Consider the following 72,089-nt stretch of genomic DNA (forward strand, 5'->3'; position numbering starts at 1 on the left):
CTGAGATAAAAGAATGGCAGCTGACAAAATAAAATTCAGTAATTTTTACTTTCTTCTTCTTCTTTTTTTTTTTTTTGGAATAGGCAATGCATTCATTAATGTGTTAAAAATATGAGTTGGGATGAGGTAAAAGGCCGTAGTCCCATTTCTTTTTCTACCCTATTTCCATCTTTCCACGTGGTGGCCTTCTCATATGTTTGCACCACGAGATAACAATTTTGATTAGTTTCTCGTGTATTCTTCCAGACTTTCTTCATGCAAGTATAAACCAACATGAATATATATTCCTTTTAGCCCCAAAGTAACTACGCTCTGTATTTTTCCTTTTTCTCCTTAACAATGTATTTTATAGATCTCTCCATATCCATGCACAGAAAACCTCTTCAGTTTTTTATAGGTGTGTAATGCTCCATTTAATTGTGTATGCTATAATTTATTTAACCAAGCCACTATTGATGCATGCTTGCGTTCTTTCTTTTCTTTTTTAAAAGTAGGCTCTGTTTTTTTTTTTTTTTTTTTAAAGTAGGCGCCTGGGTGGCTCAGTGGGTTAAAGCCTCTGCCTTAGGCTCAGGTCACGATCTCAGGGTCCTGGGATCAAGCCCCACATCGGGTTCTCTGCTTGGCAGGGGGCCTCCTTCCCCTCCTCCCTCTCTGCCTGGTTCTCTGCCTATTTGTGATCTCTGTCTGTCAAATAAACAAATAAAATCTTAAAAAAAAAAAAAAAAGTAGGCTCTGTGCCCTATATGGGGCTTGAACTCACACCACTGAGATCAAGAGTCACCTGCTCTACTCACTGAGCCAGCCAGGCACCCCTGTGTTGTTTCTAATCCTTTGTATCCTAGCTCACATTTATCGAACCAGGCTTCCTACATTCCAGGCACAGTGCTAATTGCTTTACCTGGATTTATTTAATAGAACAACCCTATAATTTAGATAATATTATTTCTACTTTTCAGGTAAGGAAGCAAGAGGATTAAAGAGACAGAGCAACTTCCCTAGGATTTGAATCCAGACTCTCCCTTTAGGACACATATTTGTACACATATTAGTGCCTTATCGCTTTCTGGAGAATTCTTCATTTAAAGAAATCTCTATTTAGGCATTTGTGACTGTTTTTCACTGTTTTCTAAAACTTTTCCACAAACATTTGAAGAGTCGTATAATTCAGAATTTTATTTCTATCTACCACTCATTATTTTTTCTTGGCCTGTGGAACATGGAATGATAAATCTGATATCAAACTATCTCTGTGTAGAGACAGCTTGAGATAAAGCTTAAAAGTATGGCATAGACTGACATTTTCCAGAAGTGATTACTTTTTACAACATGCTGAACTCTTGATCTGGAAAAACAACAAGAACAATGACAACAACAAACCAGCTTTCTGCATAGACACCCCAACTTTACTGTGCAAATCAAACAAATGACCTTGTCCTTTGCTAGTCACCCCCCCCCCCCGCCCCCCGCAGGTCTTTACACAGGGCAGTTACGGAACCACAAAAATCTTTGCATTTTGTGCCTTCCTTCTCAGAACTCTCTGACTTAATTCAAATTTAAACCAAATGAAGTGTATCTTGGCCTTGTAGGCTACGACACTGCAGAAAACGGAAAAACCCAGATGTCAGAAACCCAAACCAGGCCAGGCCCTCTCCTAAATTTAGCAGATGCCTGCTGCTGTTGAGAACCTTGAAAACCTCGTACGGCTTCCTGATTTTATTTGGATCCTTGCCATCCGCAGCCATCAGGGCCCCCAAGGCAAAGGCTCGTCTAGTATTGTAAACAGCAACAACAACTGTCGACATGGAAGTGCAATGCCCTGGAAATATTTCTTAATCTATTTAAACCTTACACATCATTCTTCGGGGCTGGGTACCAACAGACAGTACAGGGACTGGGTACCAACAGACAGTACTAATCTAACGACCCCACTGTTTTTTTTCTCCTTTTTTTTTTGGTGACCTCACTTTAATGCAGGCAGACAGTCTCTCCTTTGCTGCGCTACCGGCTGCTCCCTTGTGGTGTATTCAATCAACTTCTATCTCCTTTAAAATAAATAAATAAGGAAGGAAATAAATGCACTAATTAAATAATGCAGAAATCACAGTATTGAATGCAGTCCTCCCAACAGAGATGGGCAGCTTCTGATTAGGTACATGATAAGGCCATTTAACGATCATTTTGCTGAAAAGTTCCTTTGGGTAGGTATTGCCTAGCAGCCATTTCTCATTCTCAAACTATTCACACCATGACACTTTAATGGAAAAAGAGATACCACCTGGAGTCCTTATTAGCTTAACAAGCACTTGACTGGGAGACTAAGAAGATTCAAGGTTTCTTACTCCTGAGTGATTTAACTCCAGAGCCTAACGCTAATCTATTACTCGAGGCATTGCAGCATGCCTGCCACTAGGGGGTACTGTTGCCTTTTGCTCCAATTTCTGGCGGTTTGATTTCTGACCTTGACAGACTGAAGAGAAGTTAAGAAGGAGGGTTTATTCTTCCTCCGCAAGTTTATTCCTCTTATGCGCCTAGAGTCAGTGGAACAATTCAGGATAGAACGAATGGCTAGCAAATGAAATAGGCTTGTTAAAATGTTTTCAAGAATCTCCCCAAGTTGGACCGTAACAGCTTCTTGATATCATCAGGGGTCTGTATCATTAGGGCCTGGGGATGTTCAGGGTTTTGAAGTGCTACCAAGGAAAGTGAAGACTAATGGGGAATAGGGAATGTGTCATCGCAGGAGATAGGGAGAGGACTGAGCCCTTGTGGGCGCTTCCGCAGTCTGGCAAAAATCTGCTTTCGTCTTCCGCAGATTCAGTATTGGGTCAGACACCATTTGCTAAAGCATGTCTGCGAAACCAGTTTTCAAGCTTGTTAGAAATGCAAGTTCTGGGGTCACATGAATTTGGAATTCTGGTTTGCGAAAAGTTTTAAGACATTTTACTTGGTGTACAACTTTTAGAACATTTAATTTACAATGCCATGTGCTGTGGGCTTTGTGATTCTAAGGCTGAGCATTTGCTAGAGAGAGACACCGTAACAGTAGTTCTCAGTAGAGGATGGCTGATTTTGCCTCTTGGGGTTGGGGCCATTTTGCAATATCTGGAGACATTAAAAAATTTTTTTTTTAAAAAGATTTTATTTATTTATTTGACAGATAGAGAGATCACAAGTAGGGAGAGGCAGGCAGAGAGAGAGGGAGAAGCAGGCTCCTTGATGAGCAGAGAGCCCAATGTGGGCTTGATCCCAGGACCCTGAGATCATGATTAACCCACTGAGCCACTCAGGTGCTCCTGGAGACATTTTTGATTGACATTTTTGACTGGCATCAAGCAGGTAGATACCAAGGATACTGCTGAGTGTTCTACCCCCTCTATCAACAAAGAGCAATCAAGCCCTAAAGGCCAATAATTCAAAGGTTGAGAGACCCTTCTTTATTATATGCGGCTTCTTACATTTATTTATATGTAAAATTAATTATTTTTTTTTCTTGAGGTATTTCGTAGGACCATAGTGGAAAATATGTGGGGGAAATTCTGCCCTCAGTTTATCCACACTGTTTTCATTATTTTTCAGTTACCGAGTAATGTGGTTTTCCCTCAATACTCCTTCTCTTTGTTTTTTTTTTTTATCATTTTTTTAAAAAGATTTTATTTATTTATTTGACAGACAGAGATCACAAGTAGGCAGAGGCAGCCGGGGTGGGGTCGGGGTGGCGTGGGGAAGCAGGCTCCCCGCCGAGCAGAGAGCCAGATGCGGAGCTCTATCCCAAGACCCTGATAAAAAAGATTTTATTTATTTATTTGACAGACAGAGATCACAAATAGGCAGAGAGGCAGGCAAAGAGAGAGGGGGAAGCAAACTTTCTACTGAGCAGAGAGCCTGAGGGGGGGCTCGATCCCAGAACCTTGGGATCATGGTCTCTATACATGGGCTCACATGATCTTCATAGCATGTAAGGAATAAAAATAATAAAAGGTATTGCTCAAGGCTTCTTCTTCTTTTTTTCTATTTTTCTTTTTTAAAGATTTTATTTATTTATTTGACAGAGAGAGATCACAAGTAGGCAGAGAGGCAGGCAGAGAGAGAGGAGGAAGCAGGGTCCCTGCTGAGCAGAGAGCCCGATGCGGGGCTTGATCCCGGGACCCTGAGATCATGACCTGAGCTGAAGGCAGCGGCTTAACCCACTGAGCCACCCAGGTGCCCCTTGCTCAAGGCTTCTATCTGTCAAAATCTTTAGCCTATTATGTCATGCATCCTCAGTAAGCATTTGTTGAATTAGAATAAACAAATTAATAAACGCATTCGTATATTAATGACAAGTTACCACAGCAGTGCAGCAGTGCTTTTGGTATCTACTTACTTCTCCTCAGCACTCATTGCTACATGACAAAGGCAAATATCTGCAAATTCTGCTGATACCTGCAACAGTCTACTTGAAGGCCCTTACCCCCTCCACCCTGCCAGCTCTCAGTGCTGCCAGGCCTACCCCCAAGGCAAACTGGAAGTGTTGGAGAGTTGAATCTAGGAGCCACCCTCAATCAATGATAGGGTGTTGGTTGATATATCTGCTTAGAGCACTTCTCAAAACAAGACAAAACAAAACCAAACAAACCCTACAAAAAACCCAGCCAAACCCCAAACCCCAAACCCTTTAAACTCTCCAAAAAGCATACTTGTAGTTGATTTCCTATCTCAGAATCTGGGCTTTCAGGGGAATGCAAATGAACCTGTTTAATGTGGAATCAAATATTGAGCACTTTTTTTTTTTTTTTTAAGATTACATTTTCCAGTAATCTCCACACCCAACATGGGGCCTGAACTCACAACCCAAGATCAAGAGTCACATGCTCCACTGATTGAGGCAGCCAGGCTCCCCTGCACAGTGAGCCCTTAAGAAGAGCCCAGGGGCACCTGGGTGGCTCAGTGGGTTAAGCCTCTGCCTTCAGCTCAGGTCATGATCTCAGGGTCCTGGGATCGAGCCCCGCATCAGGCTCTCTGCTCAGTGGGAGGCCTGCTCCCCACCCCCCCACCTGCCGCCTACTTGTGATCTCTCTCTCTGTCAGATAAATAAATAAAATCTTAAAAAAAAAAAAAAAAGAAGAGTCCATAACATTTAGAAATCATGCAAGTGGAGTTGAACCACCACAACAAAATCTTTCAGGAATTAGGGGTCATTTTCTCTGTGGCAAAATTTCTTCCACACAAATCACTAATGGTTTTAACAAAGGATGTGGAAGATTTGTCTCTGGGAGCCCATTTAATTTATGAAGGGAGGGTAGGAGTTAGTCTCTATTATTCAAGTTCTTTGGATAAAAAAAGAAATAAATCATTAAAACTGGAAAATATTCACTGATGGAATGTTTAGTTATAAAATTACTCTCAGCGCAAAAATCCTTTCCCACTTAACACTTACTTCTCTCCTATTAATGCCCTAGCAGCTAGTGTCAGGATATTTGGCCAAACCATGTGAATCAAGTTAAAGCTCAGCTTCAATAGAAAATCTGAACTTTTGCCCCCAAAATGCAGCTTTCATGCAATCTTTGAAAGTGATGCTGAGAACTGCTAGGATCAATGCAAACCTCTGGAGAACAAGGGTCTGGCGGAATTAGCCAAGGCAATAGCAGAAGAGGAGAAAATGGACGGAGAGGGTGATGGCCATGAAAAGAACTTTTAAACAGTGAGCTCCACATCAAAGGATTAGGGGACGAACTTGGGAAAATTAATGATGCTCATTAATACGTTTGCAAAACATGGTGCTGTTTCCAACCATTCTGTGGAGGTCAAGCATGAGGGGATGGAGGTAATATTGTGTTAGTGTGTATGTGTATAAATATAAATATATATGTGGTATAGTTGTTGTGGGGTTTTTTAATTCCTTTTTTGTTGGGGGAAGTGGTGGAAATTCCACCCCCAAATGTTCCCTTTCTATTCTGAGCGACAGAATCGCATTTAGATCTTCTTTCTCACAGTGTTTAATCTCAAAGTTCTGGTGTACAACACCCTTTAAGGAATCTGGAAAGCATCTGCTTAGTTTCGAAGATTGAAATAGGAAGGAGGCTTATCCCTTGCCTTACATAGAGTCTCCTTGGTTGAAAATCACTTAAACATCGAGCTGGGAACATTTGCTGCCTTTCTTGATTTACAGATGTTTTCTTAGAACTATACTTCTAAACAGTTCCAGCTGGCTAAAGCTAAGGCCTGTGTAAGTTGATAAGACACATCTGGCTTCAAGACATGGACTAAATAAGGAGGCAGGCACTTCGTGTTGCCAGAGAATCTGGTCGGGGTAGGAGCTAAGTCTCCGAACCACTTGTTCTGTTTATGAGTGCCAAGTTAATCCCCAGCAGTGAGAGACGGGGAAGGAGCAGGCTGTTGGGCTCTTCCTGCTGTTGAAAATTCGTCGACACTCAGTGGAAATTTTCTTCCTTCTTCAGCTCTGAATGTTTCCCCAAACATGAAGGTAAGGTAATAATTTCATTACTTTTGTAAACGAAGCGATCTCAAAAGGGAGCGAGGCTTAACCAAAATGACTCAAAAAAGGGGAAAACAGGAAAGAGAAAGATCTGGGGGTAACTTTACAAAAAAAAAAATCCTTATTTAAATATATTTAATAATTCAGCCAAAGTGAATTCCTTTTTCTTGTTTTGCAGTAAAATTAGTGGTTCGGAGGGGTGCCTGGGTGGCTCAGTGGGTTAAGCCGCTGCCTTTGGCTCAGGTCATGATCTCAGGGTCCTGGGATCGAGTCCCGCATCGGGCTCTCTGCACAGCAGGGAGCCTGTTTCCTTCTCTCTCTCTCTGCCTGCCTCTCTGCCTACTTGTGATCTGTCTGTCAAATAAATAAATAAAATCTTAAAAAATTTAGTGGTTCGGAGGTCTGGGAATCAGAGACTGGAGACAATGTTTATGAAAGTTCTGAGAAAGGCATTAGGAAATACAATAGTACCTTTGTTGTTTCTTAGGGAAAATGTCCCTCCAGTGTACTTGGTTTGTTTGTTTGTTTGATTTGGGGTCATGCCCTGAAACACCATGATTTGACTCATCCAAGAGCTTTATATAAGTGAAGTTGAAGACTTGGAATTTTAGAATCTGGAATCTTTGATGAAAGAAAGGGTCAGGAATATGAGAGTGGAAGACACAGATGAATGGAAGGCAGTTAGAAGTTTTCCAAGTACACGTGTTGGTCCAGTGCAATGTAGCCAAATGTTAGAAAAATTACAGTTCAGCCAAAGATAGGAGCAAAGGCAGCCACTTGAACTTATTTTTGCATCATTTGTTATTAATTTGTGATTATTCTATTTTGTTCATTTGTTAAGATACTCTTTTTGGGAGCACCTGGGTGGCTTAGTTGGTTAAGCATCAGTGTTGGGCTCAAGTCATGATCCCAGGATCCTGGGGCTGAGCCCCATGTTGGCCTCCCTCTTCCTCTCCTGTTCCCCATGCTTGTGCTCTCTCTGTCAAATAAATAAAATAAAAATCTTAAAAAAAGATATTCTCCTTGAAGGTGGGAAATGATAACTACTTCATTTTCAGGGACCCAGGTAACAAATTTCCAGGAATTCTCTTGGTTAAAGATTCAGCTTATATAGCTCATGAACAAAACTGCCCTGTAATAGGCAGATCTTCACAGGCTATCATAAGAATACATATATGGGGAAGGTGCTGGCAAAGGCAGTCCTGATGAAAAAAAGTGTGTTCCCTAAAACTTGGTTGAAATTCTTTTAAAACTTATGCCGTAGAATGTTAATGAATTTTTTCATGATGCCTGTTTTTGCTGAGAGTTGAAGGCCAAGAACAGTAAGTGCTCAGTATCCCGACATTTTAGAGTGAGATGCTGGACAGGCAATGCAGTAATATGAAAAGGGCATCTCGGGGCACATGTGTGGCTCAGTTGGTTAAGCAGCAGACAGTTGATTTCGGCTTAGGTCATGATCTCAGGGTCCTGGGACGGTGCCCTGCATCAGGTTCCATGCTCACTGCAGACTCTGCTTAAGCCTCTCCCTGACCATCCCCTTGCTCATGTGCTCTCTCACTCTCTCTCAAAAAAAAAAAAAAAAAAAAAAAAAAAGTAGCTATAAGTCTGTCTGGTGACCCTTTGACTATCTGCATCCTTACGAGTATGCAAGATCATGACCCTTAGAGGATGGGGGATATAGGAAATGATGTGGGAAACAAAGGCAAAAGAAAACATTATTTCCTTACTGCCTACTGCCCATTGACAAGTCCTTGAAACAGGTGGAGTGACCTTCCTTTAGGAACTCAGCTGCCTCAGTGTGGACACTTTGCTAAGAACAAAAGTCAATCTTAACTTAATGTTATCCTACCTGCCCAAACCCCTCCCCCCCCCCCCCCCCGGTCCTGTAAGTCTACTCAAACATATACAAATTCCTTTGGAAACTTCCTTTATTTCTACTCCCCCCACACCTCCAAGATACATATGTTAGCAGTCATCCTCCAAGCATGTGGCCCACTGATACACATCTGAAGGGTCTCATGACTAAGATATTATTAGGCAGTAATAAATGATCTTTTCCTAACAATAGTTAGCCCCTTCAGGGTTTTGGACACCTTGCTTCCAAAATTCCTTAGATACACACATTATCCCAATCCCTCTCCCAACTTAAAAGTATATAATCAGTCACCCATCACAACTCCAGGGGGTACTCCTTCTGCCAAAGGGTCCTATCCCTGTACTTAAATAAACCCACCTTTTTGGACTGAAGACATCTCAAGAATTCTTTCTTGACTGTTCTGAACCCCAGCATTTCCATATCATGGAATGATACGCTAGTCATGAAAATCTAAAGGCACAGGCTGGTTCACTGGCTTGCGTTCAGGAGAGTAAAACGACACAACAGTGTTGGTTACATCCTGACATCCAGAGCTTAACAGGATGAGGATGTGAGCAAATCTCTCATGGACCCAGTGTGGACCCCCTTTCTGGCTCTTGCCCCTCTCCTTCCTGCTGCCGTGACTTTGAAGAAGACAGAGACAGCTCAGAGAGATGGGGAAGAAAAGCACAAGCACCAGGGGAAGGAATTCTGAAGCAAACACCACTCTGCCCTTGTTAGGAGCATCTGGGATCAGGAAGTAAGAGAGAAATTAAAATTGAATACTGAACTGAAATTTGACTGTTTAGATTGTTTCAGAATTTTTGTTTTCTGAAAATGTGACAATTTGTTAGTGCCTCGGAGTGACTAAAAGAGCTATACGACCGGCTTTCCCAGAGGGAGGAAAAATGAGTTGACACAGCACAGAGTAAAGACATTATTGAAAAAATAAAGAAGAAATCCTTGTTTTTAATTAAAAAAAGAAAAACCTTAAAATAAGTGTTGGTTTAGATTATGTGCTTTATGTGGTCTTTGAAAAGTCCGAAAAGTATTCACAGCTTCCCCTGCCATTGTTCACTCATTTCCAGGATGCCCACAGCTCTTAGTGTTTTGGTTGTGTTTATCAGAATAATAAGCTTTGTGGAACAGTAAAAATCAGAAGCAGGCAACTAGAATTTTACAACGGGAAGAAAGATACCTAATAAGACCTCAGTGATCTAGGAAGGCAAGTAGAAAGGTCTGGAAAAAATGTTGGGAAGCCACTCCTCGAATACCTGGAGAGGGAAAAATGTCTGGGGAGATCAGGGAGAAGAGAAAGAATATTGGCTTGTTAAAATGTGGGATATGATGGTTTTAAGAACTTTTACACTGGGTTATGAATTGAATACATTTGACACTTAGAGAGTCTCCAGTAAAGATTTGAATTCTATTCATGGACACCTTCAGTGGTCAAAGTAGGGAAATACATAAAAGTAGAAAAAAAGATAAAAGAAATCACCTGTAGTTTCATACCAGAAGGAAAGAATTACCTTTTATTATGTCTTTCTAGATTTGTTTTTAATACATGTTTGGGTTTTTTTTTTTTTTAAGATTTTATTTATTTATTTGAGAGAGAGAGTGAGAGAAAGCATGAGAGGGGAGAAGGTCAGAGGGAGAAGCAGACTCCCCATGGAGCTGGGAGCCCGATGAGGGACTCCATCCTGGGACTCTGGGATCATGACCTAAGCTGAAGGCAGTCCCTTAACCAACTGAGCCACCCAGGTGCCCCATATTTGGTTTTTGATACAAAATGTAACCTCATTTTATATATAATTTTGTGATCTACTAAATCTTCAATATTTAGGCTGGCGCTGTCATGGAAAGATGATTACAAAAGGCCTTGGAGGTGTTTTAAATCTGACCCAGCCACAGAACTAAGGGTCTGGGCGAGCGTCACCGCCTTCTGCCTAGGGACGTGCTTCAACTTTGGTTGACTCTTCATGTAGGATGCGTATTTCCCTTCTAACTCCTTATTCTTGGCTGGTCTTTCTTCTAGGCTTCCTCCTCTCCAGGTGTCCTTATGCGTGTTGAAGTTAGAGTGAAGATGAGTGGAGAACGGAATTAAAAGATCCCTAAAGAGAGGCTCTAATGAGTTAAATTTTCCATGTGTCTGGCCATGACATTCCCCAGCCCCTAGTTGTCTTTACAGAAATGAACAGTAGAGGGCGAGCTCAACAGAACTGTATTAAACTTTAATTTAGAATGGAAATTTCAAGGACAAGCACCGTCGTTGAGCCTGCTCCATGGTTCTTTCCTTCTTTATATTCCCAACTCACAAATCTTGACGTGAAGGAATGTGTACACTTTCAACTCATGAAAGAAATGCAAACTAAAGTAATGTTTTTTCCTCCTCCCTCTTCACACCTAGGTAATACTTTTATTCATCTTGGTGGGATTTATAGGAGAGTTCCAAGTTTTTTCAAGGTGAGAATTTTTTTTTGGAAATCATTAAAAATTCTTTTTTATTTTTAGGAAGTTCTTTAGTACATGGCCTGATTTTTACGTTGCAGCCTGACACATCTTTATCTCTTAATATTTTATATGTCCACATTTTGAGAAAAGGCAATGCTAGCAAAAGCGTGTTTTATTCTTATTCTTATATTACTTCATTTTTTTCCTGTAAGAAAGAAACCTGAAATCTAAAAATACCTCAAGATTTTCTTCTTATCCCAGTATCGTGATTTTACCTGCAATTCAGAGAATTGAACCAACCTTAGAATTGACACAACTTAGAGCAGAATTTGACTTTTAAATGAAGTCGTTGCAAAACATTCTTTGGATTTGAAAGCTTGAGAGTTTTTTGTTTTGTTTTGTGTTTTTCCTTAACAGAAATATAGTTGACACACAATGTTACATTAGTTTAAGGTGTACACCATAGTGATTTGACAAGTCTATATGTTATGCTATGCTCACCGCAAGGGTAGCTCATGTCTGGGTCAGAGATTTTTAATTTTTTTTTTTATTTCTTATTTTTTTAAGAAGTTAGGTTTATTGACTCTGAGACCTGGAAAAAAGCCAACCTCATTTACCCATGGCCTTGTTTTGCTCTCATCGGTTTGGTGGGATAGGACCAGGTCAGTTCTCTTCATCGGTCTCTCAGAATATGTTTCAGGAGCTGAGCTATGATGGGGATGCAAAGAGAACCAACACAGTACAGGGAGTCTACCAGGTGACTCAGATCTTGAAATGGTTGATTTCAGTGCAGATGTGCTCCGTTCTCTGGGAGAGGCCTGCATGCCCTACTGTGGGAGCACAGAGGAGAGAAGCACAAGCTAGCTTTCGGTGTTTGGGGAAGTCCTCTGCCTGTTCCTGGGACCCCACATAGAAAAATGGCAAGTTCGATTTAAGGGTCACAGACACTAAGGCTTTGGATCATTATGGCCATATCAAGATGACAGATTAGCAACATTGTCTTCATAAAAGCATGTGAGGCACATACACTATAAAGGGGACAACTTACTCAGGGTCACCTCAGAGGCTTAAGACAAGTGCAAATCACCTTACTCCAGATGTCTCCAAGGCTAGTAATGTGCTCAAAATCCAGAAATCAGGAGTCTGATTTCCTCTGCCCCTTGTAAAATGTGCTTTTATGCTAGGCCAAGCCGTGTGATCTTCTTGGCAAAGCTGGAGTTAAGTATCACATGAGAACCGACTGTCCATTTTTCATGTATTTTAGTGGAGTAGAATTGCTTAAGCTCAAATTGACTCTTCTTGGGTGTGTTCTTGAGAAAGAAGTAGCCTAAATGAACAGGGGGAATATCTAAAAATAATTTTCTGTCCCTTTAGTCTTGGTCAGGTTTCAGTTTCTCACTTCTCATAGGGTATTTTTAGAGCTTTTTGTCTTCCAGTGAAGAGTTTCTGTAGAACTCTTCAATTTGTCATTCAGAATCCTTTCAAAGGCCAGAATACCTTCCTCTTATATGTTCTCACCTACCCTCTCACATGTGAACTGTCTCTTATCTATATTTCCACAATACATTATACTGTACCCATTTCTGGTATGAAATGGATCAAATGACGTATATTGGATTATAGATCATGTTTATATGATCATATTATGACTGTTGGTTTATACATCTGCATCTTTGTCTTCTCCTCTACCCATAGGCAGTGATCTATCTCTTATTGTTTCTTCAGCTCAGGTGTCTGAATTAAATGTCTGGTACATAATAGATGTTTAATAAATATTAATCTCTAAAAACTTTGCTCCCTTCCACATACATTTTTATATATCTTGGGATGCTTTTGGTGTCTCTTAAAAAATTGTGAAGCAATTTTTTAAAAAATATTTTTGACCATTCTTTGTGTTTCCCCTCTCCTTATCTTCTACCTGACTTATAACAACTCAACAGAGCTGCCTCTCCAGTCAATTGCCAGTGGGATTCCTATGCTTCATGGTCAGAATGCAATGGTTGTACAAAGACTCAGGTAGGACCATACTAAAATTTTGTGTTTATTGTTTCTTTATTGTCTATATTGTTTATACTGATAGAGCTGATTTATGGACAAAAGACATTAGCTTTTGACATGTTATATTTTGCTTTTTTAAAATACAATTAGTAATTTTAAAGGGAGAAAAGTAATGCTTTAATAATTAATAATGTAATAAAGTAATTTCTGCATTCTTATTTTTCTTGCAGGACTTTTCTAAATCTTATATTTGAGCCTAGAATTGTACGCAGGATAAAGCAATTCACTAACTCTTTAACTATTAGAGAAAAAGAAGAGTGTGAAATGAAGTTAGTATGTAATTCAAAATCAGTTTCATTTTTACTGGGTTCACCTTTTCTTCGTATTTAAAACAAACACTGACAAGTACAAAATGGTTGCTTTGTTTTGCCTAAGTAATAGTGAATGACCATGAAGAGTGAAACATTTTGCACTTTTTTTTTTTTTTTTAAAGATTTTAGTTTTAAGTAATGTCTACACCCAACATGGGCTTCCAACCCACAACCCGGGTATAAGAGTCTTGTGCTCCACTGACTGAGTCAGCCAGGAGCCCCTGCATTTTTAAACATTTTAAGGTTTAATTCTAAGTAATACAAATAAAATGCTGGAATTGATCTGGAGATAATAGAGGACTTCTAAAAGTGCCTGTTATTTTATATAACATAAATTAATATATATAATTAATATAATATATATATAATATACTATATATATATTAGTATACAATAAGTCCCCTTATTATAAGTTACTTATTGAGAAAACATGGGAAAGTCTATATAAAGAAAACTCTACTTATAATTTCACCATTTAAAAGACATGACTATAACTTCATTTTGCTATTCTTTCAATTTATCTTCTCTGTGTGTTTGTAATTTTTTAAAATAGAATTGTTTGACTATAGTTGTATATTCCACTATTAAAAATTTTTTTGTTTAAAAAATTTTTTTTTAATTTTTAAAAAGATTTCATTAATTTACTAGAGAAAGAGAGAGAGAGCACAAGCAGGGTAAGGGGCAGAGGGAGAAGCAGGCTCCCCACTGAGCAGGGAGCCCGACAGGGGGCTGGATCCAGGACCCTGGGGTCATGACCTGAGCCAAAAGTAGACACTTAATGACTGAGCCACCCAGGCACCCATAAAATTTTTTTAAAAAATGAACTCCATGCCACATGTGGGGCTTGAACTCCCGACCCTAAGATCAGGAGTAGTATGTTCCACTGACTGACCCAGCCAGGTGCCCCTCTTTCCTACTGTTTTTTTTTTTTTTTTTTAAAGTAGGTTTTGTGCCCAGCATGGAGCCCAACAAGGGGCTTGAACTCAGGACTGTTAAATCAAGACCCGAGCTGAGCTCAAGAGTTGGGCCCTTAACCAACTGAGCCACCAAGGTACCCCTCTACTATTTTAAAATTACACTTTTGGCTGGAATTTTAACAGCTGTATTATTTTCCACTATATGAGTATACCAATCTTATTTATCTATTTTCCTATTGTTTGAGATTTAGGATTTGTACATTTTTGTTATTATAAATAAAACTTCAGTGAACATTTTTGTACATAGAAATCAGTCCTCTGTTCCGATAATTTTCCTAGGATCAATTCCAAAAATATAATGCTTACTTTAAAGGTTTTAAACATTTGAATGATTAAAGATGTTTTTATTGAAATATAATTACCACATGACATGGTATTAGTTTCAGATATACAACATGATTCTATATTTGCAAAATATTTTAAAGGTGGTTCAGTTTGAATAAAAATGTGTATTCAAAAACCACTTTTTAATTATTAAAATAACAGAACCATATTATAGAAGATAACTTCTGTTTTGAAGCCTCATCATAATCATCACTTTCATCAAGCATCTGGTACCTACATGAGTGGTATTTATAAAACAAGTTACACAAATGCAGAATTTGGCTTTGGGTGAATAGATGACTACTCTGATTACAGGAAAATGGGTACATGAATAACAAGGCAAAAGTCAGACACCAACTACAGAAAACATTTTTATAATTCAACAACAAGTTATGAAAGAATGTTAAATAGAAAGAGATGGAAGGTATTTTTCATATTAGTATTTGCATAAAGGTCATCATGCAATGATTATATCTCTAGATTATAATGACAAAATTTTCATTCAGAAAGAGACAAGTGAAAATGAAAATAGGGTCAGAAGACCAGAATTTGTCAGGTGAGAATGAGACTGTTCTCAATGGGCAGCTGTCAAGGTCATGCACCTACTGAGAGAGAGGGAAGCATTCTTTAGACACACTACACAATCTGTGCTTTGGAACTTCGGAAAAGGACAATTTAAAAAGACATGTATGAGAGGTGTCTTCATCAATTAAACACGGAGATTAAAAACTTATCAGGAACTGTGCTGAGCTCCATTCCCCACTCTTATTCCTCCAAGACTCCTCTGCTTAGACCCAACAGAAGTTGCCAGGGTCTGCCCCAGGCTGACAAAACCCCTCAAAGAGCAAATTACGTTCCTGTGACCCTTTGTCTGAAAGAATCCCCACTTCTAACCCAGATTAGAAGGGATGAGGCGATTCCACCTTGGCTTGTGATGAGGGACAGAAGCAGCAATGTGTTCACATTTAGCTCCGAAGGCTGACCTATAGCCTGCATAGTTCCCATAAGGAACAAATACATGAGGGTCTCATGACCACCTGTTCATCTCACTGATGGCCCAATGACAAGCACCGGAGAAATCCTGCAAAAGTATTTTCATGAGTAGAAATTTGAAGAAGACATTTATGATCTGATACTCCCTGCACGTCCTCTCCCTTGAACATGAAGTACGTAACCACCAGCTTCATGGAGCAAAAGTGCAGCTCTTTCTCCCCAGGGGCCCTTGTCCCCTGCTATCATCAAAACAACTTTTTGCACCAAAACCATCGCAAGAAATCTTTCTTGACCATTCCACTACTGGCCCCCACATCAGTCTGTATATCCTGTCTTCCCTGTTGGTCTTTGCTCAAGTCTTAAATTCTCTGGAATGTCAGATTTTGTTTATTTTTTTAGATAGGGAAAAGGTGAGTACAGAAAGAGGCTCACATGATTCATCTGACTGCTGTTGGGGACGCAAAGGATTCTGTGGACCTCTGTGTGTTTAAGTGTTAGATGCATGGCTTCATATTGACTAACTGAATTTTAGGACGAATTATTTGTTTTTCATGTGGCTCGATGATTTCCTCTATTTTTCCCATACTTTCTCTCCCAGAGATTTGCCTTTGACGTGTTTCCCATTTCAGAGGCCAGTGATTTTGTTTGTCTGTCAGAAGTAGCTTTGTCTTTGGACTACCGAGGCTTCTGCGCTGTCCATTTGTCTTCCGTACTGCCATATGAGGTTCTCCAGATTGCTTTGCCTAGACTTGTCTTCCCGAAGAAGGCTTAACATTCAACCCAGATTAATTACCACCACTTTCCCAATGGTGTTTCTGACTTAATTTCTCCTTAACCCTGGTTCCTAGGATCCTTTCCCCACCTCTGGCAAAATTGGTTTCACCTTTCGAGTTAGCTCCTGGCACACAGCTTGAGCAAAAGCATTAATCATCTGTAATGCAACAGGTTTGCTTATGTGTCTACCTGGCTCTTTCAAGTTACTTTCTTAAAGATCCACTAACATATATATATATATTTCTTTTACACTCAATCCTGAGAATAAATAAGTAGCTGTGAGTCCTTCCTAAGTAGTACTCCAAGTGTCACAGGACTCCACGACAGGTGGGTCTGTGGGTATATTGATTTTGGAGGTTTTACATCTGCCCACCAGAACAGTTTCCTGAACACTGTTTCTTCAATTGTATTCATTTCTCTCCGATTTTGCCTCTCAGACAAAGGAAAGGAGACGTCCAAAAACACTACCTGTTTTGTGTTTAGACTCGCAGGCGGTCAGTTGCTGTTTATGGGCAGTATGGCGGTCAACCTTGCGTCGGAAGTGCATTTGAAACACAATCGTGTGAACCTACACTAGGATGTCCGGTGGAAGAGGGATGTGGAGAGCGGTTCAGGTGTTTCTCAGGTATCTTTTCCGTAGGTTTGGACACTCCATGCCGAGTGTAAATTCAAATGTTATTTGATCAACTTGCTCAGTATGTATTTATTCAATTTTACTGAATTTATATTGGCCTGAAAATTAATTTTGTTGGCATATTAATTATACACTCAGCTATCATTATTTCAAATGTAACATCATTATTTCATTTGGTAACAAAGGTGAACATACTCCTTGCTTCTTTGAAAAGAAATATGGCAATTGACCGACCCAGGCTGCTCTTGACATTGCATTTTTGGTCAAGATGTAGAGTGAGTCTGGTACATCAAGACTGGGCAAAAACAAGGTTACTGCCCAAGTTATTATTACGCTTACAAGGAAAGCAACTCTGATTAGCTAATCAAGAAGCAATAGAGGTCACTCCTATGCACAGGGTGATTGAAACATAATTTCAAGTTTGGGCACTGAGGGTTATTTGACCTATTGTTTAGGTAGCATTGGTGCAATCAGATTAATTCAACAACTTTTAGCAAATATTTATTATTGTTATTATGCTCCAGATATAGTGGTGAGGATTGTGGATATGTAAATGAAACACATAGCTTCTTCCTTCACAAATATTAAAGTTTATGGGCAGAATAGCACATAAATAATCCCTGTATTAGAAGTGCTCCTCGGTAATACCTCTCTAACTCCTTTTTTACTTCCAAAACCCAAATCAGATGGCTCCTCTTTTAGGAAGCATTCCTTAACTCCTCAACTGACAAATCATTTCTCTGTGTTCCCTATGCATGTTGTACATATGTACGTTGTACCATCTGTAATCTGGGGTGTTTGTTGGTCTGGTTTCTCTCTTGTGAACTCCTTGAGGATATGGATGATATTCCTTTAATTTTTGCAGCTGAAGTACCTGGTACCTAGTAGACTCTCAACAAATGTTTGGTGTATGGGATTGTGTGAGACAACAGTGGGGTGCATGGGACACCATCAGAACAGGTGTGTGCAATGCAGAGTATGAGAACATGAACGAAGGAGTTGTACTACAACCTGTGGCATAGGGATGGTCTCTGAGAGGAGCTCATAGGTACTTTGATTTTTAAAGGACGTGCACATGACAGGCAGAGAAACCCTTTGAGGCTGAGAGACGTATTAGAGTAAGGAGATGAGAGAAAGCCTGGCCTTTATTTCACGTAGGTGTGATGAGGGTATAGGAAGCAGGTTGAAGAATGGCTGGAAATAATGTTGGGGAGGTAGGCGAGGGTTAGATCATCTGGTACCCTTCAGTGCCTCCTCCATGCCCATCTACTGTAACAATTACATTGTGGGATTATAATGATCTGTGTCTTCATAGTCCTTCCTACTAGATCATAAAGTATATGAAAAGCCCAGCATACCATTTTTATTTTTGTCTGTAACTTAACATCTGGAAGGGTGCCTTGCACAGAGTAGGTGCTCAAGAAGTGTTGAGTTTTAACCTTTTGACCCAGTTTCCATGCTCTCACAGTCTTACACAGCAAATCACCAAAACAAGCAGAGCTTTGGCATCTTGGTCAGTGATTACAAAAAAAAATGAACTGAAAGTTGAAGGGCAGGATGTCAGTTTATCCTTCTAGAGGTTGGCGCCTTTTGATTTTGGGGAGGTTCAGACAAATGGCTTGATTATGGTGGAGAGCCTGGAATTTGAATTTGGCTTTTATTTTTAATTTTGTTTCCAGCTGAGGTCAGGATCTATTTTGTGTGTTAGATTATGAGGGCCATAGGGCGCCTGTGTGGCTCAGTGGGTTAAAGCCTCTGCCTTTGGCTCAGGTCATGACCTCAGGGTCCTGGGATCAAGCCCTGCATTGGGCTATCTGCTCAGCGGGGAGCCTGCTTCCCCCTCTTTCTCTGCCTGCCTCTCTGCCTACTTGTGATCTCTCTTGGTCAAATAAATAAATAAAGTCTTTGAAAGAAATAGAATACGAGGGCCAAAATAATCACCAGTCCTTCCCTGGACACCATGAAGATTGATCTCAAATTCACAGTAGAATATTAGTGCAGAGTTGGGGTCCAGGGACAAAACCTTTTTTTTTTTTTTTTTAAAAGATTTATTTATTTAATCTAGAAAAAGCGACCACAAACAGGGGGAGGAGGAGAGGGAGAGAGAGAGAATCTGCTGAACATGGAACCCCACACAGGGCTTGATATCATGACCCTGAGATCATGACCTGAGCTGAAGCCAAGAGTTGAAGCTCAATTCAATGAGCCATCCAGGCACCCCAGAGGCAAAACCTTTTCGATTCTAGGTAGTTTCCACCTTCTTCCTTCTTTTATTTTTGTTGGGGGCTTATCTTGTCTACAGGCCAGTGCATCAGCAAATCTTTGGTTTGCAATGGGGATTCTGACTGTGAAGAGGATGGTGCTGATGAAGACAGATGTGAGGACTCACAAAGCAGACCTTCCTGTGACCTTGATGAACCTCCTCCCAACATAGAACTTACTGGAAATGGGTAAGGTACTGGGCAGCTTCCTGTGTATATGGATGGGCTGTAGCTTTTCATTTTGTTTTTGTTTTATGGTTTGGTAAGTCTAATAACAGGTCATAATATCTAAGCCTTTGGCTCAGAGCTCTTTGCCACATTCTGAAACACTAAAAAAACATTTTTTTGAAGTTTTATTTATTTAACTAATTTCTACCCCCATTGTAGGGCTCAAACTTATAACGCTGAGATCAAGAGTCTCATACTCCCCAACTGAGCCATCCAGGCATCTTACCTGTATACCTGAAAATATATGTGGTAAATGTAGAGTGTCCACTTGTCCCTGGACTATCCTACTTTTAGCACCGGAGGTCCTATGTCCAGTGAAACCCCTCAGACCTGGGAAAACCCAGATGGTTGGTCATCTTCTGGGAGAAAGGTAGAAATAGAGAGAGAGACAGAGCGAGAACTGGTTCATGACAATTATGGGGAGCTACTCAAGAGAACAAAGAGATATTAGAATAAGAACAGAGAAAGAATGGAGAAAGTGCTGTGTTGGGATATTTAAGCTTGAAAAAGAATTGTCTTAACCAGCTGGAAACTTTGATTTTCAAGTGAAGTTGGGACAATACCATGTTGTCTTTTCAAAAGGAATTCTGAAGGGTCAGATCCAAGTTGAGATTTTAAGGCTTTAAAATAGTTTATTTTAGAGTCAGAGGTGATTTTTCTGTAATATTTTAAATTCATTAACAGAGAAATGGTAAAATTAGTCTAAAGAGTGTACCAGTCAGTATGCTAAGAGGCAATTTAGGTGAAATTTATTGCAGAAAGTTCCTTCCAGGGGCACTTGGGTGGTTCAGTTGGTTAAGCATCTGCCTTCAGCTCAGATCATGTTCCTGGGGTCCTGCGATCAAGCCCCACGTGGGGCTCCCTGCTCAGCAGGAAGCCTGCTTCCCCTCCCTCCGTGCCCCTCCTCCCTGTTTGTGTTCTTTCTCTCTCCCTCTCTTCAAATAAATAAAATCTTAAAAAAAAAAAAAGAAAAGAAAAGAAGAATTCCCTCTCCTCAAGAGTAGTCTTAGTTGTACTGGTTTTATCTATAGACTCAACATAAAACCAGCTGTTGCTATAGATACAAAAGGACTGTGTGTTTCGCAAACATGTTCTTAGACTGAAGGGATGTTGGAGTCTCCCAAGCTTTTAGTTTTAGCCATTATACACACAAGGAAGGTTGGAAAATGTATGGTGTGCATTAGGAAACTGTTCTCATTATTTGAGCTCTATCAAAGAGATACTCAACTGTAATTTATTTCAAGATTATCTAGAATTCTTTTTCAGCAAGTGCTGTTTCTGGTTTTTAATAATCTTTTCTTCCTCCCCCACCCCCCTACTTTTTTTTTTTTTTTAACAGTTACAATGAACTCACTGGCCAGTTTAGGAAGACAGTCATCAACACTAAAAGTTTCAGTGGTCAATGCAGAAAAGTATTTAGTGGGGATGGAAAAAAGTTCTATAGACTGAGTGGAAATATCCTTTCCTATACATTCCAGGTACTTAATTTCATTGATTTAATTTATTTTTAATCTGTGAATTATTGACAGAGATTGTTACTTATATGATATTGATTTTTGGGTATTTGTTGAGAATTTATTTGTGGCTTAATATTTGGTCAATTATTACAAATGTTTTATATGGACTTAAAAAGGATACATATTCTTTAACTCTGGGGTACAGGGCAATGATTATTTCAATTTGTCTCATTTAAGCTGAACTGTTCTTTTTTTCTTATTTTCAAGTCCCTCGACCATATGGGCCCCAAAGTTGATGGTCTGTCCCTGTATGGGTGTCAAAACTCAAGGCCCTGGTCATGACTGGTCATGATGATCTCCTTACCACTTCCACAGTGTCTGCTCACTTGAAAATGCTTTTATTTTTAAATTGTGAAATATAGTATATATGTAAAAGAATGTGACTAATATAAACACACAGCTTGAAGGAAGCTAATAAAACAAATACTCATATGTGCCCACTACTCACCATAGAATTGCCAAAGATTGACTTAAAGGCTCTCATCTATGCCTCTCTGGCCATATCCTCCCCACTCTTACTCCCTAGACAACCACTATCTTCTGTTTTATATTAGTCACTTGTCTTTCTGTATACATTTATCTCATATGTCTTTGTCCCTAAATAAAAGTTTATGATTCAGTTTTGCCTGTTTTTTGGCCATTTATATAAGTCAGTTCTATAGTATACATTCTATGACTTTTGTTCATTCAAAATTATGGTTTTGAAATTTATTCATGCTGATGTAGATGACATTTTTATTGCTGGTTCCAATTCTTTCTTATGAAAATGTCTTGCACATTCTTGAGCATGTGTTCTATGCAGATGAGTTAGAGCTTCTCTAGGGCATACACCTTGTACCTGAATTGCTGCCTTGCAGATTATGTACAGGTTACACTCTGCTCAGGAAAGTTTCCAAAAAGAATGTGCCATCAATTTATGCCCTATCGGCAGTGTGGAAGGGGGAGCCTGTGCTCCTTATCCTCGCCAACATCTGCATTGCTAGAATTTTCCATTTTGCTTAGGGTCTCAGGGTCTTTGTTCTAGGCTCCTGCTTCTTAGGAGCGGTTTCTGTCATCATATACACCTAACCTCCATCTCTACCAGGATTTCCACACAAAATCCACTCATACAGCAACAGTTATGGATTTAGGGAGAGAATACTGAACATCTGAAGGGAATATAGAGGAGAGATTTTCTGTTGCAGTCATGCCAACCCAGTCAACAAAAATGGTTGATGTCCTACATCATAAAATATCTGTCCTTTTAGAACTTCAATAAATCAAAGTTTCTGGTCTCATCCCATTTCAGCTTCTCTGTTCTAAGACCTCTTCTTCTTTTACTCCTTTCCTCCCTTCTTCCCAGAATTCTGAAAATTTCCAACTCAGAACTTCTTACCTATTACTCCCAAATTTGTAAGCCAAAAATTATTAGGATGTTCAGACAGCAGGGTTTTTGTTTACCAAACTTAGCCCTCTTCAGAATGCAGTTTTCATTATAAATAGCAAACAGAATTACAATAGAATAAGTTATATTTAAGAACTACTTTGTCATGGGGGCACTTGGGAGGCTTGGTTTGCTGAGCATTCTGATTCTTGATTTTGGCTCAGGTCATGATCTCGTGAGTCATAAGATGGAGCCTTGTGTCGGACTTTGTGTTCAGCAAGGAGTCTGCTTGAGATTCTGTCTCTCTCTCTCTGCTCCCTCCTGCTCTCACTGTCTCTTAAATAAATAAATAAATCTTAAAAAAATACTGTATCATGGAAATGAAAAGTGAAGTTGATCTGAAAAATAATGATAACTGTCAATTTTTTAATATCTCCTGTGGCACCTGTACTATTTTAGGCAGTTTGTGTAGGTTTTATCCTTATAATATCTTTGGAAGTGAGTAATATTTTACTATTTTATATAGGTAGAAATTGAGGCTCAGAGTACTTTAGCTGATTTGCTTTAAATCACCAAATTAATAAGTAGTAGAATTTGGATTCAATATGTCAGATTTCACAGCTCTTTCTTTTTCTAGCTTATTTTACTCTCCCAATATCTTGTATTTAATTGCTTTACCATCTCTAAATTCTACACAGTGAGTAATATATACTGTAAGATAACCATTGGCCAGAAGGAATAATGTAACATAGGCATATGTAGAAATATTTTTCTTCTCTTCCTAGGAGGATGTGTTGATAATTCTTTCATAATTATAAGAGGGATAATTGCATATATATTTTTGGGGGTCAAATTTAGAGAGTTACAGAGCAGAGAAAATCATGAAAGCATTTCTGACATTGTTGGAAGACAGACATACTGGAAGTCTGCAGTTTCTGAAGAAGAGAAATAATTTAATAACAGCATACCTCTGACATTCATTTCAGCATGACTTGGATTTTGCTTTGACATCGGAAATGTCTTTCCAGTCCCTGAATTTGAAGGTGTTTGTCAGAGGTGGAGGGAAATTATAACCTATTATTGATTGAAGAATGGAGATGTTTTGAGGATCAAGCCTGATCCTCAAAACAGTGAAGTAGAAGTGAAGTAGAAGCACTAGGCAGTGAAGTAAAGTAGAAGCACTAGGCAGTGAGTCAGTCATTGAAGAGCTAACCCAGTGTGGAGATTGGGATGGGAAATGCTCTCCAGTACTCAGACAGACCTGAGGCCACTGGGTATTCAGCTACCTCTGAGTGGAAGATGGCTTTTGGCTCATTGGCACATAAACATTAGTAAATAAACAGGAAACAGAATTGGTCAGTCCATTTTATAGCCTGTTTCAGTTATTACCATTGTGGTTTGTCCAGAGCAAACCTGGTTTCATGTAGACTAAGCCACTATCTTTGATGCCATGCACTGTCTCTGTTCGCTCATCTTTCTCATACTGCAAGAAAGTCTTGGACACATAAACACATTCCTCCTCTGTGGTTGTTTTGGGAAGGACCACTTTGCTAATTCAGCCTGGAGACTGTTGAAAGACTGTTGTGTTCATTGTCAGCTTATAATGAGTGCAGAGGGGAGTAAAGATGAAGGTGGAGAAAATTCATTACTTCCTGGCTTTTCCTCTATTTAGTCTTGAATGTACTTCATTATATTTTTGGAAAAGAGATCCTATGTACATATCAAGTAAATAACAAAATCGTATTCTTTTTAAAAAAGACTTATTTATTTTAGAGAAAGAGAAGGAGCGCATGAGCAGTGGGGAGGGACAGCAGGAGAGGGAGAGAATCTCAAACAGACTCGCTGCTGAGCACAGAGCTCAGTGTGGGGCTTGATCCCACCATCCTGAGATCATGACCTGAGCTGAAATCGAGAGTCTGATGCTTAGCTGACTGAGCTACCCAGGTGCCTGGCTCTTCTTTCTTTTCTTTTTAAAAAGATGTTATTTATTTATTTGACAGGGAGAGAGAGAGAGAGAGAGAGAGTACAGAGAGGGGAGGAGCAGAGGGAGAGGGAGAAGCTGACTCCCTGCTGAGCAGGGAGCCTAATGCAGGGCTTAATCCCAGGATCCCTGGATCCTGACCTGAGTCAACGGCAGCTGCTTAACCAACTGAGCCACCCAGGTGTCCCCTTCTTTTCTTTGTAATAATCTAAAAATGTGGGTACTGTCATTTATATTTTACAATTGAAAAAAGTTGAGACAAAAAATACCGAAGAATTTACCCACAATCATAGAGTTATAGATAAGAAATATGGAATGTAAACTCAAAAATTATGTCTGCAGAAGCCTTGCAGCACAGTCTACTTAAGCGGAGTTAGAATACATATACATTTGATAGGGCTAAGCCAGTAGAGAAAGAAAAATTGAAGCTGTGGGAGAGGGAATAAGCAACCAATTTAATATATCCTTAGAAGTGGTGGGAAGGAACGCAATAGAGATGAGACAGAAATTAGCTTTAGGTGGAGGAAGGACACCTGCTGAAGAAAGGAAGTGAAGAGATGTAAATACGCTTGTGGACTTATTCGCCAGAGTTTAGGAGAGTTCATGTCTGATAATGGGAATGTTTGTAAAGACAGAGGTTAGAATTATTTTCTGAGAGTTAGGAAAGAGGTTCTAAGATTGGGGGACTGAGGTAGGTAAAATATTTGAAATAGATGCTGTAGAGAATGGGAGAGAAATAGAATGGAAATATAGGGATGCTGCACTATACTCACCTGAGACGGGAAATCATGAGTGGACTTACAGTGGTACTGATCGATTAGCTGTGTGATTTTTCTATCATAGTGTTAAGCAGATTGGCTGCGAGCATTGAAATAGGGTTGGAATTCTGCCAGGAAAACATGATGGCAAAGCATATCTAGGGAAGAGAGTTAAGTCATCGGCGAGAGAGTGGTGGAAGTCATGAACTGTGAGGTCTATCTGAAAAAGAAGGAAGTAAAAATATGAAGGTGGTGAGAGAGAGAGAGAGAGAGAACTTGTGTCTATAAAGTTGGATAATGGATAATAGAATGAGAATCAAAAGTATAAGAGGTGGCAGAAATGTAGGATGTTTGAATCTGTGATTTCAGAGGAAGGATCAGTTTGGGGGCTTCTAGGTTGGTTGGAGAGAATATTAATTAAGGGTCATTGAAAAAGATCATGTTACCTTGAAAAAGTTGACTTGTAGCTCTGTGTAGAGTAGATGAGAGTAGGAGATGGTGAACTGAAGAGCTAAAGAAGCTTATTTGCATTAATCAAGTATTTGAATTGCAGATTTGAAGAGGAGGGAAAACAGGCTTTTTCTTTTTTTTTTTGCATTTAAAAGAAGTTAGATAACTTCTCTTCCTTAAGAGACATAAAAAGTAAATTCTGGGGGCTTCTGGGTGGCTCAGTGGATTAAAGCCTCTGCCTTTGGCTCAGGCATGATCCCGGGGTCTTGGGATCAAGCCCCGCGTCGGGCTCTCTGCTCAGTGGGGAGACTGCTTTCTCTCTGCCTGCCTCTCTGCCTACTTGTGATCTCTGTCAAATAAATAAAATGTTTAAAAAAAAAAGTAAATTCTGTGTCTTTCTAAAACCAAATAGGACTGAAACACTATCTAGTGGTTGCAGATATCTCTGATGGCACTCTTATTAATGTCTTCTTCATAGTCAATAATAGTACATATATTCTCCATCTCAGTTTGTACTGAATTTTTGTCTTTGACTTTTAAACAAACCAATTTCATGATGTAATGAAAATAATGCTCTAACAAAAGATATGAATAAATCTACCTTTTCTTATCTGCTGGCATGTTCTTTGCATGCATGTATAATTTTGAACGTGGGCGGTGATAAAAGTAATACAATATTTTCTGGCATTTTGCTCAATTTTTCTAGTTTTTCTTTTCTGATTCTTCTTTTTTAAAGTAGGCTACATTCCTGGAGCTCAGTGCAGGTCTTGAACTCACAACCCTGAGACCATGACCTGGGCTGAGATCGAGAGTCAGACACTCAACTGACTGAGCCACCCAGGAGCCCCTGAATTTCTTTCTAGTCTTTTTTTGACTGGGGAATATGCTTGTATGGTTATAATGAGCAGGATTATCACATGTATACCCACTTTTTCATTTAACATCAGTATTTTTCTTCATAGACATCATTTAAAATGGCTATATGGTAGTCTATCATTTCCATTCCTTTTAGATTATCCATCATTTTAATGGTTCCTGTGCTTATTTATCCTCTGATCTCAAACACAGATGTGGGTATGCTAAGAACACAAATGCTCGTGGAAGGACAGTTACTGATTTGACTATTGGTACAGAGCAGACAATGTGAGAGGGAGTCATCTTGTATGTCTTGTTTTATTTTCATGGTGTTTGACAGTTTTGAGTGAATTAATTGCCAACAACTTAAAAAAGTCTGGGGATTTTTCTGTCAAGATTTCAGATTTTTCTCTTTTCTTAAAAACAGCTAAACTGACAATGCTAGAACTTAAAGCTACATATACTAACTGTAGGATGAATTTGAGTGTTGGTATCCTTTTCTTACAGTGTTGGTGTTCACTTCATCCCCCTGCCTTCCATGGAATCTTCCAACATTTATATGACTTGCCAGCCCTCTTGGGTATTTTATTTTGACACTTGGTCTAGGATAAAATAAGGGATAAATAAATGATTGTCTTGGAGCTCTCACTTCCCTGTTAGCCACATGTGAGTCTCCTGTTGTCTGCTTCAAAATTCTTTTGGGATGGACTTTTCTTTTACTGTCTGTCATAGGGAAAAAAGAATTGCATCTCTGTTCCCATTAGAGGAAAAATCAGGAACCAAGGGCTTTTCAGTTCTCTGTTAGCATAATTTCATTGATTTGCTGACTTCTGGGTTAACTATTGAACATTAAAAGAAAGTGGGAGATGTTTGTACACAGATGTGTTCTGTGAATCACTTGAATTACCATTATTGACACCCCTCTTAGCAAAGAGTAATTGTGGAATGGACTCTATTCTTTATACTCATATGGGCCTGGTTGTCATGAGAGCCACAGTCATTTTGTGTCAATGAAGAGATTTGTCTTTTTGGAGAAGATTGTTTGAAGAAGTATATATGTTAAAGGATCCATGGCAGAAGATTTTTGGTTATGTCCAAGGCCTTAATTTGGTCATAGCAAACTTTTTCATTTTCTTGACAGGTAAAAATAAATAATGATTTTAATTATGAATTTTACAATAGTACCTGGTCTTATGTAAAGAATACCATGACAGACTATACATCATCCAGTAGCAAAAGCCACCTTTTTGGATCTTCATCTTCTGGATCTTGTCATTCAATACCAAATTACAATGATAACCACAAGAAAAAGGTCAGTATGAAATATTAGTTGACTTTTCTATATTTTACTGTTTAAATATTTCTAACATTAACATTAATTAAAAGTGTGTTTACCAAACAGATCAGATTTCTTTTTTAAATGAGGTTAGTACTATCTTCTTCAAAGAGACAATGTAATATATCTCTTTAAAAGGTAAGATCGTGTTTTGTTACTTCTCTTGGATAATATATTTACTTATACTTTTTGTTTTCTTTTTCTTTCTTCTTCTTGTTCTTGTTCTTCTTCATTTTTTAAAGTAGACTCCATACCTAATGTGGAGCTTGAACTCAGGACCCTGAGATTAAGAGTGAGTGGCATGCTCTGCTCACTGAGCCAGCCAGGCTCCTCTCTACTTTTTATTTTCTTATTAAAGTATTTGTTCTTATTTGAAATTATTGAAAAAGCATTACTTTCAAATCTACTAGTTAAAATTTTCTTTAATTTCTAATTCACAATTACTATACATGGTTATATAAATGTTATATATATTTGAAAAATTCCAATTAATATGTGCTTCCTAAACACTAACACTTAGAAGGTACATAAAACTAAAAGATCTTGGAACACTTTATTACTTTTGAAATACCCCAATTTTTATCTTAGAAATTAAAAGCCTTATTTTTAGATACTTTGTTGTTTTGAGATACTAAAAGTTTTATCTTGGGCAACCTGAACAGTTGAGATAGATTGCACTAGTTGATAGGCACTTAATGCTGGAGAAATTTTCAGGCTGACTGTCATTCCAAATTTGCATATTTTATCTCATTCTTGAAGTCAGTAACTTGATTAATAAATCACAAGGAATAGTGGTTTTATTTGTTTTATGACTAAAAATCTGACTATGGAGGTAGGAGCTGGATAAGCATTTTATCATCTTTATACTATATTGTTCACAGAAGTGAGGATTTGATTTAAGGTAGACCATCCTGGATATCATTACAAGATGCTTAGGAAGTCCTCAAAGACCCATTGTATCCACTACTGGGTACTTACCCAAAGAGTACAAACACTAATCCAAAAAGGGAGAGGCACCCCTATGCTTATTGCAACATTATTTACAATAGCTGAATTATGGAAACAGCCCAAGTGTCTATTGATAGGCAAATTGATACAGAAGATGTGGTATATTTATACAATGGAATATTACTCAGCCAGAAAGAAGAATGCAATCTTGCCATTTGCAACAACATGGATAGATTCAGAGAGTATAATGTTCAGTGAAATAAGTCATTCAGAGAAAGACAAATGTCACATGATTTTATTCATATGGGGGAATTTAAGAAAGTGAATGAACAACAATAAAAAAGAGACAAACCAAAAAGCAGACTCTTAATTATGGAAAACAAACTGATGATTACCAGAGAGGAGGTGAGTGGGGAGATGGGCAAAACAGGTGATGGGGATAAAGTGCACTTGCTGTGATGAGGACCGGGTGAGGTATGGAATTGTTGGGTCACTATATTATACATCAGCAACTAATAGAGGACAGTATGTTCATTACATTAAAATAGAAAACCCCCTCATTATGAAGCGAGGGACCCCAGTATGGAATATAAATTACATGGTCACCTTACATATAAGTCATTGTGTACTCCCCAGGAACACACTGTTTTATGTACTTATTTGTGAGATTGTTTGGCAGTTAATGAAGCTGATTCTTTTTTCTAGTTGAGGAGGGCATAACAACTTGGTTTTGAGATCTTAAAGGTCATATATGCAAGAAATTACCATGTTATCACTCAGATATTACTTCTATTTGGTATTCCAAAAGTTCCATAGATTGCTTCAAGGGAGCAGGCCCAGAGAAGACCTCATCATGCATCAAAAATAGAAATTTATATAGTTTGGGTTGGAGGTAGCAGTTAATGGAGACATTGGATAGCTATTCCACTGCCTTTTTATCTCCAACCTAAAACTCTTTCTACTCTCTCTTCTTCCCATAGAGTTATCAGTTGTTGGTTGTCCAGAACTCTGTGGAAGTGGCTCAGTTTATCAATAACAATCCGGAATTTTTACAACTTGCGGAGCCATTCTGGAAGGAGCTCTCCTTCCTTCCCTCTCTGTATGACTACAGTGCCTACCGAAGATTAATCGACCAGTATGGGACACATTATCTGCAGTCTGGGTCCCTAGGAGGAGAGTATAAAGTTCTGTTTTATGTGAACTCAGACAAAATCAAAGAAAGTGGTAAAGTATTAAAAAATTATTAAATAAAAACATTGCAGGAATTTTCATGGGGGTAATGACATGTAGTAAACTTAAACTTTTAGAGCTTTAAAATATGACAAATAGAGATTAAATTGCAAAGGAATCCAAAATGGCAAGAATCCATTATATTCTACTCAAAATCTTTAGGCTCTAAGAAAAAGCCTGCCTACTCTTTTGGAGAGTACCCTGAAATGTGAGATAGTCATTAATGATTATTGGCTATCCTCAGAGGGTGCTGAGTGGGTTTTTGGAATACTCCTTAACCTTTTCCATTTCTCAGCTTAAGTAATATTCTTCAAGGAAAAGCTAATGAGGAATTATATTTCAGAAATCAAAATCTTTTAAAGAAGTATTTTGTTTACCTCTGTTCATTACAATTCACATTCCTTTAAAAGTAATCTGTTCCAGATATCACAAGTTTGCTTACTACATAATTCTTGTAACAATAGCTTAAATTTATCAGAGACCACCCCCCCCTTTTTTTTTTTTTAAATCAGAGCCTTTCTTATGGTAGGCAAGTTACATAGGTTAGCCATGTTCCTCACTACTATCTGGTAAGGTGGACGCTACAATTCCTGTCTTACAGACTGAGAAATGGCGACTCAGGGCTATAGTAAGACTCATCTGAGGGCTTATAGAATGTAAGGTGGTCTACTGGCTCCAAGGTCAGCTGAGCTTTTTCCTTATGCTATAGTGTTGTTAGAGTTCCCTGATTTTTCTTAGAATCAATGCACACCACTGAGTTTGTAATTTTTTGACTTCATAATTAGAGGAGAGTCCTCACTAGGTGTACCAATGTGGGAGGGGAGGGGTGGTGTCTTAGTGTCCATGCCTTCTTTGCAAAGACCTTTTGGCTCTGGTTTCCTAATATTCCATATCAAACCTGCCCCTTTCCAACTTTTTTAAGCTGATACTTACAATTCCTTCTCCATTCCAAATCATCTCTTCAGGGTCTTTCTTTTCAGTCAAGCCTTTTTTACAATTGTGGATGAGAGTGAGACTTACTACATGAATTTAGAGGTCTTGTAACCTTCCCTTGTGGATGAACTACAATATTTTTCTGTTTCCATTGGCTTATTTTTTTTTCCATTAAGCTTAATTTTTACCAATTAAGATTTAGCCAGAATTTCAAGTTTTCTATCTTCCCTGCTTGGAAATGAATGTACAAGCACAGGTTTTTGTTTGTTTGTTTGTTTTTGTTTTAGCAACAACAAAGGCAATATTTCTTTGGAAAATTAATACAGCAAATGGTTCGATCTAAACTCAGTTTCACTGCTTCCCCACTCTTTCCCTTAGTACTTAAAAGAAATGATAAGAACTTTTAAAGAATTTCCAAGTTGGTCAAAGTACTATTTTGAGTAAAAATTTTACTCTTGAGCAGTTTCTGTTCTTTCTGAAAGTTCTAATTGAAATATAACCAAAACTGCTGAGTTATAATAATATATGCCCCCTCAATTATTCTGTGAGATATACTGAAGTTATTTTAGTAGATTTAGCAAAATTATATGAGAAAAATATATTTCCACACTTTATTAATTTCTATCCTTCTTAAAAAATGCTTGGCAAAACTCCATTTGATAATGAGTAGAAAATTGTTACATGGTATGGTTATGAGCCAGGGGAAGGAAATGTTGGAAACCAGAGATGGCAAAGATACTAAAATGGAGAGATCGAGGCAGTAGACCTAGGATTTTGGGAATTAATTAGTGTAGAACTAGAACCCAGCATTTGGGGTTTCCAGTAGGTGGATGAGGACAATTACATGCCTACTTTTATTGATTTACTTCATGCCTGAGCAGCTGACTGTGGATGGGCAAAAATATCACTCTTTGGGGTGTTCCGTTTCTGTTCCTTCCACTTGAAAATAGGTTTCAGACACATGATGCTTCATTCCTAGATATATGCATGTATCTATTATTTTGTTTAATAACAAAAATAAAATATTCCTTTTTCTGACCCTTGATCCTTCTGGAGCTCTTGAGTAGATGGCCACCGTAGTAGGACATAACCTCTTATCCCCTTCCTCACACCTGGCTGCATGTTTAAAGGAGTTTTTAACAAATGCAGAAATTAAACACCTTTAAAACTTTTCCTTCAGGTCTTCATTCAGAAGATATGAAGAGATGTACTTCCTCAGGTTTTAACATTTTCTTTGCATCATCATCATCGCAAAAATGCAAAACCCTGGAAAATGCCTTAAAATCAGATTCAGGTAAATAAGAAAGGGGGAAATTTGCATTATGAGCTTAAACTCTATCCCTCTTTCTTGAAGCTAATTCCTGACCTCCAAGGGCCTTTGAGATTTTTAACAGGTATTCTATTTTATGTTTTTTATGTATTTGGTTATGTTTGCCTCTGATCTTTCTTTCACGTGTCATGGCAGTGAGACATCATGCAGAGTGAAAAGTTCACTGGGTATCTCCTGTGCACTGTAAAAAAGTCCTCCATGTACACTACCGTTCTCCCCTAAAATGGCAGTTGGCAATCAAACCTAGAAAAGGACACCAGTAGGAGAAGAATCAGTTCCACTTTGACATGGATGCCCAGGGCACTTTTGGTGCCTGCTGCTGCTGCTGCTGCTGCTGCTGCTGGGAGAGGGAGTGGAGAAAGTGGTCTGCTATTCTTTAAGTGATTGAAATAGGAACTGGAAAAATAAACTTATTTAGATTGTGTCTAGATGCCGTGGTAAGGAATTGGGATTTCATTCTGATGACAAGGGGTGCCGTTATAGGCTTTAATACAGAAAGTGCTTAAATGAAAGATGACAAAGAAAGTTGTAGAGAAAGAAGAGAGACTGAGAAAGGATAATCTGATAGGATAAGAACCAGAAAAGAGGTGCCTGGCCAGCTCCGTCATAGAGCATGCGACTCTTGATTTCAGAGCATGCGTCATTGAGTTTGAGCCCCACATTGGGCATAGAGCCTACTTAGAAAAAAAAAAAAAAAAGGAAAAATCAAGAAAAATAGGGGAGAAAAAAAGTACGTGGAAAGATAAGTAACATTAAAAATAAAGGAAAAGGAGAGGTCAACAGAGAGAAATTCTAGAGAGAAATGAAGTAAGAAAAGGACTGAAGACTCTTCATTGAATTTGGTGATTACAATGTACTTGCCTTACAATGAAGGGATTCTTAGTGTGGTAGCAATGGATTGAGTGGTACTGGAGCTTAAATTCTCCCAGGGTGATGGCAGAAATTGGGGCAAAGGTGAAGATTGACCAGGTGTCAGGATTCTTACCGAGGAAGCGGGGATTCTTGGGATGTTGGTCGATGACTGCAGAAAGGAGGGAGACAGAGGAATGAAATCAGGTTTATTTACTGATTCACCTCCTTCATTCATCAACTGTGGATGGAGACTGTGGTTTATGGTGGGATTTGTTCAAGGCATTGGGGTGCAAGCAGCGACATGCCCAAGAGAATATCTATCTTCATGGAGCTGGCATGACAAAGGAGGAAAACAGGTTTTTGAAAGAAATGGAAATATAGTGATCTGGAAATAGAAATGAGAATGTAGACATCCATTATCAGCTGGGCCACTAGAAGCTGCTCACCGATTTTATTTTATTTTGTGTTTAACAAACACATAGCATTTACTATGTGCCCGGCACAATTTTAAGTGATTTACAAAAATTAACCCATATATTCTTCCTATCTGAATTAGGTATTATTCATATTCCCATTACACAGACAGGGACACTGAGTCACAGCAAGGTTGCCCAAGATCGCAGCTGGTAAGCATCAGACTCAAAGACATGACATTTGGCTTCACATTCTGGACTCCTCATTGTCACACCAAGCAGACTGTCTAGGGAAAGAGGGTCAGCTGGCACAGGGAGCTCACTGAGGTGTGGGGAGGGAGGCGACAGGCTTCAGAATAAAATTAAAATTGATTTTTTATACTCTGTAATTTGTAAAAAGGTCTGCCTGTTAAGGCCGTGATTTCTCCAACTTTAGTATACACCGAGATTATCTGAAGAAGCTTGTTAAAAGGCTGATTTTAGGGCTTTCCTCCCAGATGTCCTCTCAGAGATGCTGGAGCCCAGAAATGTGGAGTCACTCCACGTGGTTCTGAGTCAGGTCCTGCAGGGACTGGACATTGCCTTCCAAGGACAACTATTGGCATATTAAAAATGGAGCTAACAATGAAGATGAGGAAGTACTCAGTAATTTATTAAAAACATCAAGCGTTAATTTCTGATAAATGTATAGTTTTTGAATTTGAAAAATTTTATGAAATTGCAAAATATAGTTAAAAGAGGTGAACTGAAAATCACTCAAATCTGGTCTGCGAGGTGGGAATATCCAGTTATGACCAGCGTAAAAATCAATGACAAATGGAGAAAAAAATGATCCTGAAATTAAAGGGCACATAAATGCATAAAAAAATTCAATTAAAATTCAGTGCTTAGAATACTTTTCATGTGTTAATGAATACCTGTTAATGAATAGGTTTTTTTTTTTTTTTTTGCTTATTGTTAGTATTCCAGATGTAATGAAGTCCTCTTCATCTTATTATGAAAACTTTCCAACATATATAAAGAACATCGTATTAAATACCCATATACCCACCTCCTCTATGTAGTGATAATTATGACATTTGGCTGTATATAATGTACATGTAATATTTATAATGTGGATTATTTAACAATGTATAAATATTATATATTCAAAATATGTGTAATCTTATTTGAACCATTTGGAAGTAAATTTCATGATGCTTCCATAAAACATTTTTATTTCATTTTTAAAAAGATTTTGTTTATTTTTTTATTTGAAAGAGAGAGAGAGAATGAGCCAGCATGTGTGCTCCTGTGTGTGCAAGCAGGGGGAGGGGCAGAGAGAGTGAGAGAATCCTAAGCTGACTCCACCTTGAACACAGAGCCTGATGCAGGGGTTGGTCCCACAATGCTGAGATTGTGATCTCAGCTGAAACCAAGAGTTGGATGCTCCACCGAGTGAGCCAGCCAGGTGCCCCTTCTTTTTTCCTTTAATAGACATTTTTTTCTTTAGAGTAGTTTTAGGTTTACAGCACAATTGAGCAAAAAGAACAGAGAGTTTCCATTTACGTCAGTTGGAAACTAAGGCCTCCCCACCATCAGCATTCCCCACCACAGTGGAACATTTGTTCTTGTGATCCCCTGTAGTCCATAGCTTACGTTAGCATTCAACCTTGGTGTTGTACATTCTGTGGGTGTGGACGGATGTTTAATGCTGCTTATCCACCAAGTCATATCACACAGAGAAATTTCACTGCTCTACAAGCCTTCCGTGCTTCACCCATGTATTCCTCCCATTCACCACTGCTGACAATCACTGATATTTTTACTGTCTCCATAGTTCGTTCTTTCCAAGAATGTCACAAAGTTGGGTGGGTTGTGTTTTAGTACTTGATAGAGTTTTCATTTTTATATTCTCCTTTTTGTTTCATTTGTGCATCCCAACTGATTTGTTTGGATTTCTCCTTGCATAGGAAATAAGGACCATGTGATGAAAGGGGACTCATTTGTCAGGGGGGGAAGTCCAAATTTTGTGGCTGGCCTCAGTTCACTGGATCTGAACAACCCTGCTGGAAACAAAAAGCAATACTCTTCCTGGGCAGAATCTGTGACTGGTAGTCCCCAAGTCATAAAACAAAAGGTACGTCCTGCTCTGTTGAAAACAGCACAAAGCAGGCATGTTTCTTCGCACTGGGAAAATGAGATTAAATCAAGGTGGTTAAACAGAGACAGCTGTAATTAGCATTTTCTGTATCCCAGTTATGTTTTGTATAGTAAAATGAATGCATACATAATAATAAGAAACAGAAGCTTCATTATCTTGTATGTCCATATTTCAATTGTAAAGGTTAAATATCTTGTAAATCTCAAGAGAAATTATAACAAAATTTGCATATTAAGCTTTTGACCTAAATTTGATTGTTTTCCTTGGTCTCTAATTCAGAAGAATTATAGATTCTTGCATGAGGAAAGCATTTAGGCTTGTCTACTGTCCCATCAGATTGCCTTTCTTCCTCTGGCCGCGGCATGTGGGCTCTTGGAGACATGCCCGTTAAGTTAAAGCAAATTCGGCTGCCACAATTTTAGGAGGTTTTATTGATGCAGTCAGTTCTTTGATAATGCAACGTATGTGCTCTTAAAAACCAGAGAGCTAGGCGGAATTGCACAGTGAAGAAGAGCCCCTGGCTCATAGGGAAAATGGGGTTAAGGACACAAAACTCGAAAACTTAATTTGTGATACTCATTAAAAGAAAGAAAGAAAGGAAGAAAGAAAGAAGAAAGAAAGAAAAAAAGAAAGGAAGGAAGGAAGAGAGAAAGAAGGAAAGAAAGGAAGGAAGACATCAGTAAAAACAGTGAGAGTTTTACAGGTGTTAAATTGTTAAGGAATGCTTCTACTATGTTATGGTGACACAATTCCTAGAGTAAGACTTGAAGTTGGTTGGGTGACGGCAAGGTTGGAGCCCTGAATTAACTGTGATGCTTCGGAAGGGGAGGGCCCAGATGACAGCGGGCGGTAGCACCAGAAGTGGATGGATGGAACTTAGTACAGGCAGTGACCCGCATGGAGGTCTGATGTCTGTTTGTGTGTGCATATTTTGTACATTCCTATCTTGGGTTGTGTTCCCTTTTTGTGTCCATTTTTCTGAGTTCACCTGGTTTTTCTTGTGGATGAAATTGCATGTAAGAATATACAAAAATATCTCATAGGCTTAGAGTGTTTGCCAATACATCCGTCTCCGATGGAACAAGGTTACACTTTCCTCAAAACATGCTGTAACAGAACTGATTCTCTGATCTGTTCTCTGTCATGGGAATCAAGCAACGTCCCAGGTGAAACTTGACTTGGATACATTTTATAAACCCCCAAATCACAATAACTCCTTGAGCACCCTCCCAAGACCACATGTACCCACTTGCCTCTGAACAAGGGTGAAGGGGGGAGGGTGGTTTTCCCAGGAGGTCTTACCCTAAAGTGCCACCATCAATATTCACAATGACCTATTTCCAATTTTCAATGCCGGTGCCCCAGAACAAATCTTGAAAAATTAGAAATTGTTGATTAGGGAGAAACAGACATTCCTTCCCATTCTCAACTCTGCTCTTCTCCATGATGGACTGTGACTATCATAGGTAGCTGTGCTAATTTACTATAGGTGTATGTCCACGCAATGCCATGCAGTCCATTCTGCCATAATGCAGTGTAAGAGAGCTTGGGCAGAGATGGAAGGATATGTGGCTGAGTCTTTGAGTTACTCTCACATTATCCTCACACTTGCAGGGATGTGCGGCAGAAAGCTTGGACGGACCTTCACAAGCCAGTATATGTATCTTCCCAACTCCATGGTCATTGGCATCCCAATGGCAATGTGAGACTGGCCATGACAAGAGTTCTTATACTGTAGAAACTGGCAAATGCTACAAATTAGAGCATTTTTTTTCTTAGGAGAACAGATTGTTAAAGCTTAGCCAGCACATGTCTGGTCTCCAAGTTACATTTCATTAGACATACTCAGCACAGAACAATGTCTGTCTGTTTTATTATTTTTATTTTAGTTTTGGGGGTGCAGCAAAGCAAGGTTTATGGAGAGATAGTAAATTTTACTAAATGATAGAGTGCAATGCTCCTGAAGGGGAAGGGGACCTGTAAGGGTTGGCTTGTCTATCTGTTTTAAACTTCTTCAGGGAAGAATAGTCACAGTCTCCATTAAGAGACATGTTAAGTCTCTTAGAGTCAGGGTATTTAATTGTAAATTTATTTGCACTTGCTTCTTCACTGTAATTTAATAGTATTTCCTTTTCTTCTTCCCTCTGCAAGGGTGGAAATGTACTGCCTTCAAAATAATCTTTCAATAACTAGAAAATGAATGTCCTGTTGATTTTGAAAAATTTTATGCAGGATATAAAAAACACTCCTTCTCTATTCACTTCTATTTTTCTTTCTGCCTTACAAAGAAAGTAAAGTGCTTTCTTTTTATTTGAAGAAGAAATAATTAGAATTAACATGAGTGGCTTTTCATTTTATTTTAATGGAGATTGAGCCTGAATGCCAGAAGAAAAATGTCCTTGCCTAAAAACCTGATTACTGACCATGATGTCTTTATCTGTTTAGCTGACACCTTTGTATGAGCTGGTAAAGGAAGTACCCTGTGCCTCGGTGAAAAGACTATACCTGAAGAGAGCTCTTGAGGAATATCTGGATGAATTTGACCCCTGCCATTGCCGACCTTGTCAAAATGGTGGCATTGCCACCATTAAGGGAACACAATGTCAGTGCCATTGCAAACCATATACATTTGGTGTGGCTTGTGAGCAAGGAGTCCTTGTAGGGAATGAAGCAGGTCAGTGTGCTGGATTTTGGCTGGTTATGCTGGACATAGTGAAGAGGGCACCACTCTTTCCATTTGGCTCTTGACATTGTGCTTCTTTGTGCATGGGCATTTTAATTAGTGTCTCCATTCCTATTGCACTTCTGGGTTTGAGCTACTGGGTCAAGGCTCCCTGCTGTCTTTGTTTTCCTTTTTTTTTTTTTTTTTTTAAGATTTATTTATTTATTTGAGAGAGAGAGAGCAAGAAAGCGTGCACACAATGGGGGAAGGAAGGGGTGGGAGAGGGAGAGAGAGAGCATCTTAAGCAGACTCCCTGCTGAGCATGGAGCCTGATGCCAGGCTCGATCTTACGACCATGTGATCATGATCTTAGCTGAACTTAAGAGTTGGACCTTCAATAAGTGAGCCACCCAGGTGCCCCTCTGTTTTCCTCTCTTAATTAATAGATCCACCATGCCCTCCATTCTTCATTCTCCATTGGAATAGATTAATGCCTAAAACACCTCTCTCCTTCCATAGTCATCTCATTAAGGTTTTGTCATAACGTAGGTCTGTGGAGCTGGTATATGCAAAGCTTAACCTTTCTGATGGCAAGCTCTTTGAAATATCTCTTTTTATTTTGTTTTATGTTCCATCAGTCAATTATTCACAAACACTTTTGACCATACGCTGAATGCACCCAACTGAATGGTACTTTAAGTATTTTAGTACAGAACTATGTGAGGTTGACTTTATGAGTAGACAAAGTATGAGATAATTTTGCATTTATTTATATGTCTTTCTCTTCCAGGAAGATCATTTCTTAAGGTCAGAACTGTGATTCCTTTTTTTATTCCCAGGGCCCAACAGGGCTTAATCTATAGAAGGCACTTAATACACGTTTGTCGAATGAATGAGTACACGACTAAACTATGGTTGCTTACAACAAGCATCAAGAAGGCATCCTTGCCTCCAGTTCTCTTCCCAAGTGGCCTGTCTGGTCAATTGAAATTCCACCTCTTTGATTTCATTACTTTGGCGCTTGGATTTCCCGTTATTCGGTAAAATGGAAGCTCCCCCTGATGGTCAGGGTTGGAGTAGCAATCATAATATATTAAGCTATAAATTACCCCCATTAATATGCTCAGCAGACTACTTTATTAACTCAATTTCTAATTATGGAAGAAAGCTCATGGGAAAATATTACCAAATTAGTTTAGTTCTGTTTAGTTTTTTTGTAGAAATACCTAAGGAACAGTAAACACATCCATCTATCACCAGGAAGTAATACTTCGGGGGTGTAGTTTCTGAGATCAGTTTCTACCCAAGAAAGCCAAATTCTTAGAATATAATGCAAGTTCTCTCTTGCCTTCCCTGAGGAATATGATGGGGGGAAATTGTAAAACCACTGTTAGTGGTCAGTCGACCCTGAGTTGGAGGGTGGCCAGGCTGGGCTGAGCAAGTGCCTTCAGACTGAAGGACGTTGATAGGAAGCAAATATGTTTCTCCTGCTTAGACACTTCCTCATTAAACAGGGCCAGCTCTGAGGGTGGCATTCGGGAATACCCAGCGGACTATGTTCTTCTCATGTCTTGTCACTGCTTTTGCAATAGAAAAGTTCCCCGTAGGAACTACTGTAATGAGAGGAGCCTGGACTCTGCCGTAAGGCCATGCTGCTGTTTGGATGTGGCTCTTGGCAGCCATTATGGCACTGGGCGTGGCATTTGACCACCTTGTCTTAGATTCCACATCTATCAACTGAGAATGGTGACAGACCCCCCTGCCCATTTGGATTCATTCTGATGAGAAGTAAATGAATGGTAGAATATATGTAAAAGTGCTCTGAGACAGTTGCAAAATAATAAACAAATTTAACATATTATTGCAAGAAGTTCGTTAGTGCAGCCTTACCTGGACAAACCTTGTCGGTGTGCAGAGACATTCTGGTCCTTGTAGAAGACCTGAATGAAGTGAAGGCAGCGAGTGCCCGGACTGCCCCCTCCCCCAGTAACTGCCAGAGCAGGAAGCTCAGCACTAAACTCTGGAATCTTCCTCTCTGTTGCTTTCTGAACAACCTCTCTCTTACCTTACAGGAGGGGTGGATGGGGGTTGGAGTTGTTGGTCCTCTTGGAGCTCCTGTGTTCAGGGGAAGAAAACAAGGAGCCGAGAATGCAATAACCCACCTCCCAGAGAGGGCGGGAAATCCTGTATTGGAGAACCCTCGGAAAGCGGCCCCTGCGAGGATGAGGAGCTGCAGCATTTACGGTAATGGTGGCCAGATCTCCTGGAAACTGCAAAGAATATGGTGCTCTCTGCAGTAAGCCTGGGATGCATGACTGCCGCTATTAAAAGATTTAGAAGTTAAATGCCAATTTTTATCAGTGACTACCTTGTCCTTAGCAGTGGGGTCATTTGATGGAGGAAGCCATGTGTGGCCAACTAGCATTTGTGTGTTTCAAATTCTCCCTATACAGACATTACAAAAGGCTGGGTAACTTAGAGGCCATCTAGCCAAGGGGATCTGAGCAGCTCTGGCATCAAGCAGATCTGCCACATACTTGCTGGGTGACCTTGGGCGAGTTACTTGCTGCATCTCTAAAATAAGTATAATCATTGAAGGTAAAACAATGGCAGGATATTGTCAGAATTCAATGATATTCAGCACAGAAAATGATTAGCACAGTGCCTGGCACATAGTAAGCATTCATTAATAGTTGTATTACTTTTCAGATCTACCAATCCTATTCATTCATTCATTCATTCATGATTAAGCATAAAGCCAGATGTTTGAGACGGCTAACATGTAGACAGATTAGCCCAGTTGTCTGACTCCAACTTCTCATTTGCCAGGACCTTGCAAAAGCAATCTCAAAATGCTTAGTTGATGAATTATACCCATTGGGTCAGAATTCTTCAGGCCACACCTTACTGTTTTATAGCATCTTTACTAACCTCTTTTGATCAGGGATTGGCCAAACGTTCTAGTAAGATAATTTGAAAGTCATGTGAGTTGAAGAAAGTTGTAAGATAGCTGGATATCTGGTAGAAGCATAGGGAGGTGGGATGCCTTTCTTTCTAGGTGTTTGGTGCTTCATAAACCAGCAATAATAAATATCTCATGACCAGGAGGCTGGTGAGCGTATGGAATTATGGTAGGAGGAGAAGTTGCCTTTCGGGCCATTCTCTGGGAAGATGAGGGTCTCTATTGGAGGAGGTCTCTGTTGGAGGGAAAGGAGCATCCTTAGGAAGGCATTGAAGGAATTCCTGCTCTCCTTGGTGCTCAGAGGGGAGATCTCCTCCTGTTTGGTACGAAGATGAAAATTATGATCAATACTTCACATGTCTGAGTTTTCTCAGAATATGGCAAGAGTGTAAGGAACTCACAGGTGAGAAGGAGGCAGTACTCACAGGCTATTTGTCATGCTTTCCCTCAGATTTCATATCTCTGGAGTGGGGGTACTACTGGTGGTATGCTGGCTTCAGGGGCACTACGGAAAATTGTTGTTTAATGATGGATATCACTGTGATTATTATTATTTTGAGCTTCCTCTGAAGATGGCTTGTGGGAGGTAGAACGAGCATGACTTTAGGAGCCTGACTGACAACAGTGTGAATGCAGCCTTGATATTTATGACTTTATAACCTTGGACAAGTCATTCAAACTTTCTGAGCCTTTGTTTTCTTCACATACCTGCTAGCATTACCATGAATGTGAATTGAGATAATGCACATTTGTAGAGCGACTGCCAAGGTGCTCAGCACATAGTAAATGCTCAATCAAAACTAGCTATTATTTTTCCATTACCGTTCTCACCGGATCACTGTTATTACCTTATTTTTGATACAGAATTAATTCTGTGTGGCATCTCAGAGCCAGACAGCAGGAGAAAAAGTAGGTCTGAGACAGGTGAACTCTAGAAATGATATCAAGTATGTGTGTTGTCCAGTGACTTTTATTTCCTTCTCTTTCTCTTTGTTCTTCATACTGCTGACTTACTAGCTATTTTTTTTTTTTTTGGATGCTTGAGCTTATGTTTGAGTTTTTTATGGTAGGATATGATCAGATATTGATTCTGAGAATGGCCATCACATCAACATATTTATGCAAAAGGATTCCCTTCAAATGTAAATAAAAAATGCACTGTGCTGCAAAATATTTATTATATGTGGAGCTCGGCCATGTTAATTATGTTTTGTTTCCTTTTCCTTTCAGGTTGCTTGAACCACATTGTTTTTCTTTGCCTTTGACTCCAAAAGAATTCTGTCCATCACCTCCTGCCTTGAAAGATGGATATGTTCAAGTTGGTTATGGAAGATATATTGTTTTCCTTTACATATACACCCTTTGCTCCAAGTTCCCTCTCTCTACTGATGTCCAATTTATTTCGTTCTTCCATGATGAAACGGTGCTAAAAGTAGTTTATATGTGCATCTTAGGTTTAGTGGTGAGGGTTTTAGTTTGTGACTTTTCTTCTTTGGCCCAAGGTGATTAGAATTCTGCAGAAGGCAGTATATTTTCTGTGGTAAGGTGAATCAATATTGCTGCCCAATGAAATTAGAAATGTAATCATGCCAGAGGGCAGATGAATGTTTCTATTCTGAACACTAAGATAGAAATCCATAAGCAAGTTCTTCAACAAAGAGAACTTTATTCTTTCCACTGAAAAATGTCTTTACAATTTCTTTTCACAAATATGGGGTTTGGGATAAAATATTGGGTTTATTCCCTAAGCCAGTAAGACATTTGGCCAGTGTTGGTGAGATATGGGTCATTATACTTTGAGCAGTTTTCTCCTTCAGGAAGGAACACAAGTCATCTGCCACTTGTTCTAGGGAATTGTTTGGCTTTGGGACCATATTAATTCATGTTGTTCTCACTGCTTGTTATGATGAAGCTTTGGCCCCAAGCCCCAGTGAAGTGTTTTTCTGGCTCATATAGGAGATACTGTCCATCAGGGCCCTCTCAGTGCTCCCAGCCTTGCTTTCTCCATGAAGGATTTGCCTCTCAAATTCCCTGAAGTTTCCCCAAATGTAGGTAATGGAAAGGGAAGAGGGGTATGTGTGTGTGTGTGTGTGTGTGTGTGTGTGTGTATGTGTGTGTGTAGAGAGGGAGGAGAATGAATCCAGCATCTCTAGCACTCATATGTCCCAGTATATTTACCATCATAATCCATAGAATTCCTGAAGGAAACATAAGCTTGGAGATCAAGGCCAAGTAAATTTGGGTAGTTCAGCAAATCATGAGCTATTGTTCCAAACTCCAGTGCACGTGTGTCCTAAGGAGCCGGGGGTTCAGAACATTGCCCCACAGATGGGCTACATCACCCAGGGAACTTAATAGGATTGCTGCTTGTCCCTTATCTTCCATTTTTTCCTCATTCTGTACATTTAGGGTAGGGTCTTTTTTTTTTAAATTTTTAAAGTTTTTATTTATTTATTTGAAAGACAGAGTGAGAGAGAGAGAGAATGTGAGCAGGGTAATGGGGAGGGGCCCAGGGACAGGGAGAAGCAGACTCCCTGCTGAGCAGGGTGCTTGACACAACAGGACTCCATCCCAGGACCCAGAGATCATGACCTGAGCCAAAGTCAGACTCTTAACTAGCTGAGCCACCCAGGTGCGCAGCCCCCCATTTAATTGCAACTAGTAGTTCTGACACAGAGTTAAGTTTGGGCACTGTTGAGTTCAACTTCGCCATATAGGAAGGCCTAAAGATTAGCACCAAAGCAAATCAAGTGTCCATCCCCATATTCTTCAGCCCCCAGTGTTAAACCCTCTGTTTCCGACCAACTCCCATGATGGAGCCAGCCTGGGCAAGGACTGACAGTGAGAAGAAAAAGGCACCATGGAATTTTGTTCTAATGCCTGGAGCAGAACAGGTCCATCTCTCAACCCTCCCTGTGGGGTGGCAGAGAACTTGAAAGATGAGGAAAGGAACTAAGAGAATCCCCAGAAGAGCGATTACATCCTGAGGTCTTAGACTTCAAATTCTCCCTTGTTTCGCTGTGAAAACTCACCGCCTGGGATCACAGGCAGACACTACATCCCTGAATGTGACCCAGTCCTGACAGTACTTCCCTCAGAGGGTAGGGTTGGAGAAGATCAGCATTTTGCCTCCTCTAAAAGTCATCAGTGAGAAACTTAAACTTTCATGAGTACGCTGATAGGATTTGAACATTTCTGTCTGCTCCTCCTGGCTTTTGTTAGGCAGTATTGCCAACGAACAGCCCATAACATATTAAGGTAAAGAATTGACTGACAAGTACCAAAGTTCCAAAATCTGATAACAAACTGTCTTTTCCTGAAACATAGGAGAGAGAGGTGACTTGGGGAGTGTCCACTAAAGTAATTTTAGTAAAATGCTTACGACAGTGCCTGGTATTTGCGGGACAATCAATAAATTATAGTACAGTGGCATTACGGGCTTTATTTCAATCAATGGTAGTGCAAATGTTGTTGGCTAGGAACGTACAAGGAAGAATGTTTTTATGGACAATTTTCTAAATTCGTTATTTGAACTTAGTTTGCCTGATGATTAAAAGTTTTATAGGTGAAGGGGCACTTGCGTGGCTCAGTGGGTTGGGCCTCTGCCTTTGGGCTCATGTCGTGGTCTCAGGGCCCTCGGATCGAGTCCTGCATCGGGCTCTCTTCTCCACAGGGAGCCTGCTACCTCCCCCTCTCTCTCTGCCTGCCTCTTTGCCTACTTGTGATCTCTGTCTGTCCAATAAATAAATAAAAACTTGAAAAAAAAAGATTTATAGGTCAAATATCTCTAAAGAAACATTCTGTTAATGCAGAATAGACATACTTTTTCTCTCTGTCTCCCTCTTATTTCTGTTTAGGATGAAGGTGCGAAGTTTCCTGTTGGGAAAAACATAAAATATACTTGCAATGAAGGATACTCTCTTATCGGAGACCCTGTCGCCAGATGTGGAGATGATTTACGGTGGCTTGTTGGAGAAATGCATTGTCAAAGTGAGTGGCCTGGTTGTCATGTGTAACTTAAGATGAGAGAGTCATGGAGAAGAGGATGATTCAAGATGAAGCAGTGTTCACTGTGTGGCCTGTGTCTTGACCCTCCTTTCCTGAGGGGCTCTTAGGATCCTGTCCAAGTTTTGGTTGTGTCTTGAAAAAGCCCTCCATAGTCTCTAGTTGATAGTGCTCCTTTCGGGAGCAATTTTAAAGTTCCTGGTGCAAATTAGAATAGGCTAAGGAACTCAGGTCTGGGTCAGACCTTCAGAACATCCTCTATAGCTCAATTTCTAGGGATGTACCATCATCATTGTACTTCCTTGAATGTACGTCCTCAAATTTGCATCCTGTTCTGTTCAGATGTGGGCATCTGAGTAGTGCTTGGGCTAACCACGCTAACATTACTGTTGGCCTTCCATCTCACTTGTACTGCAACATAAGTTGGTTCAGTGGATGGATAGAGCTGTAGAGACGTATTTTTCCTCTATCAGTTATCTATGCGATGTGAAAAAACCCCTCATATACACACGCACATTTTTTTTCTCTTGTGTATAAATCTGTTAATGAAATTTTTGAATCATAGGGTATATATCCACTTAGACTTAGTAGATGTTACTAGTCTTCCAAATGGTTGTACCAACTTACATCCCTACCAAAATCTGAGAATCCAAGATGGCTCTGTATCCTCACCAACAATTGGCATCATCAATCTTTTAAAAACTTTAGGTGTACTGGTGAGTGATAGCAATATCTTATTTTTTTAATTTATATTTTTTTCTGGTGACTGTGATGTCATGCCTGTTTTCATGTTTACTGGCCATTTGCCTATCCTTTCTGATGAAGGGACTGTTCAACCTTTGGGCCCTATTTTCTATTTGTTGGTGTTCATCTTTTTGATCTGTAGGACTTCCTTCCTTCCTTCCTTCCTTCCTTCTTCCTCCTTCCTCCTTCCTCTTCCTCCTCCTCCTCCTCCTCCTCCTCCTCCTCCTCCTCCTTCTTCTTCCTTGGACCTTTCTTCTTTGTCTTTGTCTCTGTCTGTCTCTCTGTCTCTCACTCCTGGAGTCCTTAGAAAGTACTGTAATAGAATATAAACATTTCTTACCTCGGAGTAATAAAGCCAAAAGTTGGTTCTTCAAAATGTTTAATAAGATGCTTGTGCTTAAAGAGAATTTTCCTTTATTGTGAATCTACTGATAAGAAATGGTCCCAGTCTTTGTTCATCTTAAAATATCTTTATTTTATCTTTGTTTTAGAAGGATATTTTTACTGGGTAAGGAATTTAGGTTAGCAGTTATTATACTTAAGGCCTTTAAAGATTTTATCCTTGCCTTTTGACTTCACTGTTTTCTAATGAGATCTTCACTATGAGTCTTACTATTTCTGGTGTGAAAATCTTATGTCCAGCTACTTTTGAGAATTTCCTTTTTCCCCTAGTGCTTGTGTTTCAGAAGCACTCCCACTGTGACGCACCTAGGTGTGATTTTCTTTGTCTTAACCCTGGTTGATATTCAAAACACTTCCTGAATCTGAATCTTTTGTCAATTTTAGGAAATTCTTCACTATTGTGTCCACATTGTCTCTGTCCCATTCTTGGTCATTTCTCCTTGTGAGACACAAATGATGTGTTTTTTAGATTGCATGTATTATATATGTTCTTTTCTTTGGTTTTGCATCATTTTTCCCTCTCTTTTTTTCATTCTAAATGATTTTGTTTAGTTTATATGTATGTATTTTAGAGAGAGAGAGAGAACACAAGCAGTGGGAGAGGTACAGGGAGAGGGAGAAGCAGGCTCGCTGCTGAACAGGAAGTCTGATGTGGGTCTTGATCCCAGGACCCTGGGATTGTGAACTGAGCTGAAGGCAGACACTTAATGGACTGAGCCAGCCAGGTGCCCTCTCTGTTTCATTCTAAATACTTTCTATTGAGCTACCTTCCGGTTTATTAATTCTCTGTAAGTTATATAATTTGCTTTTAAGAACTCTTTTGTGTTCTTAATTTCATTTTCCAATTATAGATATTTCATTTGTTCACTTTTCTATACTTTCTTATTCTCTGTTGAAATACCATGCCTTGCCATTTAATTTTTTCCCATCATGTTAATCACAGTTATTTCAAGGTCCGCTGTTGTTCAAGGTCCATTATCTGGACCTGCTGTGGATCTGTTTCTGTTGTCTTTCTTGGGGAGTTTGGTTAATTCTTGTCCTTTTGAATGTTAGATTAGTTTTGAATAAATGCCAGACTTTGTGTGTAAAAAGATAAAGGAATCATTTGTGGTTTGGGGTGATGTTCTTCTCTTCCTCTAGAAAAGATTTGATTTTGTTTCTGGCAAGCAGTGAGACTGTTTTATGTCTGTTTACCTTTATTCCTAGGATGTAGCCATTAAGAGATCCCAACAGAAAGTCTGGGGTTTCTCCCCAGGTTCCTCCTTTGTGATGGGACAAGACTCTTACTCTTGATCGCCTAAACCTATATAAGGCTGTTAAAAACTACCAGCTTTTCAGTCTCTGAGCTACAGTTCCTCCTTAGTTCATCAGCTTTTCTTATTATTTTTTTCTTGTTTGAACTACAAATAACTCAAGAAGAACGGCATTACCAAATGTTGTAGACTTGTACCTGTTACGTCTCCAGCAGCATACAACCTACTTGGCTAATACAGGCACTCAATAGATGCTTTTTGAATTAATGAATGAGTAAAGTTTCTGATGGAAGTGGTACAGAATCAGAGCAGGATTTTGTAAAATATTGTCCAAAGTCCATGATAGAGATTGCCAAGATTTTTTTAAAATTATAAATTCTGACTTGCTTCTCATAGTTATGCATGTTTCTCATTTTTCTCTTTGCTGTTTCCTCATGTAGAAGATTTGAGCTAATGAATGTAATCAAGTGGGAAAGACTAGAGATGGAAAACCAAAGGCATTTAATACTTGTTTGGTTGAAGGATTAAAGGTGGTTCTTTAAAACTTTCAGATAGTAATAGTATGTAATTGGATATATGTTAATGATATATGGATGAATAGAGCTCTTTGGAAAACTCTGGTGGGACTTCACCAGACCAAAGAGATAAGCAGCAGCTGGGAAAAGTGTAGTTTTGACAGCAGCCTGGCCTTTAGGACTCTGTTTATAAGGCTGATTCATTTTAAGTTAGCATGTTGCATTGAGGGCAGGGGTGAGGGATGGGAACTGTTTTGGTCTTCAGTCTTTCTTTGGTCAATTACGTGCCAGGCACTGTGGGACTTGTCTTTCAGGGCATCCTAGCAGTGAACTTACTTCCCTCTTCCTCTTTGTCCTCTAATGTGAAAAAAACAAAGCATGTGTATTAACACTATTCGAAGTTATCATTTAAAAAAAAGATGGCACAGGAAAGCAATGACCCTTGTATTCTGTTTTCTTTTATCTTTAGAAATTGCCTGTGTTCTACCTACATTGATGGATGGCATTCAGAGTCATTCCCGCAAACCATTCTATGGAGTTGGTGAGAAGGTGACCATTTCCTGTTCAGGTGGCATGTCCTTAGAAGGTCCTTCAACATTTCTCTGTGGATCCAGCCTTAAGTGGAGTCCTGATATGAAGGGTGTTCGGTGTGTGAAAAAAGGTGAGTAGCATATAGGTCTGTCCAAGGACACCTGAGCTCAGGTGAGTGAGGATCCTTGTGACAATCCTTTGTAGCATGGATGGACATAACTGTGAGCCATTCCTTCCACCCCTGCCCTTCCACAAGAAGGTCAGTTCATAGAGTGGATAATAGACTTTTGCTCACATTCATAGATAGACTCGTGAAATGCAAGGAAAGGCAAGGAGAGCCCTGTGATTCTGAAACCAATTTAAATCCTTCTTATCAATGATTAGCTTTGTATCTGTTTTGGTGCCAAGAAAATAAAGGATTTTAAAAACACAATTTCTGGTTTTCTCCTGATTTTTGAAATGTACTTTTATTAAGTACAGAGTTGGATTGAAAATTTATAAAAAATTCTGTATGTTTCATTCCTGGGCTTTCAGAGAGTTTATTAGCATTATTGAAAAAGAACATTTAAAAGCATTTACATTTAACACTGCAAAGCAGAAGTTATTGAAAGCAAAATGTTGTGGTTTGTGAAGTTGTTCTGAATAGTGGAAACCCAAAAACCTAGTATTTTGAACAACAAGCAAATTAAGATAACCTTTCAAGAAGCTATGCTAAGAAGAGATTTAGAAAGCCAAACCATTTGTTTTTAGAGGTATTTAAGGTAGGATGGATTTGTTTTTAAAATCGCCTCCTGTTTCTTTTTTGTTTACATTTTTAAAAATAAATGGAAAACATATGTTTGAGACAATTAAAAAATAGGAAAGAAGGAAAGCGCATTTACATTCCATTTTATGTAGTCTTCTTATTTTTCTGGTGAATGACTTTTAATTCAATGCTAAAATTTGCCTTTAATAATGAGGAGGAAGTACTAGATTCCCTGAGTGATACTGTCCAGTGAATTAGATGGTCATAACTAAAGAGAGGGCAGGCTGACGGTGGACATGGGCTGTGGTATTAAATATAGACACGGATGACAGCACAGGAGGCTATCAGGGCCAGCCAGGTGCCCGCCATATTGCTTCCCACATGCTTGTTAGCCATCAGTGGTCCACAGCAGAGACAAGTCCTTTGCTTTCTACTGCACTGAACCATAAATATGAATTTATTGAGATATTTGAAGTGGTAGACCTGTACCAGGAATTCTAAAATTAAAGAGAACAATGTACACTTGACAAGGTTGCTCTTTTATTCCAAAAGAGATATTATATACTTGTCTTTCTAAAATGTCTGCTCCAGTCATTTTGTAGCACAATTCAGTATGAATTTTCTCCTTCTCAGTAGCAAATTCTATTAAAGTCTTAATTAAAGATATTTTTCAAGGCCTGCATGTTTTTCGGAAGACCCTGATGAATAAGAACAGGAGCTTCTCTTAAAATAAGCCTATCACAAATAGAAAACTCCAGGTTTGTCAGCCTCCAAGGCTGATGTTTTAAAATACCTGCTATTGGTATTTAGTCTTTTTATTTTTATTGTGGTAAAACAGACATAACGTAACTTGTACCATTTTAGCCATTTGTAAATGTACGGTTCAGTGCACTAAGTGCTTTCTCATTATTGCACAGCCATCATCCAGTCCATCACACTGTCCATTTCCAGAGCTTTCTCATTTTCCCAAACTGACACTCTGTGCTCATTAAACACTAACCACTCATTTCTCCCTCCCTCCATCAATATTTAGTCTTGTCATAAAGATATATGATGATAACAAAGCTATATGTTCTTTAAGGCAAAGGTCTTCTGTCTAGCTAATTCTACCAGTGATATTTTTTTATATAAAGAAATTATAGTAACTTCTAGAAAACATTAAAAATCTAAAATTTCATTCTTAGGAATGATAAGTAAATAAAGTTTTAAAAAATATTTTTTCTTGTTTCGTTGAGAAATAATTGACATACATCACTGTAGAAGTTCATGATGGTTTGATTTATATCTATTGTGAAATGATTACCACAGGAGGTCTAGTTAACATCCATCATCTCATTAAAATACAATAAAAAAAATTTCTCCTCATGATCAGAACTCACAGGATCCAGTCTCCCAATAACCTACCTGTGTATCATAGAGCAGTGTTAACCATAGTCTTTGTGTTGCACATTACATCCCCAGTACCCATTTACCTTATATCTGCAATTTTGTACCCTTTGACCACCACCTTTGTATTCCCACTTCCCTCTTCCCCTGCTTCTAGGAAATAAACTTCTAAGTGTAATGCAGAGCTCATTGACATGACTTTATCATGAACTTTAGTTTTGGTATATTTAGATCAGACTTTCTCAACCCCAACACTATTAGAATTTTGGACCTGGTAATTCTTTGTTGCGGGAGCCAGTCCTGTGCTTTGTAAGCTATTTAGCAGCATTCCTGGTCTTTACCTCCTCAATGCCTGTGGCACCCCCTTACCCCTGGTTATGATTATTTTGGAATAATATTAAATTTCAGAAAAGTTGCAAATACAGTTTTCATATACCCTTACCATGTTCTCATGATATTAACATCTCCTATAACTTGACATAACTTAGTTGGTTAACTAAGGCATTTAATATTAGTGTAATACTATTGACTCAACTACAGATTTCATTTTTTCACTATATCCATTTAATGTTCTAGGATCCAATTCACAATATGACATTGCATCGAGGATAACGGTTCTTTAAAAGGAAATGTTAAAGAATGAGTCCTTATTACAAACGTGACTGGGCATGGAAGGCTAAGCTTCACATTGCTCCCATTTGTTACAAGTAACAAATTGTTCACAAGATTTTACCGTCATGTCTAAAGCTCTTAAGTTTTCCAAAGTGAGGGAGTATGTCACAGGTTGTGCATCCATAAAAATATGCTCTTCAGATAAATTACCTTTATAGGTATAACCAACATAGAACTAGTTTTATGCTGGGAAAGTGTATGCCACTGAATTCCCTTGTCATGAAGCCGGCAGGCGGTGGAAATAGCAGGAGATCTTAGGCTATTCATCTTGTAATCAGGGATAGCTGAGGAGATGGCAGGCAAAAATTAAGCTCTTGTTAGCTGGAGCAACGTGTTTTCCTGCCAAAATTGGAATGATGATTGACGTTTGATCGGTTTGTAAAAAACACAAAGCAGTGGATACGATTTTATTAAATGTAAATACCTTTAGATATTCACTCATCATTGAAAGGAAACCAACTAGACATTTACATGTGAGAGGTTATTCTACATCTTGGGGTACCAGGAATTTCTCTACGTATGGGTCACATTATGTTGCTTTCTGTCCCACTATAGACAGAGTAGGTAAAATGCAGTCCAGACAGCAGTTTATAAAGAGCAACTTCTTAATGAAAGGGAGCCTGCTCCACTGGCCTTGAATTCAGACAAACATGAACTTAAATCCTGGCTTGGCCAATCTGTTAAGCGTGTGAACTAGCACCAGTTTCTTCACTTTTTTGACTCTTAGTTTCTTTCTTTCTTTTTTTTCAAGATTTTTTTTTATTTGACAGAGAGAAAGAGAGTGAAGAGTACAAGCAGGGGGAGCAGCAGGCAGAGGGAGAGGGAGAAGAACACTGCCCGCTGGGCAGGGAACATGATATGGGACTGGATCCCAGGACCCTGGAATCATGACCTGAGCTGAAGGCAGAGGCTTAACCTACTGAACCACCCAGGCGTCCCTGACCCTTAGTTTCTTTAACTCTGAAGTAAGCATTTGTTAAGGAAGATTAAATATCACAATAGTCTATGCTCACACAATAGGGACTGCTCGAGAAATGCTAACAATGAAATTATTTGCAGGGTTCTCCTCAGAAGGCTCTGTCTCCTGTAAAATGTTTTACAGCTTTGTTTTTTGACTGTGCAAATTTGTGGCAGCTGGGACTATTACAGAATCTGGTTCAACAATTAAAATAACATTCTGTTTACCACAAAGCAGCGCTTCGAATGACGGGCTCTCCCTCATCCTTCTCTTTCAGATGCCCCCTTGCCGCCAGCAGTGCCTGAATGTCAGCGCTGGGAGAAACTGAAGAATTCAAGATGTGTTTGTAAAATGCCCTATGAATGTGGGTAAGCTCCTTCTTCGCTTGCCTCTCCCCATTTTATTTTATTTAAGATGAAAAAAAAAAGCACGTCAGTAGCTGATAGTCTCTCTGTTAGATCAAAAGTATTGCTGAACCAAGGGTTAGGATCTTTGTTTGCCTTTGAACCTGGCCCCATCTGCTGCCTGTTGCTTGCCTGGGTCGCCAGGGCTGACACCCTCAGCGTTAAGCAGTGCTCTGCTGTCTAGAGAAAGGCTGAATGCCTCGGGCATTGCTTGTTGTATACATGAAATGCGGCAAAATGAAAACACTGTCCCGGGAGGATTTAGAGCTTGAGGAGATGAGGGTTGAAATTCCCTTGACATATAAACTCTTACGCAGCGTACCAACAGAGATACAAGAAGCTGCTTTTCCCATTCTGGAAATGGCTGTGTCTCCAGATGTGCGTTATGAGAATGCCACCCATCTTGCAATCAGGTGGATCTGCTGTAGGTGGATAGCTGAAGTAGGTACTCGACGTCTGTGTTATGGTCCTGGTCGGATACAGGAGGCGTGATCGCCTTAGCGCAAGACGAGGTTTCCCAGTGGCACTATTTATAAAGGAAGGGAAGGAAACTGCATGCCAGGAGGCAGTACTGAGGCAGTGCCAGTTGCGAGGGTACATATCTGTGCCCGGGCCTGAAGCAGTGACCACACAGGCTTTTCTGCAAAGCTGGAGACAGAGTAGACTGTGCAGATGGCAGTTGAGGCAGAGCGGAGTCCCTCATTTTAGGGATCTCAGAGACACCCGTCCTAGAGTGAGTCAGGGCATTAAACATGCTCTAATCTCTTGCCACGGATCAAATGCCCCTGAAGCTAGAGTAAAACACACTTTACTGCCCACTTATAGGTGACCCTTGAACAACATGAGGGACTGGGGTGCTGACCCTCCCTCACAGTAAAAAATCCACGTATAACTTTTGACTCTCCCAAAACTTAACTGATAGATTATTTTTGACTGGAAGCTTTACCAGTGATGTAAATTTTTTTTTTTTAAAGATTTTTATTTATTTATTTGAGAGAGAGAGACAGAGAGACAGAGAAAGCACAAGCAGGGGGAGGGGAAGAGTAAGAGGGAAAAGCAGGCTCCCTGATGAGCAGGTAGTCCAATGCTGGATTCGATCCCAGGAGCCTGGGGTCATAATCCTAGCTGAACCACCCAAGTGCCGGCCTATATTGTATTCTTATAATAAAGTAATCTAGAGAGAAGAAAATACTATTGAGAAAATCATAAGGAAGAGAAAATACATTTATACTATTGTCTGTATCAAAACAATTCTCTATAAGTGGACCCACGGTGCAGTTCAAACTACTGTTGCTGGGGGGTCCACTGTACTTGGCTTTCAATTATATTGTCCCCAAAACACATATTCAACTTCTTGAACACCTACAGTGGGTAATGGTGATTGTGGCCTTATCTTACAAGAAGTAACTTCTTGAAAGAAAAATACAGCTAAACAGTGTAAATGGCAGTGGTCCTCTGCCCTGGAATGTTCTGACTGTGGTATTGTTTTTTTAAGAATCATTGTTGACTTTGATTCACTTTCATCCTCTTTCCAACTTCTCTGATTCATTTAGTTTATCTGCAGCCTGCTGTTTATAGACACCGTGTGAACTTTCCATCAGAGACTGATAACAATGGCTTTGCAAGGTCTCTGCCTTTGGAGCAGTTCTGAGTAGTTCGATTTAAAGCTTAAGTAAACAGATAAAAGAAAGATACAGAGGATTTGTTTTTGTGATGTAAATAACTCCAAGTCAATTTAGCTCTTGGTCACTGAAGAAAATATTAGAGCTAAAGATGTATAAGAATAAATGTAAACTCGATCTACCATACAAAAATAGTGAAAGTGAAAGGGTTCACAACAGTAATGCCTTCCTTGCCCATCAACATTCAGAAAGGTGCTCGTTTTTATTAGTGACATTTTTAAAAAGCCAAATCTCACCATTTTAGCACCCATGCTTAAGAAAAAAAAGTAATACATTTTTACAGAAATATTTCTAAACTACTTTGTAAACGTCAATACTTTAAAAAAAAAATCCCATTGAAAATACGATTTCATCTTCCCTTGAGGATTTGGTCATCAAGTATTGGGCATGCCGTATTATGGACATGAATTCTCAGGCCTGCTGGACTGGCAGGACCTAATTCTCCTGCAGCCTGTAGTCCCACCGGACTACAGTCTCGGAGTAGGTGATCTTTGCTGATTTCTGCCGCCTGCCTGCTTGTCCACCCACCAGTGTCCCCAAGCATACCTCCTGTTCTCTTCTAATTTGCTCTATCTGATCTGCTCTAGAAGAAACTAGATCAACACGAGGTATCTAAGCTTGTAAAAATTGTGAGCAGATAAAGAGCAAAATATGTTCATTTTGAAGATATGAGGAGGGTGAGCCCCAGGCATGAAGGAGATTGGAGTTTCTGCTCCATCTTTTTGCTGCGGCTCATAGCATCAGTCAGACTCCCTGAGCTCAGAGCCTCTCCTTTTACGTCTCATGCTCCATTTTGAAGACTGAAAATCTTCTACATATTGGAATTAACAAATTTTTGTTTCAGATCCTCCTTGGATGTATGTGCTCAAGACGAGAGAAGCGAAAGGATACTGCGTCTGACCGTTTGCAAGATGCGTGTTCTCCAGTGTCAGGGTAGAAATTATACCCTTGCTGCGGGGGACAGTTGCACTCTGCCTGCCCCCACTGAGAAAGCCTGTGGCGCCTGTCCACTCTGGGAAAAATGTGATGGTAAGGGGCATTTCATATTTGTAATTATAACAATGTTAAGGTGGTAGGACTGAGGTTTTTAAAACTGTAGGTTCTGGTTTAGCAGCAAATCCAAGCAGATCCCCGAGGATGTGAAAGTCTCAGGCTGGTCTGAGTGACCTGTCCTTGCCCACAGCCTTCCCTGGGGGGTCGGGGCGGGGATCAAGAACCCAAAAGGACAAAGCCCCTTCCTTGTTGGTCTGAATGTCCTCCCAAACACTGGCGCTTCCCATTCCCCCTTCATGGTTTTTGCTCTGTCCTTGTGTTATCCATATTATGTACCCATTTTAAAAGATAGACTCATAAAAATACCCATTTTTTTTTAAAAAAGGAAATTTTCTCATCACTTTCTTAAAAGGAAATATCACTCGCCACAAATACTAGGTAACTATAAGAACACATGTAATGAAACAAAATGAGGCTGTAGATTCTAGCCAGATGCTGCCGGCAGCTTGGGGCTTGCTGCTTCTGTGGGATAAAGGGAGTTTAGCAAGAGCTAGGGGAGTGTTAAAAGCCTATCAGTGCCAAGGTGACACTTTCTCCTAGAAGTAATCAGAAGAATTTGAAGAGAATAGAAAAAAGAGTTACTTTTTCAAGTTGTGGTTTGAGATTTGCCAGTGCTAGGTCCAAGTAGCCCTTATGATGAACTTGGATAACACCCTTGCCTGGCCTTCCCCAGTTCTGGCTGTGTTACCAATGGGGAAAGCCCTCGTGCCTGGAGCCAAGTCATTGTCCTCAGTTTCCCCACCTGCAAATTTGGGAGCTGGACTGTGTGATCTCTGCCAGCAACTCAGGCTCTCCCCTTCGCCCCTTTCCCCTGGATCCTGGGTAGTTTGTGGTGCAAGCCAGAAAGTACCGAACTCCAGCTATTGGGTTCCATTAGGATTGTCAGTTACCAGTGGGCTGGTTGACCTTGTCACTTCTTTGGGAGCCAGCTGGCTGGCACCTGCAACACACAGAGAGAATTCCTCCTCATTTCTGACTTGTTTTTATGGGATATGTGGCCGTTTCTCTTTTATGCCCCGCATCTCAAAGCTAATTGAATTCTTTTCTTTGTCCTTGTTAGAGCCTTGCAGCAACTTGGTCTTTACTGCTGTCTCCTTATCTGTCGGGTGTTGGGGGATTACTCAGTTTCTGGCTTTGCTAGACAGTAGCGCAGAGGAGTGGAGCACTGGGAAGCCCCGGACTTGGAGAGAGCTGGCTCGTGTGGGTCCCGCCGATCTGGTGGCCAGTCTCAAACCCTGCTTATTCTGAGTGGAGCGACATGCCTCGCTTTCTGGGTCCTGCTGCTTTCCTGGGGCGGGGACGGGGGGTTGGTTGTTGCGATCCCCGAGGCAGGAGCTTCTAGAGCTCTCTGGAAAGCATCGTGCTTTAGGAGGTCATGTGCCTTGGCTCTCCCCCCTCCACCACGTGCCACTGAGCCTCTGTCGTTGTTTGTGTTTGCAGCCCAGAGCGGCAAATGTGTCTGCAGGGAAGCATCCGAGTGCGAGGACGGCGGCTTTAGCGTCTGCGTGGAAGTGGATGGCGTCGAGCAGACGATGAGCGAGTGCGCGGCCGGCGTGCTCAGGTGCCGAGGACAGGACGTCACTGTCACCAGCACGCAGCCCTGCGCTGGGGGCACCCCGTAGGCTCCCGGGCCTCTCAGCCGGAATCCCGCAGCCACTGTGGCTGAGTTCAAACACATGTAACCAAGCACTCAAGGCGGCTCTGCCCGCGTGGAGGAACCCTCCCCCTCCCTCCTCCTCCCTCCTCCTCCCTCCTCCTCCCTCCTCCTCCCTCCTCTTGCCTCTGCACTGTCTCTCCTCAACTCCCAGCCGCGGGCACCAGCATAGCCCCCTGTTCGGCCAAACCCCAATCCAGACAACACTCCTTCTCTTCTTAGTTAAAATGTCAGCCAGGATGAGCAGCGCCCTCGAACCTGTGCAGGAGCTGTGTGTTTTTGGACAAACTGCTCACTTGTCTGGACCTTGACTGTTTAAATCTGAAAATGAGAGGCTTAGAGCAGAGAAACTCGAATACTCCCTTCAACCCTAGGATTCATCAATGTATGACAGATCCCACCTATGGGCCCGAACACCCTGTACGGATGGATTAGGAGAACAGTAAGATGAGAGAGGTCGGCTTCCCTCTGGGACGATGAATGCGAAGGGGACCTTGAGTGGAAGAAGACAGATACAATTTTCCATTCCAAGCTGCGATCTCGTGCTTCTGCCTGTGGACTTCAGCACCCCGTGTAGGGATCCCTACATCTTATCTGGACATGGAACCCCTGAAATGTCAGAACCACTGTGCTCTCATCACTGACACCTTCTGCCTTCTTGTCTGAGCACAAACACAATCCCTTCTTCTCTCTGGGGCTTTTCTCTAGTGCGTGTCAAGTGCCCCCTTTCCCCTTTTTTCTTTTGTAGGAAGCATGAGTTCATGCCTGAGCTATTGAGAGATCATGAATTTGACAGCACTGTTTTCTCAAATATGAATACATGCTTGGATTTTTCAGGGGGCCATACAGGTACATCAGTTTGAGACACTAGCCTTCTATTTATCCCTTATTCATCTTTCATCAAAACAAAAAAGCAGCTGTGGGAGATGAAATGAGTGGGCTTAAATGGAATTTAAAATATGCTTTCATATACAAATAATATCTGTGTACTTTTCTGGTACTGATAAATACATTTCAACAAAACCTTAGTTAAAATGACAATGATTAAAAACTCATTAAAGATACTGTTCTTTGGAATTTTTTTTATTATGTTTAATTTTAAAGACTCCATGAAGAATTATGTGTTCTTTTTAAATATATTTTTGTTTTTTAAACTGCTTTAGTGAGATATGATTGACATGGAAAAAGCTACACACACTTCATATATAAAACTCCAATGAGTTTGGGGATAAGTATACATCAATCAAGACCATAAACATATCCATCATCTCCTAAAGTTTTCCCCCACCTCTCTTGTTATCATTGTTGTTGTTATTTATTTATTTATTTTCATGGTAAGAACACAACATAAGATCTTCCTTCTTAGGAAACAATTTTAAAAGAATTTATTTATTTATTTGACAGGCAGAGATCTCAAGTAGGCAGAGAGGGAGATTGGCAGCAGGGGGGTGGAGGTGGGTATGGGTGTGGAAGCAGGCTCCCCACTGAGAAGGGAGCCAGATGCAGATGCTGGGCTTGATCCCAGGACCCTGAGATCATGACCTAAGCCGAAGGCAGAAGCTTAACCCACTGAGCCACTCAGGCACCCCAAGAATTTATTTATTTTAAAGAGAGAGCACGCCCTCAAGGGAACAGGGAGAGGAGCAGAGGTGAAGGGAGAGGAGGTAACCTCCAGGAGACTTTTCATGCTGAGTACTGCCCGAGTGGAGAGCGTGATATGGGGGTCCATCCCATGCCCCGAGGATGATGACTTGAGCCGAAACCAATAGTGAGGTACTCAACGGATTGAGCCATGCAGGTACCTCCCCTTCTTAGAAAATTATAAGTATATATCACAGTATTGTTAGCTCTAGGCATTTTAGCTAACATGTAGCTACAGCAATGGTATAGAGTGGATCTTCAGAATTCACTCATCTTGTATAACTAAACTTTGTTACTCTCCGAGCATCACATTCCCAAGTCCTCCCTCTCTTCTTTATGAATTTGACTATTTTAGCTTATACACATAAGTGAGATTATTATAGTATTCTTTCATTGTTTGCTTTATTTCATTTAGCATTGTGTCCACTGGATCCATCCGTATTGTCACAAGTGGCAGGATTTCCTTTTCTCTAAGGCTGCGTAATTTTTCGTTGTATGTGTAGACCACATTTTCTTCATTTTTCCATCCACGGATGAACACTGAGATTGTTTCTCTATCTTGGGTGTGATGAATACCTCTTCAGGATCCGGAATTCAGTTCCTTTGGATATTTGCTAGAAATGGAATTGCTGGATCATATGGTAGTTTTATTTATAATTTTTTGAGGAACCGCCATACTATTTTCCACAGTGGCTGTGCCAGTGTGTTCTTACCTGAAACCCAGGTCTGATTCACGTCCAGATTCATTTACCATATTGTCCTTTGAGCGAAGATTCAGAGAATATATTGAATTATAAGGATACAGTTTCAGGGATGCCTGGGTGGCTCAGTTGGTTAAGTGTCTGTCTTTGGCTCAGGTCATGATCTTGGGGTCCTGGGATTGATTCCCACATCTTCAGCTCCCTGCTCAGTGGGGAGTCTGTTTCTCCCTTTCCCTGCTTGTGTTTTTTCTCTCATTCTCTCTCTCTCTCACACACAAATCAATAAATAAAATAAAATAAATACAAGGAGGCAGGTTTAAGTAGATTGAAAACAATAATATCCAGAAATGTTTAATTGAGGCCAACAGCATTTATTAGAGGTTATTAGGAAGTCAATTTCTACCCTAGGTAAGGGGATAGATTTGAAAATGCCAGGCTCAAGAGGCAGATCCCAAAACAGAGCTGAACAAATACTTTCTTTGGGAGGATGAGATTAGTATCCTTCCAATAATTTCTCCTCTTGTCTTAAGTTAGTAGGGAGTTAAATGTCTACTACTTATGAACAACCACCCTCCTTTTGTAACTAATACAGATGATATGGTCAACATTATCAAATGCTATAGGAGAGTCCAATGAAGTCTGAAAAAAAGGAATTTGCAGATTTGACAACTAAGGCTTGAGAAAGAAATTTCCCAGAGTTAGTGGAGGAAAAGTAAGGGTTTAGTGAAGACTTGGTGGAGAAGGAAGGAGCAGTGAATGAGGCTGTAGAGAGATGCCATCTTGAGGAAATATTAAATTTTGTGCCTTTTTTCTTTTCTGAACATTCTTGACCTTTCCTCTAGTTAAAGATCTTCACCATTGCTTGTAAAAGAACTAGAATCATTGCAGTGAGTCTGCAAGGAGAAAGTAACTTTCAACACTAAGTCTTCTAAAATGTTTTGAAACTTTGAAAATAAGCTTTTGAGTGTCTAAAGAGAAGACTTTGATGGAAGACAGGAGGACTGTTTATACAGGAAAATTGACTGTGTAGCAAATGCGGGAGGAAGTGTGAGAATTTCCCCTGCTTGCCCTTCCCACTGTCTCGGGCAGGTGAGGGTCCTCTGGGTTAGAATGGGATATAACTTTGGAGGAGAAGACAGAAATAGTTGAAGTTGAAGTTGTCTGGACCTAGTGGGGGACAGAGGAGGAGGAGGGAATTGGTTGGTGCATTAACCATCACAAGCTTCTGGGAACTACATGGGAACAAAGCCACTTCCACAAGTCATCGTTCACAATTTAAAGGGACACAGCAAGTCAGCTGAACAGAGAAGCTGCTCTGGAAGATCTTTTAATCACTCCGAAGAGTGTATTTTTAAAAATTATTATTTTATTTAAATTCAACTAATTAACATGTAGTGTATTATTAGTTTCAGAGGTGGTTCAGTGATTCATCAGTTGTGGAGAACACCCAGTGCTTATTACATCACGTGCCCTCCTTATTAGCATATGATTTCACTCAGACATGGAATTTACGAAACAAAACAGAATCATAAGGGAAGGGAGGGAGAAATAAAATAAGACAAAACGGAAAGTAACTTCTTGTGACACTTCACACATTTCCTAATAACTGACGGACAGAAGTGCTGGTTATCAATGCCGTGAGATTTGGTGAACCCCATCCAGGCCACTCCCCCTCCCCCCCCCAACAATCTGGGACACTTGTAATCCCTTGAAACAGAGGGAAGGTTCTTATGTTTAGGTGTGGTATAGTGGGGGTATGGAGTGGCAAGAAGAAATGCCTGACAAACGACCCCTGGAACTCTGAGTTACCTGGCACCTAGCCAGCTAACCATTTAATCTGACCCCCCCCCCCCCCAACACGCGCTGGAAATGTCATAGCTAATCTCAGCTTCATATGAGAATTGTGAACCCATTTTGTTGTTAAGTAGTCACTCTGAGCTATCGCTGCTGGGTAGATGGTGTACCCAGCATTGCCAAAAACAAGTTGTTATATGCCTTTACCTTTTGGTTATGTGTATTAATATTATATATTAATTAATAGTATATAATTAATTAAGTAATAATATTATATAAGATTAATAATAATAATTGTCTGTGTTAATGAATATTTTGAACCCCATAGCTTATCATCTGTTCTATATTTTCGTTCTATGGGCACCAAAATTTCTTATACCCACACACTCACTCACTCACTAACCCACCAAGGGCATTTGGATTATTTCTGATAGCTGGTGGAGGAGGTCATCATAAACTTGAAGATAAACTAAGATGTTACATACTTTGGGTAGGAAATGAAGTAAGTGTTCAGGTGTACCGGCTCTACCTACTCTTTTTCTGAGGTAGAAGAGAGAGACGGAGGAGGGACAAGATAAGAGAAAATAAGAGAGAGAGAGAGAGAGAGAGAGAGAGAGAGTCATTTTCAGTACAGAGTTAGCAGAACCAGCAGTCACATTGTCTTTCTACCTCCCAGTGCATGGAGATTTTTCCTTCTTGATGGACTAAAGTGCATTCAATACTTGTGCTAGAAATGGAATGACCTGTTTCTCTTTCAGAACACTGAGCCAGAAAGCAACCACAGTAGGAGGCAATTTCCGTTAATATCTGAGAAACCAGAGGTATATGCATGCCTTTCAATTACCTTGGTCTTTCAGGCAGCTCACACATTTGGGGACAAGAAAGCTTGATGGCATGATAGGACTCCCTGCCGTGACAACCAAAGCACTTACAATTTGTCTTTTTATTTATTCCTGTCAGACAAAGCTCCAGATTTACACTAAAAACATCAATCACATAGGGAAATTTGCTTTTTTTAAGCCAAGGGTTAACAAGACCAGATAGAAAGAGTGTCGTTGTTTGAGAAGAAAGGGGCTGATGGTGACTAGGTGGGTAGGAGAAGAAAGACAATAAAATGTTATTTTTGATTCGCAGGCTGAGGACAATTTCCTGTGAAAGGACAAACAGAAAGCACTGCCCTGTTATCATGTTATTTGCACGCATCCTTGGGGGAGGAGACTTGTACTGAAGATCCGGAGTGGGGGGCACCCTTATGTATGCAGATCAATGATGTTTAGGACAGAGATGCATCGACCCAAGGCACAAAGCCTATGTGCCGTAGAATGAGTGTCCATCATATAATAATCAACTGATCAAGTCGGCTAGGAACACAGAGAGGTCAAGAAATTTTCTGTAATCATGAAATGAAATTTTCTCATCAAAGAAAAAATTCCCAGAAACCTCAAAAGAAAGTGATCAACACTAAAGGCTCTGCATTGGTGTATTATTAGACTATATGCAACCCACAAGTACATTAGGACAGTATTTAATAAAGGGCTCCAACTGAACTCCAAGTCTGAAAACCCTTCTCCGCAGAAATACTGAGCGTTAAGAGGAATTCCTGAGGTTAGGTGTATGTCAAACTGGACAAGCATACTAACTGTACGATTACAGCCCTATGGCATTAAATACTTTGGTATAACGATAAGGAGTCCTCTAAAGTAACTCGAGTCTCTTAAGAATATGGTTATTGCCTTTCTACTATGGACATGGTGCACAGAATTCATTAGAAGTGAGAGAAAGGCACCTTTGAGGAGATCTTGCCCCCAAACTTCCTCCAGACTGGTAAGGATAGGGACTTGTCTGAGAGGGTTCTGTGCCTCCTGTGGCTCAGTACATTGGCTCAATAAAATGTTCATTTTATAGTCATTTTTCTTTTTCTATTTTTTAAAAAGTTTTTATTTATTTATTTGAGAGAGAGAATGGGAGAGAAAGAGAGCAAAAGTCATTGAGCAGGGGGAGGAGAGGGACTGGGAAGCCTGATGTGGGGCTCCATCCCAGAACCCTGAAATTATGACTTGAGCCAAAGGCAGATGCTTAAACGACTGAGCCTCCCAGGTGCCCCAATATAGTAATTTTTCTATAGTCACCTAGTTAGTTAGCAGAAGACCTAGTCTGGAAATGGCTTCCTAGGGGAGCGCTTACTTGTCTCACTGCAGTGCTGGCCTTTTTTCTGTGCTGTAGATGTGTGGTTGTTGTTTGAGTTGTGTCTTGCCAGACTTGGGAGAGGTAATGAGCTGTGGGATGGGGCCTCTTGCTACACCTGTAGGGGCTGGTATCCTGAAATACTAACTTAGCCTTAAAGGGGTGTGCTTTGTCTTTTGTGGCATGGAAGTATGTCCCTTTTATTTCTCTTCTTTTTTGTCTTTTGAATAAAGATGGCAGATTTCCTCTCACTGTCCCTGTGGAATATTGATTAAGGGTGAAGAGGCTTGCTGTTGAAAATCATGGTAGAGAACAAGGCAGAGGAGTTAAGCAAGAAACTTGGAAATTCCCAAGTCTAAATATTGACATACAAGCCTAGATTCTGGGAAAGTTCATCTTGGAATGCTGGTTTATTATGAGATTGATGCTCCTACTTTAGCAGTAGAAGTGGCTGCTGTTGACAGTTCCCTTGGACGCAGACTGGGAATTATGACCCTATGATGAACATTCTCTCCCATTTTGTTGAGAGAAAGAACAAGACTTTAGTCAGTTCTGGCAGCTATAATGAAATATCATGGCCTGGTGGCTGAAACAATAAATATTTGGAAGTGCCTGGCTGGCTCAACTGGTAGAGCATGTGACTCAATCTTGGGGTTGTAGCTTGAGTCCCACCTTGGGTGTAGAGATTACTTGAAACTAAGTAAGTAAACTTAAAAAAATTAAAAATCAGCCAACCAAACATTTACTTTTCACAGTTCTGGAGGGTAGGAAGTCCAAGATTAAGGTCCTTGCAGCCTGGATGTCTGGTAAGGAAGGTTCTCTTCCTGGTTGTCAGCGGCTATTTTCTTGCTGTGCCCTTACCTGGTCTCGTTTTTTCCTTATGAAGGAACTAATCCCACTATGGGAGTTCTACTGTATGAACTCTGACCTCATCTAAACATAGTTACCTCTCAAAGGCTTCATCTCCAAATGCCATCATATTGGGGTTTAGGGTTTCGACATACAAATTTTGAGGGGATACATTTAGCCCATGACAGAGACCATGAGGTACTGTGATGTGATTAATGGTCAAATGTGTTGCTTTGAGCTTGAGCTTTTACAATCTTGGCAGGTAATGCAAAGATATCAAAATAAATTTATTGAGCCAGAGATATTTTCTCTGCATATTGTGGGAGAAATTTTTCTCTCATATTATCATGGCAGTGCTTCAGATGCCCAATATGGGTTCTAAGCAACTCAGACTAGGACATATGATCTCTTCTGAGAAGGAATGTTGGAACCCAATCTTGGGATGTGGAATGCAAAGATCTGAATCCCAGAAAAGAGCAACATTAATATTTAAACCTAAAACTTCTGTGTTGCTTATTAGTGCCAGTCCTTGCTGTGAGAACTTTATAGATATTAACTCATTTAATCAGTTTAACAACACTAGGAATAAGTACAGTAATTAGCTTCATTTTAGAAATGAAGGCGTGGTGGCATGGAGAAACAAAGAAATTTAGTGAACTTCACACAGCAAATGCAAGAACCAGGATTCAAATCCAAGCCCTTTGGTTAAGTTAATCATATTCTTAACCACTATACTGATGTGTTACAGATGGTAATAGTACTTTTCATTGATATAAAACCTTAACAGATTCTAAAATTTTTGCTATACTTGTCCCATTCAAAATAAACCAACATTCAGGATTAGATTTTTTTTTTTTTTTTTGCTGAAATAAAAAGTCAGTAGTTAACTTCTGTAACTGTTCAAAAAGACTCAGCTGTATAAAAATGACGAATTTCTCAAACCGATCTTTTAAAATGGATTGAAACAAATTTTTGGAGCTCTAGTGCTCGTTTAATCTATACTGTGTATATGGGTGTGTATGTGTTTGAGTGGGCCTAAGCGTATATGCACTGAAAATGGGACTGTTAAAATTTGACCTTGAGCATATGGAGCTTTACTAAACACTGGCTTATATTATTAAATAATACTTAACCTTCTAAATATTTTGGAGACTTTAAGATATCTTTCTGTTATTGATTTCTAGTTCAGTACCATTGCAGCTAATAGAATCTGCTTTATATGATTTCAGTCCTTTTCAATTTACAGAGATTTGATTTGGGGCCCAGCATATGATCTATCTGGTGAATAATCAATGTATACTTGAAAGGAAGTTGCATTCTGCTGGTCAGTGGCGTGTACCACACATGTCAATAAGGTCAGGTTGGTTGATGGTCTTGTTCAAGTCTCCTATAACCTTGTTGATGTTCAGTCAGGTTGTTCTATCCGTTATTGAGAGTGCTGACATCTCCAACTATGTGGACTTATCTCCTCCTTTCAATTCTATCAGTATCTGCTTCATCTAATTAAAAACTCTGTTATTAGGTACATAAACTTTCAGGGTCATTATGTCCTCTTGATGACGTGACCCATTTATTGCCATGAAAAGTCTCTTTATCTCTGATGTATTCTTTGTGTTGAAGTCTACTTTGTCTCATATAGCTATTCCAATCTTCCTCTGACTAGTATAAAAGAAACCTATGTAAGTAGGACTTAGATAAGTAGAGTGTATTAGGGCTCTCCAGAGAAAGAGAACCTATCTCTCTCTCTTGATCTAAAATATATGTATATTATATATTTATTATAAGGAGTTGTCTCAGTGATTGTGGAGGTTAAGAAGTTGCACTATCTACCATATGCAAACAATAGATGCAGAAACCCCTCGTATAAATTCTAGTTGTGTGGTGACTGCCTATTGCACAGAACTATCTGAAACCAGGCCTGAGTTTTCTCTTCCTCCATCAACTGATCAGTGGGAAAATCCCCATGAGGCCACAGGTGCACACTGAGACACAGAAAGCAGTGTAGCTGAATAAGGATAGTTTGGGTTACTTCCTCACGTAACTTGTACCTTTAGGACCTGCTTGGGCCTGATCACTTCTATTTGACGATGGAGTGCTGCTGTGCATGCCCAACTTTATGGCTTGGGGTGTCAGATAATATCCAGTTAATGATGGGCAGCTCACGTTGCATGGTAACTTGGGGGTCCCTGATTAAGCATTCAGGCTCTACTAAGGCCTACTAACAGCCCAAGAATGCTTTCTCAATAGGAAAGTAGTTATTTGTGGAGAATGGCAGGGATTTATTTCAAAATCCTAAGGCCCTAGACGGGATTGCCCTATAGGGTCCTGCCAAATGCTCTAAACAGCACTTCTATCTGCCACCAACACTTCAAGCACCCCTGGATGTGTTGGATCTCGGCCCATGAGCACAGCAGCTTCAGACCAGCCCGGATCTGCTGAGAACCTTTTCTTATCCTATGATTCACTCAACACTGGAAGTCCGTGAGTGGACTGGAGTAACATACCCAACTGAGGAATATGTTGCCTCTAAAATTCAAAGAGGTCCAGTAGGCATTGTGCCTTTCTTGGTTGGTAGGAGGGGCCAGATGCAACAACCCATCCTTCACCTCAGATAGAGAGTATCTTGACATGCTTAGACACTGGCATCCTAAAAATTTCACTGAGGTTCCTGAATTTAGTCAGATTTGTGTCCCACCCTCTGATATGCAAATGTCCTATCAGGAAGTCTAGAATAGCTGCTATTTCTTTTAAATTTGGTCCAATCAGTGTATTGTCTTCAATGCAATGAGCTGGTGTGATATAGAAGAGAAAGGTGATTGAGATCCCTGGGAACTAAATTATGACAAATTCCATTTGATCACGGTGTAGGGTCCTTTCAATGTGCTTGCATTTCGTTTGTCAATATTTTGTTGAAGATTTTCACATCTGCATTCATCAGGGTCTGCAATTTTCCTGTGTCTTCCGTTCTGGGTTTGGTATCAGAGTAATTCTGGGTTCATAAAATGAGTTTGGAAGTGTTCCCTTCTTTTCTATATTTTTTGGAGAAGTTTGAAAGGATTAGTGTTAATTCTTTAAATGTTTGGTATAATTCAACAGTGAAGCTGTCTGGTCCTGGACTTTTGTTTGTTGGCAGGTTTTTTATTACTAATTCAATCTCCTTACTAGTAAATGTCCCTGTCATTTATTCTTATAATATTTCCTTAGTCCAAAAACCTATCACTACTCTCTGATTTACCAGTTTATCTACTCTGTTAGTCACATGCTAAAGTACTGATTTTATCATTTTACTGCCTTGATTAAGAATTTCTTCTGGCCACTCATTATCTTCCACATACAGTATAATTTGGTTTGTCATTCAATAGCTCTTTGCCACTTAGCCATTTTTATTTTATTTTTTTAAGATTTTATTTATTTATTTGACAGAAAGAGAGCCAGAGATAGTGAGAGATGGAATACAAGCAGGAGGAGTGGAAGTGGAAGAAGCAGACCTCTCTCTGAGCAGGGAGCCCGATGTGGGACTTGATCCCAGGACCCTAGGATCATGATCTGAGCCAAAGGCAGACGTTTAACAACTGAGCTTCTCAGGTATTCTGCCATTTTTATTTCTTAATAAAACCATCCTGCTATAGTCAGATGGGGTTTCATTCTATCTTTGTTAGAATGTCATAGACTATATAATGGCCATGCCCATAAGCCTATCTACCCTCATTCACAGACCTGAGCAGAACCTCCAAAGGTTGGATGTGGAGTAATTAAAGATTTTATTATGATTTCACTGGGATCAGGGTAAAGATAAATTCCTTGTTGTTGTCTTTTTTTTTTTTTTAAATTTTATATATTTATTTGAGAGAGAGAGAGAGAGATGATGATGAAAGAGAGCACGAGCCAAGGGGCAAGTGGTGGTGGGGCAGATGGCAGAGACAGAGGGACAGGCAGACTCCCTGCTGAGCAGGGAGCTCTATGTGGAGCTTGATCCCAAGATCCTGAGATCATAACCCGAGCCAAAGGTATGTACTTAACTGACTGAGCCCCCCAGGCACCTCTAACAAAAAATTCTTATTCCCCCTCTACTCTCTCTAAAAAATTAAACGAGTCCTAGCTAACCTATCTTTCAGACAGATAAGCAATTCTCCAGGCTCTCCAACTCCAAGCCCTCTTTTTGACCACTGTGTAGTTAAGAAGGTCTTAGGGCATTGGTCAATTTAATCCTCAGGATTTACCTCTGAGAATATTTGGAGGAAGTGGTAGGTAGTGCAGAAGGATTTCTTATCTTGTGTTTTTTGGTGGCTCCCAAATTGAAAAAGAAGCTATGAGTCACATATATTTCTAAAATTGTGTTCTCCAAATTTATCTTGCTTTCAGGATAACCACATAATTCAATATATAAAATCCAGGACAGTTTGTCCAGAAGGACTACAAATAAGTAAGGATGTTTTGTTGGGTAAATAAAGTTTGATAAAGAAGAAGTAAGAAGCAAATGCCATTTTTCACATCGTGACTTGGCCATTTTACACACACACACACACACACACACACACACACACACACATTTTTGTAATGAATCCCATTGTCTTCCCCTTAGATTGGTCTTGACTCAATATGTTTTTTACTGTCTCAGTTTTAGAGATAACCTGCAAAAAATGAGTAAGAAAGAGAAATTCTAAGAAATAATTCCCAGAGTGCAGCCAGATAAAATTGCTCGTCAGAAAGTTGCTCTCTGTCAGGGCCCTAGACGAAAGTCTCTTGATCAGCTCACACGTTCTTACCATGTTCAATGGACCATGTATTGTCTTGTGACATACTTAGGTAATCTGAAGGATATTGGTGGGGTTGGGGGCTAAATCTAGTAATTAAAAAATGCTATAAGAAAATTTTTGTTACAATCTCAGAGTTTCTTGAGGGTTCCGGATTCTTCTGGAATCTAGTCTTGTAGTTTATCCTTTAAAACTAGGGCTGTACAGGGACAATGCCAATTAAGCAATTCCCCTGGCTTCTTTCCCTGGAAACCCATTTCTTTCTTCTCATCTGTGATCTTTGTTCTCCTCTTTTCTGGTAAAACAGTTTTAGCAGGGTCAGCCAAGCTAAATGTCCCTGATTTACCAGCAGAGCCCTGGCTCTCACTGTTGGGTCAAAGAGCAAGAGTACTGAATTGCAAAACAAGTGCTTTTGAGCCCTTTAAAGAAGTGCTAGCTCATTAAGCATTTCTAGCCTAAAGTAAACACGAGTTTAAAAATGATTATTTGTCTAAATAATTGTGAGGCAAGCAACAGGAGTGAGGAATCTGTCAATTTCTTCAGTGGCTCTTCAACATGCTTTTCCTCTGTAACTCAAATTTCCCCAAGACCTTCCAGAAGTGTTTCTCCCATGGGTGATACGCATGTGTTTGAACCACAGAGAGGAACCTGTTGGAGGACTGACTGGCAAGAGAGGCTTCAAGGCAGGCTGGGGACAACTCTGTGAGGGAGGGATTAATAGCTATAATTGTTGGGGAGAGTGAAGAGATCTAAACTTTTCCTGCCACTGAGCCAGTGGCTAGTGTGATGTGAGAGCAATCAGGAAGGCTTTGATGTGTACCGCAAGGACTCTGAGGCAGCCACAGCAGGAGAACCAGCTGCCAAGCTGGGATCTTCTGACTGGAGGAGGGGGTGTTGGGTGCTTGGGGGTTGGGGGCAGCTTCCTTTTCAGCCTCCCAAGGAGGGCAGCAACATGCACAGGGCCAGGAACAAGGCCCCACAGAGGTGGGAAAATCAGTTGCTGAGTTTACATTAGTATTTGTGAGTCTAATGATACACTTGTTCATGTTATTAATATTTATATGGCATAGGTAACATTTACTTAACCATGATCTTGGGCCAGGTTTCTAACTGTTTTACACATATATGAATACATTTAATCTCCACAACAGCACCTTGAAGTAGATATTATTATCCTAATTTTACAGATGTGGAAATTAAAGTACAAAGAAATAAATAAAATCTTAAAAAAAATGTGTTGGGTATTCTTGTCAAGAAAGAATCCTTCTAAGATTAGGGTTTAGACAGATAAAGTTTCAGTGGCAATGTGGGTTTCATGTGGCTGTTCTACATAGTTTCTTTTATTTTTAAGTTGAAGTACAGTTGACACACAATGGTACTTTAGTTTCAGGTGTGCAACAGTGATTCAACAAGTCTATATGTTGTACTGTGCTTACTACAAGTGTAGCTCCCATCTGTCATCATGGAACACTATTAATACTGCATTCTACCTAATTTCTATCAATCAGTGATGAGGAAAGCTCTCCGTTGGATGGTAGGAGGGATGCAGAGTAATAGGGGAGATATATAAATTAGTATCAGACAATGTCCTGTGTCAGTTGATTTATACTCATTGTTGAGAATGTCCTATAGTTCTGAGGTGTTCAGCTCAATTTCTCTTAGGATTCTTTGCCCCATTTTGGAAACTCTCTTGTGTAATACTGTGGCTACTAGCTACATATGGGTACTTAAACTTAAAATGTTAATTCCTCAGACAGAGAAGCTACATTTCAAGATCTCAGTCGTCATATGTGGTTAGTGGCTACCATATTAGTCAGTGCAGATACAGAATGTATCCATCACTGCAGAAAGTTCTAGTGGACAGTGTTATTTTGAAAGGCTTTTGACTTGAGATAACCTGCCAAAAAAGGCCGACTAAACCCATAGCTATCACTTTCTTTTTCTTGCTCTGTTTCATATATGTTATGCTTGGGAATAGCTTCGGACTCCATTAAGAATTTAATGAAAGCCATTACCCTGAAAATGCACCTACACAATTATACAGAAATTTGTATACAACTTTGGAGGTATCATGGACTCTTTGTGTAATAGTTACCCACTGGGGCACAGAAAATTACCCCAAAACTTAGCAGCTTAAAACAACAAAGACTTACTATCTCATATAGTTTTGTGGTTCAAGAATTCCGTAGTTCAGTTAAGTGATTCTGGCTCAGGACTCCCATTAGATTGAAGTAGGGTTGCCAGACATAGCAAATACAAATACAAGATGCTCAGTTAAATTTTAATTTTATATAAACAATAAATTTTTTTCAGTGTAATAATCTCATACTTAACTAAAAAATATGCATGGTTCACCTGAAATTCAAATTTAATTGGGCCTTCTGTATTTTATCTCACAATCCAGTCATGTGTCAAATGATGGCTTTCATCGTTTGAAGACTTTCAGACTGGGGGGTCATGGATCCATTTCCAAGATGAGCACATGAACATACCTAGCAAGTTAGCTCTGGTTGTTTGTAGGAGGCATCCGTTCTTTGCCACATGGAGCTCTTTTTGGACTGCTTGAGTGTTTCCCTTACATGACAGCTGGCTTCTCCCAGAGTGATTCAAGAGAATTCGATACCATTTATAACCTTACCTCAGAAGTCCACATTTTGTAATTTCTGAAATATTGTACTGATCACACAAGTCATTTTTATTCATTGCGGGAGAGGATTAGATGAATACCAGAGGCAGGAATCATGGGGGGGCCATCCAGGAGACTGGCTTCATCCTCTGTAATTTATACATGGAGTTCGTAGCCTCTAAGTTCCATAACGGTAGGATTTTTGTGTATTTTCATCATAGTCATAGCCCTGATGGCTAGAATAGTGCCCTATAAATTTTAAGCACTCAATATTTGTTAAGTGAAGGAATAAATGGACTCAATTCATATTCTTGGACCCAAAAGATTCATTTGGTCCCTAGCAGGTCTTGTAGGAACAAAAGGTGTTCCCCAAAGAGGTTGTGAATGCAGATGTTAAAATATAGGTAATAGGAATGTATAAAGGAATGCACCGGATTAATAATATTGCTAATGAATGATGGT

General features: G+C 39.8%; 1 protein-coding gene across 1 annotated transcript; it reads left to right on the forward strand.

Moving 5' to 3' along the window:
• The first annotated feature begins 6,245 nt into the window (after nt 1–6,245).
• C7 (complement C7) lies at nt 6,246–58,142 on the forward strand. The gene is made up of 18 exons (XM_059417056.1): nt 6,246–6,463; nt 10,738–10,793; nt 12,722–12,797; nt 16,702–16,843; nt 19,155–19,302; nt 20,681–20,819; nt 27,407–27,577; nt 29,530–29,773; nt 31,893–32,006; nt 35,260–35,426; nt 37,896–38,124; nt 40,185–40,356; nt 42,305–42,392; nt 44,932–45,064; nt 48,463–48,654; nt 52,563–52,653; nt 55,216–55,400; nt 56,865–58,142. Exons 1-18 carry the CDS (start codon nt 6,458–6,460, stop codon nt 57,044–57,046), a joined length of 2,535 nt encoding a protein of 844 aa, XP_059273039.1. The 5' UTR covers nt 6,246–6,457; the 3' UTR covers nt 57,047–58,142.
• Nucleotides 58,143–72,089: the final 13,947 nt, after the last annotated feature.

The sequence above is a fragment of the Mustela nigripes genome, chromosome 12, assembly GCF_022355385.1.
Source record: "Mustela nigripes isolate SB6536 chromosome 12, MUSNIG.SB6536, whole genome shotgun sequence".
NCBI lineage: Eukaryota > Metazoa > Chordata > Mammalia > Carnivora > Mustelidae > Mustela > Mustela nigripes.

Bases quoted from the DNA above. Each gene is read 5' to 3' on its own strand.
- C7 (XM_059417056.1), top strand. The intron at 19,303-20,680 runs GTAAGGTACTGG...TTTTTTTAACAG, and splicing joins ATAGAACTTACTGGAAATGG to TTACAATGAACTCACTGGCC. The intron at 55,401-56,864 runs GTAAGGGGCATT...TTGTGTTTGCAG, and splicing joins ACTCTGGGAAAAATGTGATG to CCCAGAGCGGCAAATGTGTC.